The 72,089-nt window shown below is 43.7% G+C and overlaps 1 long non-coding RNA gene across 1 annotated transcript; it reads left to right on the forward strand.

Annotated features, from left to right (window-relative positions):
* The first annotated feature begins 21,203 nt into the window (after positions 1 to 21,203).
* On the forward strand, positions 21,204 to 31,612 carry LOC126514573 (uncharacterized). Its single transcript, XR_007595617.1, has 3 exons — positions 21,204 to 21,408; positions 24,327 to 24,364; positions 25,594 to 31,612. It is a non-coding gene; the product is annotated as an uncharacterized lncRNA (long non-coding RNA).
* The last annotated feature ends 40,477 nt before the right edge of the window (positions 31,613 to 72,089 follow it).

Consider the following 72,089-nt stretch of genomic DNA (forward strand, 5'->3'; position numbering starts at 1 on the left):
TGATAGACAGACAGATAGTTTGTAGATAGATACTAGATAGGTGATAGATAGATAGATAGATAGATAGATGATAGATAGATAGATAGATAGATAGATAGATAGATAGATAGATAGATAGATAGATGATAGACATAGCAGATAGATGATAGATAAATATAAATGAAAGATAATTTTTTGTGTGCAGTATATGTACATTTTTATGTGTGTGAACTAGTGTGCAAATGTATGTGAAAGCCAGAGGTTAAAAACTGGTGTCTTCCTCAATCACTCTCTGAATTTAAAAAAAATTAACATTTTTATTGCGTGTGTGCATGTATATGAGTGCATGCATATTTGTGTGTGTGCAAATGTGTGGGGGGGTATTTGTGTGTATCACAGTGCATGTATGGAAATCAAAGGAGAACTTAGAGGAATCAATTCTTTTCTCTTATCGTATGAGTTCCAAGCTTCAAACTCAGGCTGCTAGGCTTGACAGCAAACGAGTTTACCCACTGAGAAAGCTCACCAGCCCTGCCTCATTATCTAAGATAGAACCTCTCAATAAATCTAGACGAGTTTAGCCAGCAAACTTCAGGGAGCCACCCACCTCTGCCTCTTCTGGCTGGGATTATAGGCACATGATGCTGCACCCAACTCTACATGGGTTTTGAGAACTCTAGGTAACTACACAAGGCCCACCACCCATGTTAGGGAAGACAATATTCATTACTCAAAGTCTCCTGATGTAAATGTTAATACCATTAAAAATAACCCTCACAGAAATACCCAAAATAATATCTTATCTAATATCTGGTTAGTGGCAGCCAGACAAGTTGACATATAAAATTAGCCATCATATAGTCCATGACAGTTTAGAAGAAAAAATTCAGAAGCCTGCCACAGGAGATAGATTAAGAATTATTACATAAGACAACTTTTAATAGTCTGTCAAACAGCTGCATTAATAAAGTATATTCAAACCTAACATGGTGACACACACTCGTAAGCACAGCATTTTGAAGACAGAGGCAAGAGAATCATGAGTTCAAGGCCACCCTCTACTATGTGGTGAGTTCAAAGCCAGCCTGGCCACCTGAGATTCTACTGTCCTCCCCACATACTCACCCCTGAAAAAAAGGGAAAGGAGGCTAGGGAAATGGTCAAGCAGATGAAGCATTTGCCTTACAGGTCCAAGAACCTGAGTTTAATTTTTAAGCTCTCCCCCCCGACACACATGTATATATATATACATACACACACACACACACACACACACACACACACTCATATATGAGCCCCACTGGGGAGGTGGATCCTTAGCAATAACTGGCCAGCTTACATGGTGAGTTCCGGTCCAGTGAGAGATTCATCTTAGAAAAAAAAAAAAAAAAGAAAGAAAGAAAGAAAAAAAACGTGGGCCCTGAGGGAAAACTCTTAAGGTTGTACACACACACAAAGGGGAAAAGTTATGAAGAACACTCATTTTATTAGAGCACTGGGGACTTTAGGAGAGGAGCAATATTGCCACTAATAGGGAGACTAGCTCTCTCCACAATTTTATTCTGACCAATGAGCCTGAGGCATGAAATCCATCTCTGCTCACTGCATCCAATTCCTATTGATCTAATCTAGAATTTCCAAACCCATCATTTCCATATCTCTATAATTTTTTTCACAGAGCTCCTCAGCCACAAAAAGTAACTAACTGAAGATTAAATCAGTGAATAGGTTCCAACAACTGAGCTGCTTGGAAAAATAACATAATAAAAATAATAAGTAAAATATATTCAATTCACGTTTGAAATTAATTACTTATAAAAGGATGTCCCCAGTGGCAGTGTTTGTAGCTTTCTTAGGCAGACCTCCCAATGCTGGGTCCTGTCCTTACCCAGGGCCTGCTCCTCTACCCTCACTTTCCCCTGGAGTATATTGTTTTCTATTTCAAAACTTATAAAAAATATTTTTAATTTTGTTGTTGTTGTTGTTGATGGTGGTGGTGGTGGGGTACGTGTGTGTGTGTGTGTTTACATGCATACAAAGGTCAGAGGGCAACTCTGGCGAGTCAGTTTTCTCCTTCCACCTCTGAGCGGTCTCTGGGGATCAAACTCCAGTCGTCCAGCTGGGCAGTAAGTGCCTTTACTTACTGAGACGTCTTAATGGCCCTAAGTTAAATCTTACAAGGTTTTGTTCTGTTTGTTTGTTTGTTTGTTTCAAACATGAAATAAAAAAAATCAAAAATAAAAGGACATGGCTCTCCAAAGGATGTGTGTGCCGACAGGGAGCCAGGTATCGTCTCCCGTCTTAGACTCGGTCTGGTCTGGTCCTGCACACTTGCACTGCACCAACAGCTGTTGAGTACTTTGGCCTCCCAGAGAGACATCTGAGCAGGCAAGGAAGCGGAGCCTAATGTTGACACCGTGAGGTACCTTGAGCGGATGTCCACTTGGTGTCACATAGATGGAAATAGTCACTGTCTGCCCAGACATTGAAACCATGCTGTGGTGTCCCTGCGAGTTGACTGGGTGTCCTGGAACAGGGCCCAGTTTGCAGACGAGGACTCCATTTTCCCACTGCTGACACTGTTTTCTTGTTTGCAAACCCCCAGCATCTGATGAAAATGTGTAGCAATGACCCTATGTATAAGCCTGCAGTCAAGCAAAATATAGCCTTGGCCATTATGGTATAGCTCTGACTTCTCATTAATTGTATCTTCCTGTGGTGGTTTGAATGAAAATGACCGCCATAGGACCACTGGGAGGTGTGGCCTTGTTGAAGTAGGTGTGGCCTTGTTGAAGGAAGTGTTGAGGGAGAGCTTTGAGGTTTCAGAAGATCACCCATGACCAATGTCATTTCTGTCCTGCTGTTGCCAGCTGATCCAGAAGTAGAACTCTCAGCTACTTCTCCAGCATCATATCTACTTGCATGCCACCATGCTTCCTGCCATGATGACAATGGACTAAACCTTTGCATTGTAAGCCAGCCCCAATTAAATGTTTTCCTTTTTACAAGAGTTGCTGTGACCATAGTGTCTCTTCACAACAGTAGAAACCCTGACTAAGACTTCCCTTCTTGGTCTACGAATAGAAAAGATTAGAACCTCAACAGTCACACATCCCAAATAAGGACAAAAAGCACATGGCAGACTCTTTGGCTCTGTTGTTTTAATAAACAGTCATAACCACACTTAACTATGTCAGTTTTTAACAGATAGCTAAGACTGGAAGCAATACAAAGATAGGTTAAATTTGGTGCCTCTCTTGCTAATTGTTAACCATCCGCAACTGCACATTAACATAGTCTGGATTCTTCTGTCCAATGTGTTTATTTCACTTGCCCTAAATTCAGAATCATGTTAAGTGACTCTGACAGCACAGTTATTTTGTGGGGTTTTCGTTTTGTTCCTATGGAGGGGGGGTCCTTAAACATAGCCTACAATCATGATCCCTGTTTTGTCTTGTTTTTTGGGGGAGCGGGGGGAGTCAGTACCTTCTCTTCTCAGCACCACCATCATCATCAGGATGCAAACTACGTTATCTTGTTTGGTTGATGTCAAGAGTTGGGAAGATGATGTCTGCCCATTAAGTCCCGTCTTGTCCTGACTCATTGTCTATAGGCAAGGGAAACAAAGTCAGTGTTTGCCCCGAGCTGCCTCGGGAGCTCTCCAAGCGTTCACTCTTTATGAATATCCACACACAGGTGCTCTGACCTGTACCGGCATTAAGCTCCTATCTTGTAACAGAGCCCATATTCCCTTTCCAAGAATAAATCCAAGCTTATCAGAACATATTTTGAAAACCTCTTTCATAATACACAACACAATTTGAGATACTGGCACAGAGTGGCCTTGCGCCCCAGGACAGGTGCCTCGTGCCAGGAGGGCAGTGCCTTCTGGGGTTCCACTCTCCCCAGACTTACATGGTCTGTCTCCCTTCCCCCTCGCAGAGGCTTATCTATAAGTCAGATGTCAACAAAGGCTCTAGCATCTTTATCCTTCCATCTGTCTGGCATTTCAGAAAATGCTGAGCGTTAAGCATATTTTTCAGGAAACCTACCTTCTGATCGCCTGGGGACAAAAGTCTGAAGGGTCCTTAGCTGGGAACCTGTTAGGAGCAGCCATGCCACGAGCCACCCCACAGTGTGTAGACTCTAGCAGGCTCCTCCTAGCTTTCAGTGGGAAGACGGATGCATAAAGTTCTATAAAAATTAAAAGCCTGGGCAGAGCACAGGCCCCGGAGTCAGAACAGAGTGATTGAGTGATGGTCTCTTCTGGAAGTCAAGAGTGGGCGCTTTTTCTCGCCCTGCTCCTGGGGATAAAAGAGAAGTCGAACCTTCTTTCCAATGGTGACTAATTCCTCATCTGAGGGCCTCCGGCATTTTGCAGAGCTAATTACAGGAATGGTAAATGAAGGGTCTCTGGAAGGGAGAGCTGACGGGAGAGTGAAGAGGGGGAAAGGAAAAAGCAAATCCCCAAGCATTACTGGATTGCCAAACAGGAGGAGTTTTTTCAGAGGCTGTGAGATAGGCCAACCCACTCCTAGGCCTCCTTCAGACACGTTTTCTCTTCCTCCCTGACTCATCGGGTTTCTTCAGGAGTGCCTGGTGAGAAAGGGATTATGAAGCAGGCATGGAAGCCAGCCTTTTTTGGCAGTGCAGACACACTTTGATTTTGGATGCAGCAGATCTTGGAGAACAGATTCCCATGTGCTGGCGTTCTAGGCTGGAGTCCAGCCACACTTCAGCGGATAAAGTACATCAGATGGTTCGCCCTGTCAGCCAGAGACTTGAGGACTTTCCTGAGGCTACACCTCTCCAGAAGTCTGAAGATGTGGGGACAGGTTTGCCTTCGGAAACGTGCGAATGTCACCAGCTGGGAGTGGCAGATGCCAAGAGCCTGTGGGAAAACAGATCTCCATCTGGCCATGGGCTAGGTTTCCTGGGACATAGATTAGAATGGTTTTGAAACAAAGCCGCGGAAGCGCGAGTTTAGATCTGCACACATTGTTCCGGTCTTTGGGTCATTTCCTGCCTTTAGAATCCATTTCCTTTCCAGGCTCAACAAAAGCTTGATGAAGGGCAAGAAAGAAGTTGTTTGGGGTTTGCTGTTGCTTGGGTCCGTGCAAGGGCAGCGCTCCCTCTATGCCTGAGGTCTGCACCCATCTGTTCTCCTGTCTGCTCACACTGAGTAGGGATGGAGGAAGCCCCAGGAAAACATAAAATAGAGAAGGGAGCCATCTCCAGCCTAAGTTAGATGAACCTACTTGCTTGTTCATAAAAAGCAGAGGAGGAGATGGACAAAAATAAAGAGGTTTCATCAAGGGACACCCTTCACCCACACTCCCTTGAAGGACGTAGCCCCACACCTACGCACCACCGAATACCGGGCGTTTAAAGCAACTGCCACAGCCTGGTTCCTGACCTTCCTGGGTCTCCGCCAGGCCAGCCAGGTACACAAGGACTTGCTTTGTTCTCTTTCACTTGTTTTTGCTTCACATTTCGTTCCAACAAGATTTCAGGCAGCAATAATAGCTTTTCTGGCTGCAGTTTTTAGACTGGTTTTGGGCACTCTGAAGCTGACACGAATCCTTATAGGGAAAATGTTTCTGCAGTTCCCCGGATGCCCTGGACACACCGCAATCTGTTGTACCCTGTTCACCTTCACCACCCTCACCCCCCCCTCCACCACCTACAACACAGTCCAAGGTGGACCTTCCAGCCCCAAAGACTACAGGAACCAGACAAAACTCAATGCAGATCTGAGGCCCCTTTCATTTTTCTGAAAAGTTTTGGCTCTAGATGGTGAGACATCTGAGATCTAACAGAGGGAAGGGTGGGGAAAGATTGGTCAGGGGTAGCGGGAGTCAGCAAGACAAGGGAAATAAACTGAGGTTCCATTGCACCGTAGGGTGCTTATGTGGACATGACGATATACTGTGTAATCCCCGAAAAAGCTAGGGGAAATTTATTTTAAAAGCTTGAGAAGAAAGACATGACTCCCCTGGTCTGAACATTACATAATAAGTACCTATAAGTGAAATATCACATGCAACCAATAAATATGAACAAGTTTTATGTTCAATTAAAAAAAACCTTTTTAAAAAGAAGTCTGCCAGACTGCCAACTTCCCCGACTTTCCGCTAAGAGAGCTCTTGCAGACACAGACATCAAGATCCTAGGGTTGGGGCATTTGTAAACAACTGCTTTTAAACTTTAGGGAGTCGAAAACACGGCCCCAGCAGCTGGCGCTGGAGATCAGCCTGTGCTTGGGAGAGCTGTGCTGTAAGGCACAGGCTCACATAAGATCCACACGGATGGAGCGGTAACAAAGCTGAACACGACACCGTGGTTCTACGCCAGGCTTTGGCACTTTGTGAGAGCTCAAAGAGAAAAATCACTTCCCAATACTGACAGCCTCAGACCAACTAAAGATTTTCAGAAGCCTAGCATGGACAGAGTAAATGAATGTTTCCTATCCCAACCTCCCAGTCACAGATACCTGACTCAGAGGCTGAATATAATTTATAAATGCTTGGCTGATACCGCAGGCTTGTTACTATTAACCCATTTCTGTTCATCTACGTATTGCACGTGACTTGTGGCTTCGCCTGTCCTCTAGCATGTCTTGCATCCATCCTCCTTCGTCCCATCATTCTCACTTTGGTTTTCCTGCCAAACTTTATCCTGTGCAGCTATTGACCAATCAGCTTGGTTATTAAACCAATCACAGCGACTAATCTTCACAGTGTACAAAAGGATTTCTCACAACAGACTAGGGCTTCAAATCATGGCCTCGATCTACAAAGTAATAGAGACAAACCAAGGCATCGAAAGAACCAAGACTTTCCTAGTGCGCCCTAAACACTGGAGTTGTCCAGTGCAGAAACCCAAGGCCTGTGACCTTTAGAAATCCAAGGTCAGGGGTTCCCAGAAGAGCAGCGGTGACAGCATCATTTTTTGCTCTCAGCTGCTTCCGAGTAAGAAAAACAGAAAAGAAAGGGGGGACCGGGGAGTCCTAGGTGCTGTAAGAAAGCAGGCTGAGCAAGTCAAAGAGAGCAAACCAGTAAGCAGCTCCCCTCCAGGGCCTCTGCTTCAGCTCCTGCCTCCAGGTTCCTGAACTGACTCCCTTCAGTGATGAACAGAGATGTGGAGGTCTAAGTCGAATAAACCCTCTCCTCCCCAAGTTTATTTGGTCATGGCGTTTCCTCCTAGCAGTGACAACCCTAACTAGGTCAATGCCCAGGTCTGCACCACTGTGCTACCGCGTCTGGGGCCAGGAGGACTTTCCTAGCTCATGGCTACTCCAGTCACTGACTTCAAGATCAGGGGGCCTTAGAGAACTCAGGATATTCCCAGAAGTTCCTTTAGGTTGAGAGACATGTTTGTGCTTGATGATTTAAAGACACATGAGCAGGTAGAGCTTCAGACACTCTGCTCAGAGTAGACATTTACGGAGCTTGAGTCAACAAGCACCTTTCTACTAGAAGAGCCCCCCACCCCACCCCCAATTCAACTTCCTTATATTAGTGCTTATCCTGGGATGCTGAGCACCCCCTAGTGGGAGGAATGAGCATATATGACAGACCATTTCAATGGTGTTTTCAATAACCTGTCCACCCCCAACTTCCTGCCCCTCAGCTGATTTCCCCTTCCAGCCTTCCTCTGGTTCTTAGAATGATTCATTCTTCCCACGACGATTAGACCTTTTGCCTCATAAAGCACTCCCTGTCTTTTCAGACATAATGAACTAAAATTAAGCAGAAGGCAGCCCAGGGCTGTAGGAAAAACTCCCTATGGCGAGAGCTTGCAAGCCTACCATAGCCTTATAAGGCAAGCTGAGGAAGCCCTGGTGCTCAGGGCAGAACAATAGAGGAAAAGTTAGAAAGATAGTTCTGCAAGTGTGGAGGATGAGGAGTGGCTGTTTCCTGGATTGATATTAAATTCCCTGCCATATCTCACCTCTGCTAAGGCCAAAGGAATGTCCAACATTTACCCATGTGTTATAAACATGTGGAATCTATCCCAGTGAAAGAGCCACTCATTCACAGGCACCGTGTGCAAAGGTGGGGCATTTTGAACATTTGAATACTTCTCTCCACTTTTCAAAGCCACTGTCACAGGCCTCTACAGATGAGCCTAAGTATGTGGCAGTCAATAAAGCATTTAAATCACCTGTAGTACATTAAGCTTCAGGATCTTATGCATATTTAACATATGTGCACGTCTAACTTAGTTCCTTATTCAAACAAAGGTCTTTGTGGAGGAGGGGTCTGGAAGTGTAGCTAAAAAGTACAGCGCTTGCCCAGCACATCCAAGGCCTGTTTTAATCTCATCATCATAAAGGGGCTTGGGGAAATCAAGGAAAGTTATCGTGTTTGCAATGTGTGCATTAAGAATCCCTTGGTTGGGGGACTTGGAGATTTAGCTCAGTGGTAGAACACTTGCCTAGCAAGCACGAGGACCTGGGTTTGGTCCTCAGCTCTGGAATCCCTTTGGGCATGCACAGACTCCAGTCATTTGTTTTCCTTTGTTAACGTGAGCCATTTTTTATTTTTCATTGCATGCATTTATTCATCATGATGCCATGTTATAGAAAGACATTTCAAGCAAGTATACATTTATTTAACAGCATGTTCCCCCTACTGCCCTTTCCCTTCCTGTTAGTTTCACCCTTTTTGCCTAGTCAGTTTTGTTTCACTTCTATATCACAGACACATATGTGATTTTATGTATCTATATAAAATGTAAGACTGACAAATGAGAGAAAATACAGTATCTGTCTTTCTGAGACTGGCTGAATTTGCTTGATATAATTCTCTCCAAATGTATCCATTTCCCTGCAAACAATGTAACTTTGTTCTTCTTTGGAGATGAAATAAATTTCACTTTGTGTATATATATGCATTTTCTTTATCTATTCCTCTGTTGGTTGATGTCTAGGTTAGTTCTGTAAATTAGCTATTGTAAATAGAGGTACATTAACATTGACGTGCAAGTATCTTTCATAGTCCTTCCTTAAATTCTGTTTTGATAACTTGTTCTGGGCAAAACTCAGCCAGTCTCATCCCACTGGCCCAGTGCTTGTCCCTTGGGTACATGACAATTACGTAGAACACGCCTCCATGGACAACTTTGGTGGCTGCACTTGCACTCAGTCCTAAATTTGGGTCACCAGAAGCCATCTGATTAATCCCCTGAAACTTGGCCCACAGTGTGGCCAGTCCCAGCACAGGGCTCTTTCCACAAGGGCTCCCATCCCATCTTTAGCTTGGAGGCTTGGACACTCCAATCCACAAAGGCTTTCAATGTTGAACCTTTTTGGCTTCTCTTTCAGAACCATTCAATGCTACTCATATTTCTGACAACCAAGAACTTGGGGAGAATTTCTGCCCTCAGGCACTCTCATTTTTTTGTCCAGCTTGGCCTCCTTCCAAACTCACCAGAGACACCAGAGAATGAAGCTGTCTGTGGAAGGCTACTGGACAAACTGGACACAAGCTCACTGGACATCTGATAGAAAGGTCAAAATGGTCCAAGCTTGGTCAGCCTCTCAAGCTTGACAGCAAAACAAACTGGAATTTCTTCTTGTATAATGTGGCTTGAATTAAAGACATTTTTCAGTCTGCAGGGCCTTTGACCTTTACTCTGAATGGAACAGTCATTCGGCAGGGCCAGGCTCTTGCTTGGTAGGGAGGACACACTGATTTTGAGCCCTGTTCCTTCTCCCCACATAAGAAGATGCAAAAGCTGTGTTGACTTAGATGAGCCACTCTGTCTGGGCATAAGAAGTTCTAGGTAGCATTAACTGGTCCTGCCTTTGTGAGGAGGGGTGGTGATGTATGGTCATAAGGAGAAATTATATGAGAATAAATGAGAATTGAAAAGAATGAACCTAAATGGTTGCTGCTTTGTGTGTCTGGAAGAGAATAGGCCATCATTCTGACAAGGAACTTTCTTATGTCTTGATTTCAGGAAAATAAAAACCAAATCACAAATCTAAAGATGAAGACATAATTCACTTGGGGAGAGATGGGACTAAATGAGCCATTCTACTTTAAACAGATCCTGGATCACAAGGAATTATTGCTTATAACTCTGGAAGCATTTGTTTCCTATGCTGTGGATGAGAAGAAATGGTGAGGAGATTACACATACACACACACAGTGGTTCAAGCTAAGATGTGTTCATCTGGGTTATGTGGAATGGGCTGGATTCTAAGTACTGAAGGCTCTCCAAGAAAAAGCAAAAAGTTAACCACCAGTTATGGGAAATGCGGATGAGTAACACAGGATTAGGAGGGCCAGCCCTAAGCTAAAGCAAACAGAATCACTGGTATGTAGTATAGGAGACTACTCAAAGAGGATAAATCCCTGAGTCATGCCCTAGAGAACCTCCATGAGTCCCCATAAGCCCCCCAAGGCAGGTCTATAGACAAGAGCACAGGCCAATCCACCTGCTAGTACCTATGACAAGTTAGATACACATTATTTACTAACAGCCCCTAGGGGAATGGAGCTGAGGAAAGAGGTTTGCAGCTGTTGGGTGACAGCCAAACAAACCAAACAAAGACTTGAACTGGGACCAGAGAAGCAGGGTGTGGATCACCTTGGGAAACTGGGTGGGGATCATTAGCTTTACACTCAAGCAAGGGACAAAAAGGTGTTGATATATCTATACAAATGGGTGTGAGCATTCCACAGGCTCCATGTTTGTGGGAGAAGCTTCAATAAATATGGAATGCGAATCCCTGCTGCTATCCTAAAACCTTTTTGCCAGCTGAGTTTTTGGTTAGTTTAAAGCCACAATATGAAGAAGTTCCCAATAACATTAAAAATACGAGTGAAGCTGGAAACTGGATGAGATGGCCAAGGTTGCAACACATGCTCAAGGAGACAGAGGTCATCTGAATGTCACTTGGGGCTTGAAGATGTAGCTATGTCCTTAAAGTCAGCCACTGCTAACATTATCTTGATTCTAAGAAGTCTGTAAGTCACTATGTAGCAGCATCCTCTCTGGTACTTATTTTCATATGTGCCCTTTCCCCCCACTTATTCCCAGTGGTATGCTAGAGCCAGTTGGTACCAGATTTCAATGGGCAACAATGTACAACAACCTCAGGTTGGGGCCATCAGATGTCTCAGCAGGAAAGGTCACTAGCTTGATGATCGGACCCACACAGTGAGAGGGAAAAATCAATTTCTACAAGATGCACATGAGGGTGTGTGTGTGTGTGTGTGTGTGTGTGTGTGTGTGTGTGTGTGATAAAGCAAAAGCCCTTAGGCTGGCAGCCTCAATCGGGCATGATGGGAGAACTCACACAAAGGAAATTAACAAACACTGCAGACCAAGGCTTTGTTATTTTTTCTGGAAAGCCTGTTACTAAACATCTGCCAGCACACCACGCCTGAGAGAGTGGTATTGCCTGGCAGAGGGAATGTTGAGCTGAGGAGGAGGATTGGGGAATGGGATGGAGAGCCCTAGAGTGAACAGAGAGAAGTGGGTACCAGGATTACCCACTTGCCTCCTTCATATAAGCCTCTCTCCCCAGTTCAAGCTTTGGATGTAGGATTTAAAGGTTGTTGCATGTGTTTCTGTGATGTGGAGGTAACGAGCTCTCTGCTGCTTTGTGGGGTTATCTTCCTACCTGATGTGTTAGAGGTTTATGGTAGAGCATCACAGCACAAATACACCCTTTGTCTACTCTGCATCCTGGACTACCATACCTTTACCCATCGTGTCTCTTACAGACTTGAAGGGTTTCTCAACCTCACTCTCAGTCACTTCAGTCTCACCATGCAACAGTGGATCTCTTTCATCTGAAATGTGTTCCCTGTTGACTTTGGGGTTTAATAGCTTGCCTCTTTTGAAAGTGTTCCTGGGGCAGATCTATTATTCCCCCTGGAGAAGAGGTGTTTAGCTTCAAGGTTTGTATTCAATTTTGCCCCTCACATCTTTGCTCCATCTCTCTCTTCTACCTTTCAGAATTTGTCCCACCTACATCTCCAAAGGAAGCAGTCTCTTACTGGTGAGTGGGTCACAAGTAGAATCTGAGCCAAGCAACCAACTCTGTATGTCCGGTGGGATTTGATGCTCCTCCAAGAATTGGAAGACAAAGGCTGTCATCACCTGAGTCAAAGCCAAGCCCGAGATAGAGGTCTGCAGACAAGCCTGCCTTTGAAGATCCCAGAGAACAGGAATGTACTATCTGAGTAGAGGAAGAAGGACAAAAGAGAAACTGATGCAGGATATATTAGGAATTGGGTACGGCTCTTTGGCCACCTAGCCTAACTAAATCTCTGAGTTCTGGGTCTAATGAGAGATCCTGTACGGTGGAAGGTAAATGAGAAAGACACTGGACATCAATTTCTAGCCTCTGCATGCAGGCACATGAGCACACATATTCATACAAGTATAATATGCCACACACATACATACTATATATGCAGATATATACACATAAACTTAATGTATTCCAACCCATTTTAGTTGGTATTCTAATTAGTGCTCAAACTATTTGATATTTGGCCAATGAATGATATTTACATTGGTTCCTGAAGGTTTTTGGTGCAACCCCAATAGTTTTTGTGGCATCTTTTCTTTCTGGTATGATAGCATATTCTAAAAGTTTCTGGAGTGATGGGGATGCTCCCATCTGTGTCTTCTAATGCTGTAACCACCAATCACATGCGGCTATTCAATTCTGGACCTGAGGCTGATGGAGCTGGGTAGCTGAATTTTAGCTGGAATTCAATTTGGATTAATTTTAAGTAGACACTTGTGGCTAGTTGCTATCCACATAGGAGAATCTAGTTCTTCTTGTATAACCAATGGAAACATTTAGATACCAAATTTGTCTACTGTGGAGTTCAATCCTTATTAGAGCATTGCAAGGGCTGACCTACCTTAACCTCATAGACTCCTGTAAGACACTGACTTACGAGCCTCGCCCCCACTTGCGTATGCCATGGTGCTCAGAAATCTGCTTTGAAGTTGTTTCAGTGTTGCCATATGATTCTGACCAACAGCTACATTTGGGAAATTCCCGTCTTACTCAGATTGCTGGGCTGCAAAGGTTGTTTCCAAGCTCCGGTTCATTGAAAAGCACCCCAGTGAACCATGAGTGCATCTTTGGCTCCACATGGCCAGTTTTAGGACTTGGAGGAACAAAACCCCCTGTTGATTATATCATCAAGAGTGGCAGGTGCTTGAAGAAACCTTCCTCTATTTAGCTCAGTGCAGGCTTCTGGTTCTCCTTCATTCATAGTTAAGAAGAGCCCAAGGGCCCTAGGGAGATGGCTCAGCTGATAAAGTGCTTGCCCCTGGTGGCTGATAAGCTTGAGACCCTGTGTCCACCCTTCAGAACACCTGTGAAAAAAGCAGGACATGGTGGCACCTGCTTATGATCCCTGTGGGTGGGCTGGAATAAGGAGGGGGAGGCAGGCAGATTCCTGGGATTTGCTGGCTAACCAGCCTTATTGAATCAACAAGCCCAGATCTCTGTAAGAGACCATATTTCAAAAGGCAGACACATACTGACCTGGCAGGGCAGATACCATGACCTGTTGTGGGCTACTTGATCTCACTATGAAACCTGAGACTGTGAATAAAATCCACCTTGGGACAGGAGGCAGAGCCAGTCACTAGTTGACAGGAATTAGCCATAGCAAGTCAGGCAAAGACAGGAAGACAAACAGAGAAGTATACAGGAAGAAGTAGGGCGGGACTTTCGTGGTTTTTTGGTGTGGGACGCCTGGAGAGACTCTCTTGCTGGGTTTCAGGCCCAAATGGAAGGTCGGTTGGTTGCTTCTCAGCTTCTCTGGTCTAGCAGGTTTTCACCCCAACATCTGACTCCTGAGTCTTTTTGGTTAATAGAACCATAGAAACTTGGTTAAAAACTGCATTTGGCAGCCGCAGCAGAGTCAGCGCTGGAGGGTCAGGAATCCTGGCAGGCCATGGTATGAACAGCCATGGGGCCATCACAGGTAGATAAAATATCGGTAGATTAAGGTGCAGCTGTTAAGTTGAGGGCAAAACAACAATTCCCACAAAGGTGGCTTTCCCAGGGTGAGGCTCATCCATGGCACTCCAGGGGTGCTGACTTCTACAGTTTCCCCAAATTCAGGAAATTCAGCCATATAATTGGTAGTGGTGTGTGTGTGTGTGTGTGTGTGTGTGTGTGTGTGTGTGTGTCTGTGTGTGTCTCTGTGTGTCTGTGTGTGCGTGTCTGTGTGTGTGCGTGTCTGTGTGTGTGTGTGTGTGTGTAGGGAGGTGTATTAGGGGAGAGTGTGAATACACACATACACAGAATAACCTGCAGCAAACTTGCCTGAATTTTCCCTAAAGGGGGGGGGGGTCACTGTCTTTATTGTACGCCATAAAACAAAACAGACGAACAAACCCTTTTCTCAGACAGAGGATACTAACTAAAACCATCTTCCAGACTGCTCAATATGTAAATATCCCCATAGTACATGACCCTCCCACCCCCACACAGGGCACTGTTGTGGGTCCATCAGCAGCACAATGGACTCCTGTAACAGGAATAGACACTACAGTATCCAGACACCATGGTATCCACCGGAGAGAGCCTTCCATTCCTACCAGCTGTGATGACTTTGGCCTTGGCCTCGGCCTCGGCAGGGAGGGAGCAGCATATTATTCACAGAGAGGAGTCTCTCTCATCAAATTCTCTGGGTCACTATCTCAGGAATATTAAGTACTAGCCGTGTGTCTTTGGGAAAGTTATATAACCTCTCCGGGCTTCAATTTCATCAACTACAAAATGTGAATAATCCTTACCTATAGTGGCACCTCCGGGTTATTATCAGGAGTGTTTGAGCTAAAATATAAGTAGTAAGTCTTCGGTAAACACGAATTGGTAAAAACCGCTATTACCACCCAATGTCATTAAGGTTTTCTTATGTTTTTTCCTACTCGAGTGGACCACTTGCTCATGTAGAATCCTAACTCCCCCCCCCAGCTTCTAGAGGTTGAGTGTAGATTTCCAACTGAATACTGTTAGCCTTTCACTGCACCCTGGGAGCCAATTTAAGAATGCTATGGTCTCTCCAATCCAGGGCTGGGTCAGCTAGGGCTCCCGTGCCAATTCCATCAGTGGTTTATTGGGGAGTGGAGTGGTTTTATTTTAGTTTTTTGTTTGTTTGTTTATTGTTTGTTTGAGATAGGCCACAAGGAGGCTTTGAACTCCTTATGTAACTGAGGGTGACCCTGAACTTCTTATCCTCCAGCTCCACCTCCCTAGTGCCGAGGCAACAGGCATAGGCCACTACATCCAGTCTGTGCAGTACTGGAGAATGAACCCGGGACTCCATGCATGCTAGACTAACACCCTACCTACTGATCTACATCCTCAACAAATAAGACTTTGTTCAGAACATAATCAGATCTTATCATTAATACATTGTCTGGTTATTTTAATGGTATATGCAAGAGTTAAGAAGTAAAACCTGGACAATATACTATTTTCCCTTTTAAAAAAGTTTGCGGGTGTGGTAGTGCGGCTGTATTGGTAGAGTGCTTGCCTAGCATGCACAAACGTGACACCAGCGCTGTGTAAACCAGATGGGGTGGAGTATGCCTGTAATACCAGCACCGGACAGGTAGAGGCAGGAATCAGAAACCAAAGGTTATCCTTGGCTATACAGTGAGTTCAAAGCCAGCCTAGAGTACAGGAGACCATGTTTCAAAAAGAGAATGAAGATTTTAAAAAGACAAAGTTGGCCAGCTCCTGCGCTATTGTATTCTGTACTGCAGCCCTTCAGGGTAGGTTATCGATCTCTCAAGAGGTCACTGCCATCTCTTTTCATTTGTTAAATTATCCCAAAGTATCTGTCACCAAGACACTAAGTTAACCTTCTACAGACACCAATTTACATTATTCAGATAAGAATCCGAACTGGACAGTTTATACAGCGCGTCAATACCTCAGTCCATTCGATGAACACAGTATTCGCATTAGACTAAAAATGGGATGCTTTCTTTCTTTTTTTTTTTTTTAGGGAAATATTCCCATATTGACATATATTTACTGGGAGTACACTAAAAATAAATTAGCCTTTCAAATAGGAGTGAATATAGAATTATCACTTTCATTTGTCTCCAAAAATATCTTTGACATGTTAATAACCCCCTAGTGGTGACAGTCATGAGGTGACTATTACGATGACTGGGGTTTGAATGATTTATGATTTATGCTTTTAGTCCTGAATGTCACAACTGAGTCAATGAGAGCTTAGTCATTGTAGCTGAGTATGCACTGAGCACTCTCAGGCTCTCAGTGATGAGACTGTGGATACCCACAGAGAACTCGTGACTTCATGAAAAGCTCTTTCAGAAGAGAGGCAGACTGTGACTTGAGAAGACAGGCTCAAACCAAATGAATGACAGAGATGGTTTTTATCTTAGTCGGAGGCCAGGCTTCATCCAACACCCTTCTGAGAGACAGCCCCACATCCAAAAGTGCAAAGTGAAGAACAGAAAGTTCTTTTTCTTTTTTCTTTTCTTTCCTTCTTTCTTTCTTCCTTCCTTCCTGTCTTTCTTTCTCTCCCCCCCCCCCCCAGAAAGGGTCTCTCTGTGTAGCCCTGGCTGTCCTGGAATTCACTCTGTAGACCAGGTTGGCCTCAAACTCACAGAGATTCTCCTGCCTCGGCCACCCTAGCGCTAAGATTAAAGGTGTATACCACCATGCACAGTTTCAGAGACAGAATGTTTAAAAGTACTGTTTATTATCAGGAAAATAATATCTTAGAAATTCTGAAGGGAAAATTTTCAATCCCTTTTCAGTGTGTTTCCATATTAGTCCAAATGCAGATAAATCTTCACATGGTTCCTTCTTAGATAGAATTCATCTTGTTGGGTGGGGAACAGGACTTCATGCCTAGGGATGCTAGGGATACTGTAACAGGTGGTAAAATAAGAAGTGCGGTCCAGCCCTGGCTTGGGTTGGGGAGATACCTTAGCAGGTAAGAAAACTCTGTGAACAAGCCTGAGTTCTTGAGTTCAATTCCCCAGCATCCCCATTAGAAGTTGGGCATGGAGCAACACTGGGGAGAACAGGCCCTGCACCTTTCCTGGGCAGCACAATAGAGCCAATCCTGTTGGCATAGGTGTGGGTGAGCCAGCCGGGAAGTTGTGAATGTGGGAGAGCTGTCCCCAGTACTCACCTGTCATGTGGCAGCATGGGCCAGGGAGAGATGCCTGCCCCCGCGTGTGTGTGTGTGTGTGTGTGTGTGTGTGTGTGTGTGTGTGTGTGTGCTGCCCATCAATGCTGGTAGCAGGTGGAAGAGCTGGCCCTCAGGTTATAAGGCTGGGAGAGCTAGCCTTGACCCTCATCTGCTGTAGCACTCGGAGAGTAGCCCCTGTGCCACACCTGAGCAACACCTGTGCAATTAACACTTGCAAGTAAAGATATATGGACAAAAGGGTTTACTGTGTGACTCACTATGTCACACTGCATCTTCCATGATGAGATTTTCCCCCTTTTTTTAATTTCCTTTTTTCTTTCTTCTCTTAAATTTTATGGGGGAGCTGGCCTTGAAGGTGTAGGTGTGGGAGATCAGACCCTGAATAGTTGAAAGAAGGAGAACTGGCCCTGCCTTGCTTATTGCTGGAAAACACACCCTGGTGGTGAGGACAAGGGAGAACAGACAGGCTGACCAACCAAGCCCAGAACCAGATTTATGGGTTAGCCCACCCCAATATTCACCCCATCTGTGATCTGCTGGAGCACCTGAAGGGACAGGTCCTGCAGACCCGAAGCCGCAGGATTTCCACAACACAGGGCAACAGCAGGATGACCAAGAGGAGTTCCAATGGGGCCCAGCATCAATAATGTAACAGAAACCAGAGGTCTTGAACCAGACCAATGACTCTGTGCAATTAACACTTGCAAGTAAAGATATATGGACAAAAGGGTTTACTGTGTGACTTACTATGTCACACTGCATCTTCCATGATGAGATTTTTCCCCTTTTTTTAATTTCCTTTTTTCATTCTTCTCTTAAATTTTATGGGGGAAGCTGCAAGGGCAGAGGGTAGATATGCAGGAATGGGAAATGATTGGGATGGAGATGCATGATGTGAAAGACACAAAGAATAAACAAAAAGAAAGTGGGAAAATAGTTGGGCATGGTCCCACGTGCTTGTTACCTCAGTAACGTAATGGGGGAGTGTTGTAGGAGCTGTGGGCCTCTTCCCACAGCCCGGCTCCTGGCCGCTTGGCTAGCTTATGCCCCGAAATAACAACACACAAACTGTATTCGTTTAAACACTGCTTGGCCCATTAGCTCTAGCCCTTACTGGCTAATTCTGATATCCCTATCAACCTATCTCTAATAAACTGTGTAGCACCGGTCTTACCGGGAAAGATTCAGCATGTCTGACCTGGTGGCTTGCTTCATCGTCTACCCGGGAGAGGGGAGCATGGCCTCTGAGCTCACTTCCTCTTCCTCCCAGCATTCTGTTCTGTTTACTCCTCCCACCTATGTTTTAACCTATGAGGGCCAATCAGTTTCTTTATTTTTTAACCAATGACCTTCCTCCATCAAGGGAGGGTGGAAGGGGAGGATGTTAGGGTTTGCTGGCTGCCAGTCCATCTTCAGACGCAAGAAGAGACCCTGTCCCAAGGGAATAAGGCAGAAAGTGGCAGAGCATAACGCCTAATGTCCCTCTGGTCTCTGTGTGCACACATAGCACATATGCCCACAGGCATGTGCACAAGCATGCACACTCACACATACACTCACATATGTAATAAAGCACCCTGCATATCAACTACATGCACGTATGCACACACAGATACAAAGTAAATAAATAAAAACAAAGTTTTAAAGGCCCACCCCACCTAAGAACTTCCCAGTCCAGCCTCATCTTGCAAAGACCCCCACCACCTTCCAATTGGACCAAACTTCCACCCCACACTCAAACTACAGAGCTTGGGAATATTGTTTTGTTTTATTATTTTTTATGTAATATTTTGGATTTTACCTGTTAAAGATTTAGATTTAATTAACCTGAGTTGGGGGTCTTAGCTTAGGGTTTTGTGGGGATATTACCTTAGGTATTTGTTAGTTTGAGACACCACTTCCCTACATAGCCCATGCCCACCCTGACCTCTCATTCGTCATCCTGCCTCAGTTTCTGGAGTGCTAAGATTACAGGCAGTCACCACCACTCCTGGGTTCAGTGCTGCATTAGAGGGCCACATGTGATTGCATACCTGGTAGTGTAAAACTGGTCAAAAGCACATTTGGGCTCGGGAAGCCATAGGCACTGGGGGAAAGGGAACCTACTACGGCCCTCCTGCTAAGAGGACATGTCAAACTGCTTTCTAAACATTTATGTTTATGTCCCTAGATTCATCCTGTTCTCAGCCTTGTTCAAAGAAACCTCTATCTGCAGTAGACACTACTTAATACAGAGACTCATAACTGGTCAATATGTACGATACTAAGTGGGGCACCTTTATCAATCCCTCCAGCCCCACGACTCAAGGAGCATCGCCCAAGAATGGGTGGAAACAAAGAGGATGGAGAGGAATGCTGGGAAATGCTGTCTTCTAGCCATTGCACTCATGACCCCACTGTAACTATGGCTGCCTCACAAGACCCGCACAAGATGAAGCCATCAAGATCAGTCGATATTCCAGCAGGCAACACTAACTAGACTCTGTGAGTAGGTTCAAAAAGCCGGGAAAGGACATGATAGTGGATAGAGGATGTGTTAAGGGGCGTAGTGAGGATAGTAGGAACTAGGAGAGGGGAACTGGGGGTGGATATGATCAAGATACATCCTATGCAAGTATGAAATTGTCCAAAAATAAATAAAATATTTTCTAATAAAGTTCCCTAGGGGATTCTGTGTAGACAAGTGGCGAGCCATTGATGTACCCCAGTGGTTCTCAACTTTCTTTACGCTGTGGCCCTTTAATACAGTTCCTCATGTTGGAGTGACCTCCAGCCATAAAATTATTTTTGTTGCTATTTCATAACTGTAATGGATCATAATGTAAATATCAGTATTTCCTGGTGATCTTAGGTAAACCCTGTAAAAGGGTCATTCAACACTCCAGGGGCCTCGACCACAGGTTGAGACTATCTGTGTAGCCCAATGTCTCACCCGCACGTGTGTACATCAAGCCTGCTGCCCTTTCCCCAGCCAGACGCTTTCCAGAGCACAACCCCACCTCCAACAGTGGTGAGAGCATTACCAACTGGGCTGTGTCTCCAGTCAGCAAAGGTCTTCCATGAGAAAGAAAACATTCAGAACTCGCCTTGGATGTGGGAATAGCCGTTGGGGGCAGGGAAGGGTTTCCTGGGTTCAGAGAACAAGGACTTCATCCTCACAAGGGACAGAATAAAACTTCGCGAAAGGTTCAGGATCTCTCACTCCATAAACACAGGGTGTGGCCTAATCCTTTAATTGCCACTACTCCTTCCACCCAGTTAGTCTGTGTTATCCAAATGTGCAGGACAGAGTTCTCCTGGCCATCCTGCCTGCCCCCGGTTTAATATTCAACAGTTGGGCCAACATTGTTGGGCACTCTCCTGAGAACAGGCTCCAAAATTGAAGACTTGGCAAACTCCCCCTTTTTCTCGCGTGTTACTGAAATTTGAAATGCTTCTGTGTCATCTCTCCCTTTGGGAACTTCCTCTGGGGCTGAAGATTAATCATCATGCAAATATTAAATACATTGAGCGTTCTAGAGCGGCAGGGAATTTGTTTAATCCTCTTACTGCAGTTTAAATGGGTGAGGACAAACAGCTGCTGTGACTTGACACGCAGTCAAGTTCTACTGTGTGGTTTGTAGGAAACCAAATTATATTTCATTTTTCCTTTAGATTTACATGTGGTCTCGCCAGAACCTCTGCTTTCCCATGAGTCTCCGGATATAGTGTATCAACCATCACTCAGTCTTGTTTGCACTCCTTCCAAGACCTAAAGGCTGTTCTGGGAAATGGCAGATTCAAGCATTTCTCTCTCTCTCTCTCTCTCTCTCTCTCTCTCTCTCTCTCTCAGAATGTTTGTTTGACTGAGATGTTATTTGGATTTTTTAAATAGATAGGATGCCCGGGGTGATCCAAAAGGAAACGCTGAAACGTCTGATGTCGCCTAAGAAATAGGGCAAGTCATGCTTGCTCAGGCACAACCCTGGGGACAAAGTCCTCCCTCTTGGCCTGAAGGTCAGCATGCCTCGGCTTCATTTGTCATATTCTGCCCTTCTGGGTCCTCTCACGTTTCCAAACAATAGGCTGCTGGTTAATAATTCCTCCTATTAAGCTTTTCTGTTTCGGAGAAGCTCATGATTTCCCTCTCCTGCTCTGCCCCGCACTGCCACAGGACCTGAGCCAAGGCGAGGCACCTAACTTGGAAGGCTGGATATCAAGTGGAAGATGATAGTAAACCCCAGAGAATGAGTGAGTCCTGCCCTGCTATGGTCTCGGCCCTGCTATTCCTCCATCCCTCTTTCTTTCTCCGTCCATGTGTCCCTTCCTTCTTTTTTCTTTCCTTCCCTCCTTCCTTCTTCAGAGAGTAATCTAGAATATCCATGAATCTATAGTAATTGTTCAATTAAGATTTAGTCAAAGCCTGAGTTAGCTTTTGTTTCTCAGAGTCAATTCCTTAATGCTGCTTAATAAAACAATTAAGGTTGAATGAGAACATAGGTCAGTGGTGGAGAATTTGCCTAACATGGATAAGGTCCTGGGTTCCTCCCCAGATGTCCTCCACATCACAGAAAACGAAGAAAAGGATTTGGGGGAGTATAGCCAGTGGTGTATGCTTAGTGTGTGCAAAGCCTTGGGTTGGATCCCCAGCACTGAGAAGGGAGGGAGAGAGGAAGGAGGGGAGAAAGGAAGCAAGGCAGACGTGTTTGCATGTAGATACACTGTAGTGTTGCAGGACCCAGCCATGAAGCTTAATAGAGGCCTGAGTCTCAGTAGTTTACCCTGAGTCAAGACCTAGTTCCGATAGAGATCACAGACTGAGACTACCCAGGCACCACCCAGGAACAGACCATCCAAAGGAAATTTGTAATGTTCCAACCATGATAGACAGGGTCACCTGCCAGCACATACCCATCGCTTTTCACCTGGATACCCCTAGACAAATGTCAGCCCATCAGGGGTCCTAAACCTTAGAAACCCATCACCCCACACCCTGCTAATGTAACTTTTCTGGGTTTTGCCTTTAAATAGTCCCCTCTAGAAGGGCAAGGGACCTCCTCTTGCCGCTATTGCGCCAGTTGCTTTGACGAGGTCCCTGCCGGCTTGTATTGTGCACATAATAAATCTTGCTCTAATATTTCGGTGAGTCGGTCTCCCCGGTAGTCTTTTGGGGTCCCCATGGACTGGGCACAACAGTATAATGTTCAGATTCCAGGTTTCAAAGGTTCATTTCAGAGGCAACTTCAATGCCAGTCCTCCTAAGTCCCTGTCAAGCTCTTCCCCGTGGCTCAGTACTGTGAGCTGTAAAACAAACATATAATAATAGCTACTTAATGGGGTTGTAGGAAGCATTAAGTAAGATTCTGCATACAAAGGCCTTAGCTCAAATCTTCTAATGTTAGCTTATAACGGTGATGGTGAACAAAAGTTTCTCTCCATTAGGCCTGAATTCTTCCTAGTAAGGCACAGATGGTTAAATGAAAACCCAAACCCATCATGTTAATAATTAGCCTAAAGTCACACAAGTTGAACACTGCCTTTCTCTGTCCCAAGAGCTGACCAGCAGCCAAAGTAAATACTGTTTAGGAAGGAATGTTCCAAACACCAGCACTGTCTGTTGGAGAGGGGTCACAATAAGTATTCAACCTGAGGTTTTTAACATTTCAAAAAGTGAAAAAGACACGTGAATTCAATGTAAGGAGGCTGTTTGCTGTCCCTCCCATGTCCCAGAAATTGTGCCACATAGTGGAAAAGCAGACACAAGACTGCCTTCCTCCATTCTATCACCGTGGAAGCGTAGGGAAAGCACCTCTTGCAGGAGGCGAGAAGCAAGAGCAGGATGGTGCCTTGCTGCACACCTGGGCAAGCGTTCGCTGTGAGCTCGTCTTAGTCACTCATGCTGCTATAATAACATGCCATAAATGGTAAGCTTAGAAACAACAGAATTTGGCTAACACTATTATAGCTGTCTTAAAGCCATGATCGGCATGCAAGCATGGCCAGGTTCTGGGCACAGTCTTCCGCACCCCAGGTAACACACTGCCACTTCACACCATACTCTCATAGACAGAAGGGAGGAGCTCTCTGAGTATTTTATAAGGTATTTTATAAGATCCTAGCTGCCTGTAAGGTGACCGAGCAGTACCCCATCTCTTACGATCAGTTGGAGGTTGCGGTAGCAGCCCAGGTATGGGAAATGCACAAATAGACAAATGTTTGTTACCACTCTTGGACTACTCAGTATATAACCGGGCAGAACAGGCTTCAGTTTATTCCTGACCCTTCCCAAAGTGCTGGGAGAAAGAACTCTTATCATAATCTTTCGGATAAGGAAACTGGAGCACTGAGAAATGAAACGACTTTCCTCCATGGTCGTGAATCAACACTGCCTTCCTTGGCTCTGCCCTTGTTCGCTAACTGTTGACTTTGTCCGTGTCTTGGAATCCATTTCCTGCTTGTACACACAATTACACAGGGAGCAAAGGACATTCTTAAGCTGAGCAAACTTGACTTGGATTCCTCAGAAAACATTAGCTACCCTATATAGCATTTCAGAAGAAATCTAGATATACTACCTAAACCCAGTCAGCATCCTAAAATATCTCTAAACTACTCTAACATCGTTATTGCAGCAATGACACACACACACACACAAGAAACTGACCTTGGACTTTATACCAACATGTGAAACTACCAAGCCTCACACAGAGCAAGCAAGTATCAAATGCTGGTTTCTTTCTCCTTTTTCTGGTGCAACAACTTCACCTACCAAAGAAGTGACCCCCAGCCAATAGATGCACTTTTCACCACCCCCTTCGGTCCTACGTTGGTATTAGAGCTAAGGTCAGTAAGAGTAACCAAGAGGCGGGGACTGGAGACATGGCTCAGGGGTTAAGAGAGTGCAATGCTCTTACAGAGGGCCCAGGACACAGGTTTAAGCCAATAGAAAGTCTTTATTAGTTGGCTGGTGTTTGGGATCTCAGCGTAGCCCTGAACCTTTCTCGCAGTGAGCTTTTAAGCAGTAAAACCATATCCTGGGTTGACATGCTTCAGTTCACAAGAACAGTTGGCCAGAAGCAGAACTAGAGGAGCCAAAAAGCAAGGTTAGTACAGAGACTTGCCCAGAACTATGGACTTTGATGGATTAGGTCTTTGTTTTTGTTTGGCAGGTGGTGCTGTCTACATGCTGAGTTTTACAACCTGAATGGTACTGAATGGCATCTCCTCTGTGGTGTCAGCTGTGCTAAGTCGGAGGGGGGTACAGGGGGCAGGCTACTAACGCCTTGGGGCCCGGGGCACGTCACAAGACTGCATTAAAGATCTAGAGCTGGGGGGGGGGGTGACTGGATTATCTGAGAGGACCCTCGAGGCAATCGAAGTGTCCTTATAAGGAAGGAGCTGGGGGAAGGGGGCAGACAGGCTAGAGCACCTATCACACAGGCCTGAGTGTGATACCAAACTTGGGTTTGGTCTCCAAACCCCGCAGAAAGGTGGCAGTAGAGAACTTACTCCTCAGGGCTCTGCACGCTTGCCCCCCAGAGAGGCACACTAAGAAAGTCAGAAACAGGCAGAGCCAGATGTAGTGGCACAGGCCTGTAATTCCTGCTTTAAACCCCAAGAGGATTCCTAGTTTGAGTCTTGCTGCCTGGGCACTAAGAAAGACCTTGTCTCAAAATAATGAATGAATGAATGAATGAATGAATGAATGAATGATAGATAGATAGATAGATAGATAGATAGATAGATAGATAGATAGATAGATAAATAAAAAAGTAAGAGGAGCTGGGTTTAAGTCTTTAGTCCCAGTACTCGGGGAAGCAGAGGCTGGTTATCTCTGTGAGTTCAAGGACAGGCTCCAAAGAAATCCTGTCTCGAAAAAAAGGAAAAAAAGAAAAAGAAAAAGTAAGAGGAACATGGTAGAATCTTGCCTAGTGTGTTTGAGATGTTACATCCCTAGGACTGCAGGGAAATGGGGGTAAAGGAAGACAGCATGTCAGCATGTTCCTCCCGGCAGTTGTGCTTCTGTCCAGTGGCAGATTTCTGGTCTCATGCATTTAGATGTTTTAAGTCTCTGAGTTTGTGGTGACTTGTTGCAGCTGCCAAAGACTACTGCCGGGGTTAGACTAATGGCCTTTTAATCAGAATGATTATTAATTAAATTAGCAGTTCGGAGGCATAGAAAGTGATGAACCAGTTATTTGTGGAGGCCCCCAATTTTTAGCAGCTGCCAATTTTTGTACAACAAAAAAAATTATATCATGACCTGATTTATTTTTGCTTTTTAATTTTTAAAGTCTTTTCATATAATATATTTTATCATGTTTTCTCCTCTTCAAACCCCTTTCTGGTCCTCCCCACCTCCCTACACACCCAACTTTACATTCTCGTTCTCTCTCTCCTGCCCATCCCTCCTCTTTGTTGTTTGTTTGTTTATAGCCCTGGCTGTCTTGGAAATCATTAAGTAGACCAGCCTGATCTCAAATTCACAGAGATCCACCAGTCTCTGCCACCCAGATTCTGGGATTAAAGGCATATGCCACCATGCCAGGACCCAGCTTCTCTCTCTCAAACAAGAACAAAAAGTAAGAAAGAAAAATCTCCAACAAAAAGCAATCTACAGATTCAATGCAATGCCCAGCAAAATTCTTCTCAGATCTCAAAAGAATGATACTCAACTTTGTATGGAAAAGAAAAAAAAAACAACAACAACAACAACTCAGGATAGCCAAAACAATCCTATAAAATAAAAGAACTTCTGGAGCCATCACAATCCCTGGCTTCAAACTCTACTACAGAGCTACAGTACTGAAAACATCCTGGTACTGGCATAAGAACAGACAGGAGGACCAATGAAACCAAATCAAAGACCTGGATATCAATCCACACACCTTTGAACACCTGATTTTTGACAAAGAAGCAAAAAATATAAAATGGAAAACAGAAAGCATATTTAACAAGTGGTGCTGGCATAACTGGATATCAACATGTAGAAAAATGAAAATAGACCCATATCTATCACTATGCACAAAACTCAAGTCCAAATGGATCAAAGACCTCAACATAAAGCCAGCCACACTGAACCTTATAGAAGAGAAAGTGGGAAGTACACTTGAACACGTTGGCACAGGGAACCACTTCCTAAATAGAACTAGCAGCACAGACACTGAGAGAAACAATTAATAAATGGGGCCTCCTGAAACTGAAAAGCTTCTGTAAAGCAAAGGACACAGTCAACAAGACAAAACGACAGCCTACAGAATGGGAAAAGATCATCACTAACCCCACATCAGACAGAAGTCTGATCTCCAAAATATACAAATAACTCAAGAAATTGGGCACCAAAAGATCACATAATCCAATAAAAAATAACGGAGTACAGACCTAGACAGAGAACTCTCAACAGAGGAATCTAAAATGGCTGAAAGACACTTAAGGAAATGTTTAACATTCTTAGTCATCAAAAAAATGCAAATCAAAACAACTCTGAGATTCCATCTTATACCTGCAAGAATGGCCAAGATCAAAAACACTGATGACAACTTATGCTGGAGAGGTTGTGGGCTAAAGGGAACACTTCTTCATTGCTGGTGGGAGTGCAAGCTGGTACAACCCCTTTGGATGTCAGTGTAGTAATTTCTTAGAAAATTAGGAAACAACTTTCCTCAAGACCCAGTAATACCATTTTTGGGTATATATCCAAAGGATGTTCAACTGTGCCACAAGGACATGTGCTCAACTATGTTCATAGCAGCATTGTTTGTCATAGCCAGAACCTGGAAACAACCTAAATGCCCCTCAACCGAAGAATGGATAAGGAAAATGTGGTACATTTACACAATGGTACACAATGTGGTACTACACAGCAGAAAAAAATAATGACATCTTGAAATTTGCAGGCAAATGGATGGAGCTAGGAAACATCTTATTGAGTGAGGTAACCCAGGCCCAGAAAGACAAATATCATATGTACTCACTCATAAGTGATTTTTAAACATAAAACAAAGAAAAACCAGTCTACAAACCACAATCCTGGAGAACCTAGACAACAAGTGAGGACACTAAGAGAGACTTCCATAGATCTAATCTACATGAAAAGTAGAAAAAGACAAGATCTCAGAGTAAATTGGGAGTATGGGGACCATGTGAGAGGGTTGAAGGGGAGGGGGAGGCAGAAAGGGGAGCAGAGAAAAATGTATAGCTCAATAAAATCAATTAAAAAATGTTTCTTTTCCTGAGGGGAAAAAATCTCCAACAAAAATGAAAATCAAAACAAACAGGCAAAAGATCAATTAGACCAAAAAAATCAAAATAAGGCAAAAAAAAAAAAACAAAAGCTCACAAAATTTCATTGACCTTATTTTGATGGTATGGGGCCTGTCCTAGAATGTGGTTGATAAACCCGGGGACACTTCATCGGGAGGCCTGATTCTGAAGGTCAGCACCTAGCTCCCTGAATTCCTTTTCATTTAACAGTAAGAACTAGTCCCTGCCCATCCCTACAGGGGTGCTTTAAATCTCGAGTCACATGGCTCTAAAGCTGTACTGAACATAATTTAATTTCTCCTTGATAATTCTGAAGGGTACGTCATGGTATTGTAGTTCCTGAGAGTCAACATGGGGACCATTAATTACCACTTCACTGTGGCTATGCAGACGTGCTAATCAACAGTGTGGTGGGAGCCAGTCTGCAGCCTCGAAGGATGGAGAAGATGAGATGCAGAATGTCCCATCCGCTGTCACACGCTGTTTTTCCTTTGGGAACCCTGGCAGGGACGCAGTCGAGACCATCTCTCCCTTAAGTAAATTTATTATGGTGTAAATGGTAGCACGGTGCCAGAAATCTCAGTCATGTTCCTCAGTGGGATAAAAGCTTACCATTTTCACTGTAAGGAAAATCGAATGGAGGTCTTAGCTCAAGCAGAAAGAAATGGAGTGTAGAAAGCCCCGTCTCTCATCCGCCCTGTGCTATTGACTTCTGAGTAGCATTCCAGCTGTATTTATCTGGGGTTTGGGAATTTTTTCCTAGTTCCTGTGAAGAAAGTTAACGAAACCATATGACTTCTCTGGCAGGAGACACGATTTCACACAAAAACTTTCTTGCGAAGAACTTCCATATTGCTTCCCCTGGTGGAATCGCTGTCTCCAGGGAAAGCCTGGTTCTCCAACAGCGGTTCTTTTGAATGAAAGTGAGGACCAAGTGCCAAGCTCAGCAGCCTCTGCTTCTCCAGGAACAGCCTTTAGCTTCACTGTTTATGGGTGATGTCATGCTAGATAAAATTTTTTGAGATTTTTTTATATTGTTCTATTTTGAAAGCATTAGAAACATTTTATAATATTTCTTAAAACAGTAAGTAAATATAGAGGCAGGGATGTAACAGTTGGTGAGCGCTCGCCTGATATTCACGAAGTCATGGGTTCTATCTCTGACACTACAACAAAGAAGGCACATATGGTTGTCCCCCTAAACCTCAGTCACAGCACCCCCTAAAGATAAAATACTACTATCTTTGCTCTTTACATGAAATTGGAGGTGGGAATGGCCACTGGCAGAGACCGATAATTATGTGATTTATTCCAGAGATGGATGTTTGTAAAAGTTAGTGTTTTTAAATGTCAAAAAATGCATACGCCATATATACGCACAAAATATATGTGATCTATATTTCATATATGATTTTTATATGTATATATGATATATGTGTGCCCGCATATATGAGGAAGGCAGTTACCAGCCATCCCTGCTAGCAGAAAAAAGCAAAATCACTTCAACACTAAAGAATGAAGTCACCAACCACGGTTCAGTGCAGAGGTGACAGGTGTCCCTTATGCTACCACACATCAAAGGATCGGGATTCAAACCACGGGCTGTCTGATGCTGGCCCTCAGGGTGTATACTACCTACAGGAAAGATTTTTAGAGCACATATGTTGGTAATCACAGTGGTAAGATGGGATTGAGAGGTTTGGCAGGTAGCTACTGCAGGCAGCATGCTCATCTGGTGTGGAAAGGAAAACATCAAAGCCGGACATCGAAGGGACTACGTTGATGACGCTTCGTTTCTTCAGCAGCACTGATGGGGAACAGGAAGCCAATCCAGTCGTTTGTGAAATCAAAATGGACAACCGCCACAGCATCAAATAGACTGTTCTTAATAATATTACAACACCAACTACTGCTTTTACTTGCAAAATTATGTACACCTTGTAGAGAACTTGAGAGAAACAGCTGCGGTACCTTTTCACGCACGCAAAGTGACCTCCTCCCTTTTACTGCAAGCCGATGAGAACTGGAATGTTTGCCTATATGACCTTAACTAGCCCTTCCCCACCTGCAAGTCTGTTGAAGAGCCCTCAGAAAGACTGCAGTAACCAAATAGGAAAGGCAATAGCAAGAAGAAAGACCAGCTGGGGACCTGCAGCCTGCAAGCAATCGCTACCACTTACTGGTGTTTACATTTAAACCCTTAATTTCATCTGCTGCCCCATACGAGATTCTCGCTTGGGTAAAAGTGTTAAGAAATGAGACCAGCAGAAGACAGAATGCAGTGTCTACAAATCGGTAGAGATGGCAATTTTGTAATAGCTTTATGCTGGAAGAACGGCCCTCAATAGAGAGAGAATATAGGTTGTCCAGTTACAAATTGTGTAATAATGTCAATCAATTCTGCTGGTTCTCCTGAGCCCAGATTTCATTTCCTTTCTTGCTTTCTTTTTGATGCAGGGTCTTGCTCTGTAGCCCAGGCTGGCTAAGAATGGGAAATCCTCTGCCTGCCTCCATCTCCCTCGTGCTGGAATCCCAAGTGTGCACCACCAGGACACTTGCCCTGCTCAGCATTTCTCGACTGGGAAAATTACATACACCTAGCTCTCACTTGGCAAAGATGCAGAGCAGTAGACCTAGTTGTCACCCAACAGCCAGCGGGAACACTGCACAGCTCTCTGAGAAGCCGGATGGGGGCGTGCACACCAGCTTTGGAAGCTGGTTTCTGCAAGAGGGTGTGCACATCTGGAAGAGTGGGAGGTGTCTGAGGCTCTCCAACTGTCACTTCGCACACTTGGTTCCTTCTCTTTCTCAGCACTAAAGGATTTCCTGGCAACACGGAAGACCATGCCAAGATGGCTTGCATCATTCACATTCCTAACCCAAAATTGTCATGGAGCTGGCCCTTGGTCAGCTTGGGGCTAGGTTTCCTTCACTCCTCAAGAGACTATCTAGGGAGCACACACCAGCTGGGATGAGAGGCCTGGCAGCTATGCCATAGACTCTCTTGCTACTGTTTATCTTGTGCCAAGAGGCAGAACAGATCAGGGTTAAGGACCACAGGTTAAGAAGTCAAAAGACCTGTTTCCCAGGCCAGCCTATGCTGTGTACCTCCTCCAAATCTCATCTCCCTCAACTGTAAAAGTTGATCTTGTTCCTACATATCTCATAGGGTTCTTAGGAGAAAAATGACCACACACATTGAGTGCTGTCTCCATGTTGAGGTTTAGTTCAAGAACAATTTGTTCCTGTCTCCAACTCCTGAAGTATTATTAACCTCTCTCACTAAAAATGTAGCAACCGAAACAGTGTTTCCAGGATCCTCCAGGTGTGACATGCCCACGGCACTCACGAAGTTAGAACAGTTTTGTTAATCCTCACAAGATGAAGCCTGTCAACATTCCATCACGGATGGGGGAGCAACTGGAGAGGTTCCACAGCTCCAAGGGCCTAGTTCTCCTGGCTCCATCCCAGCAAGCTGGGTGGGTAAGTTTGTCAAAGATGAGAGTGACCTTATCAACTTTAGGTACTTGTGAGCACGCCTTCACGCAGGAGAACAAGCAAAAATGAGACAAAGAATGGCTTAGGACAGAGGTGGCCATCTGTTGTTTAGACCATCTGTAAGTATGAGAGAGAAACACTAGGAAATCAGGATTTGCGGTTTGCCAGAGCCTTCAGGATCTGACTGGCTATGACGGCAGAAGCAGCAAGGTTTGTGAAAGCAGGGACAGATGCTGCCGTGCAGGAACCCTCCGCAACTTTACAGGTTTTCATGGTGACAATGACAACTTCCTCACAATGACTGAGTATTACTTCACTAGCAAACACGAACTTGAGAGTCTCAGAGTTGTTTTACATTAGCAATTTCGCCACTAGTCCATTGCCCATGCTTAGGTAAATAACCCCTCATCCTGGCCATGTAAGCAACCCTAAATAACCATACGGATCTCTCTGTGTGTCTCTGTCCCCCTCTCTCATTGGCATATACACAAAGACATGAAATTAGGAGGAAGACTGGGAAAAGAAGACTCTCACTGGAAGAGTGGAAGAGTGACAAGAGAGGGTAATGAGTGTGTGAACACAGTCAAAGACATTAAATGCATTTATGAAAACATCAAAGAATTCATTAAAAATATTGTGAAAAAGAGCAGTTTCCATTACCTGACTGTAGAACAAAAACCATAGCTATTTTGGCTGGGTATCCATATTGTCACCCATTAAAAATTCTAAGAGGAGTAAATGAAACATACTATACAGCTCAGGCATGTCTTGTTAATAGAAACCAGCCCATCCACGGTAGCTAGTGTAAAATACATGCCTACAGTGACCTGAGATTTTCCTGTAAATTCCTGTGTATGTTCCCACTTGCATATCGGATTGGTCTGCTCTCCACATCCACAGCCTGTTCCACCACTAAGTGTGGTCGTGATACAGGTTCTAATTCTCTCAAGTCATTGGAATTTCCAGCGAGTAGCCGCGCAAAGTAGCAAAAAGACATGGATAGGCAGTTTCTTATTTTTATCCTTTGAGGAACTTGACTATTGCTTAATCAAATCATTGGGAAATCCGTTTATTGGTGAAGGACTTCAGAATCGTGGATCTTGGGGGAGAGTGACCATCATTTAATAGATGTGTAATGAATAATTGTCTAGGCAAGCTCTAACTTAGGTGTATAATCCTGTTAACATGTGAGGGGATGAGGCCAGAAGATAGATAAGAAGGGAGAGGATAGGTAAAAATCTAAAAATACAGAGTTTGTGTTGTTTATGTGAGACAGAGCCTCATTATAACCCTGCTGCCTTGAATTCCTTGTATAGTTCAAGACTTTGAACTTGGGATCCCCTACTCCCCCAAGTGCTGGAATGACAGGTATGTGCCACCTTGCCTGATTTTGAGACACCTTAAATGAGAAAAAAGAGAAAACCGGGCGTCAGAACAAGGAGCTATGAGGAAGGTACCATCGCATGCTAAAAGTGGATATATTTTTATCACCATTCAAATCATGCAGTGTGGCTTTTCTGAAAAAGCAAGACTGTAAGTAGGATCCTAAAATTATTCCACTCTGTGATTCAGAAAGAACAAGCCTTCATATGGTGGCTCCATCACCAGACTAGCTGAGATAGTAATATCAGCCTTGATATTACCAGCTGTGCAAGACTGGGCACACTGCCTAACCAATCTGAACAGAAATTTCATCATAGCCAAACTTGGAAGAAGAGCTTCATCCAGGAAATCTGCTGTGATGCTCATTTTTCCACAGAGCAAAAAATAGGTGACGGTAAGGGTGTGATACTGGAGAACACTGTGCACTGTTGAGGGGGTGCAGATGGGTGTAGCTACCAGCAGAGAGTAACAGCAGGTCCTCACCTTGTGGTCCAGTATCCCCGCTTCTATGTTTATACTCACAGGAAATGAAATCAGGATGTGAAGAGATAGTTCTACACTTATTCACAGTAGTCAAGCAAAGGAAACAACCAAATGTCCATCAGCAATCGGAGAAAGATAGTGTAGTTCATACACACTATTGGGTATCATGTAGTCTGCCATTTGCAGTAGTGTGAATAAAACTGGAGGACACTGTGCTTAGGGAAGCAAGTCAGTCACAGAAAAACAAATGCCGTTTGTTCTCAGTTAAATCAGAATCATCAATAGCAGGCATTCTCACAGAAGTCAAAACACAAAATTGGTTGTCAGGATCTAGACCTAGGGGAAATGAGGAGAGATTGGTAACCGGGTACAGGGTTTCAGTTACACAGATGAAGAAACTCTCAGGTACGGTTTACAACATTATTCTGTATTCTTCAAACTTGGATTGAGAGTAGACCTCAAATGTTCTCCCCGCCCCAAGACAGAGTTTCTCTGTGTAACAGCCCTGGCTGTCCAGGAACTCACTCTGTAGACCAGGCTGGCCTCAAACTCACAGAGATCCGCCTCAGCCTTCCAAGTGGTAGGATTAAAGGCATGCACCACCACCTGCTCAGCTTAAATGTTCTTACCATAAGAAGAAAAAAATAAAAGCAAGGCAGAGAGAAAAGGGAAGAATAAAGAAGGAAGAAAGGAAGGAGGAAAAAGTATGAAGTGATAAATTAATTTCCACTGTCATGGTGATCATTTCCCAAAATATATCTATCCACCAAAACAGCAAGCCGCATACATACAGTGGATGTGTTCATATATGTGGATGATCATGTATGTGGATGCACATGTAGAGACCAGAGGACAGTCACAGGTGCCGTTCTTCAGGTGCCACCCTTGTTTTAAAAGAGAGAGAGAGAGAGAGAGAGAGAGAGAGAGAGAGAGAGAGAGAGAGAGAGAACCTCAAAAGTCTAGAACTCACCAAGAAGGCTAGGCTGGCTGGCAGCTGGTCCCAGGGAAACTCTTAGTCTCATCTTCCCTAGGTGTGTGTCACTAAAGTTTGGCATTTCTACATAGTTCTGGGAATCAAAGTCAGGGCCTCATGCTTTCAAGGCAAGAGTTTTATTGGCTGATTTATCTCCTAGGCCCCATATATCCAATTTTCAGTGGTTGTCAATTTTAGCTCAATACTGAAAAACATTTTCCATAATTAAATGGTAGTTTCTTCAGTGAGTGTTTGTGATCTAGATGTAGAAACCCAAGGCAAATATCCAGGTACTTCTTAGAACAATAGTTTTAAGAAAATTATAGGAGATAGATAGATACATAGATACATAGATAGATACATATTTAGAGACATAGATACATAGACAGATAATACATGGATAGATATTGTCTACTTGAGGAGAAGAAATTATATAGTACAGTTTCTAATGTGTCTCAGTCCATTTTCTGATGGCATGGGGGAAAAAAGCTAGGTTATTTAAAAGCAATAAAACTTTCTCTAGATCATAATTCTGAAAGCTGTGAAGTCCTTGAACATGACACTAACATCCAGCAAAGGCCTGCCCACCATATCCTTCCATGGAGGAAGATGCTGGCTCCTCCCTTCTGTAAGGCATTAGGCGTTAGCTTTCTTGATAAAGAAAGGCCTTGGTAGGTCAGTACTCCTGTGACCTAATCGCCCCTAAACTCCCACCTCCTTAGACCACCCAAATGGCAGCTATATCAACCTGTTTTGGAGGAAGGGATATTTAAAAGGCATTGCAATGACTGGACAAAATTTGCTGAGTAAATCACCCAATCATTTCTAGGGCAGCGGGAGGACACAACACACAGAACACAACTGCTCATGGCTCCAAAGTTTTAATTCCTCTGTCAGTGCAACTTATTTCTGCAAGCTTTAATTTGTTCTGTCGGGGAGACGCGAGCACTCCATTTCATTTTGCCCAGGAACTAGAGTAGACTTTGAAACAGGGTCAACTGGATTTAGAAAATCACTCTTGTACAAACAGAGCTCATTTACAGCTAGCTATTCAAATATCCAATGACCGCATAATAAAAACCTAGTGCCTTCCTTTAATTACTCCAGTTTACTCTTCCCCGGAAGTGGCTGCCCATATTTGGAAGCTGCTCTCCCACGGTTTTTAAGAGTGCCCAACATTCCGACAGTCACGTATTCGGAGGAACATTCTGATCTGAAGGTGCCAGTGTGATTGGTTCGTGTATTCTGGATGAGCCCAGCTCCACAAGGCTTCTGTGCACAGATCTGGGAGTTTCTCGGGGCGTTTTCATAACCACCGCTAATAGGTGGCAAATGAAGACAAATTGCTGCGGTGCCGATGGCAAGCTGCAACCAAAGTGAACCCTGCCACAGACTATAACTAACTTAGAAATCCAGCGGATGGAAGATTAAACAGTGAAATCTGAGCGATACTGCTTGTTCCCCTCTGATTCATGCCTGGCAGACACTCTGAGTCAGAATGTAACTATACACTAGTTTTGGTGGCCCTCGCTAAGTTTATACTTTGGTTAACCACAACTGCCTCAGATTTACTACTGAAAGATGTTTTAGAGAAATGAAACTAGTCACCCTTTGTAGCAGGCTTTCTTTTGGACCACCAACCAGATCCCAAATCATGACATAGAGACTTGTTATTAGTTATGAATGCTCAGCCTTATCTTAGCTCTGGTTTTAATCTGTTTATCTTTATCTATACTTTGCTTCAGGGATTTTTACCTTTCTTTTATTCTGTATATATTACTTTCTTGCTTCCTCCATGTCTGGCTGACTGGAGTGTTTCCCTCTCTTCTCTCTTGTTCCCTTATCAAGCATAGATTCCTCCTCCTGTTCATTCTCTCTGACCGCCAGCCCTGCCTATCCCTCTTCTGCCTAGCTATTGGCCGTTCAACCTTTTATTAGACCAATCAGGTACCTTAGGCAGGCAAAGTGAAACAGCAACACATATTTACATAATTAAATCCAGCACAAGCAAATGTAACATATCTCTACATAGTTAAATAATAGTCCACAACAAGCCTTCATGAATATGACTGGTTATTCATAATAAATGAAGCTCTTACAGTGGGAAAAGGCATTCTTACAGTGGCCTTTGCATACTTTAAAAATATACTTACAGCATCCCATGCTTTCATACATTACTTGAAAAATATTAAAAAATTTTCCAATATGTTTTTAACTTTAAGGTATTAATTTTGGGGTGTCTTTTTTTCTGAGCTCAGTTCCTAGTGCACTGTCTACATGGTTCTATAACTAGACGAGAGGGGACTCTCACATACACACTCAAGCATATGCTATAAATGAGAGAGAGCCACAGATACAATTAACTAATAATAGTGAAGCTTGTGCTTACTCTTTTGGCCAAACATGATTCCAAGAGCTTTATCAGAATTGCTTAACTGACAGTTTCAACAGAACAGAATCCCACTGTTCAGATTACAAGAATCGAGAGACTTGGCAGATCTAACAGTTGATGGAGAATTCAATACCTACAGGGGAAGGGAAGGCTTTTCAAGGGTGTTTTCCTGAAAAATTACAAAATTAAATTTTTTTCTAGGGCTTAAGAGATGGCTCAGAGGTTAAGAACACTGGTTGCTCTTCCAGAATATCCGGGTTCAATTCCCAGCACCCACATGACAGCTCAAAACTGTCTGTAACTCCAGTTCTAGGGAATCCAACACCCTCATGCAGGCAAAACGGCAATGCATATAAAAAGTCATTTTTAAAAAAAGACTAAACTAACTACACAATGGAACACAAAAGGTACACATTTCGAGTCTACACACTGTAATCAATTTATCTGCTTTATTGTTCACTCATACAGTTTTGATTTATTATTTTCGATTTTGTGTGTGAATATGGGCATGTATGTGTGTTCATGTATGGGGACACATGTTTGCGAGTGCACATGCACATGTATTCACATGCACAAAGGGCAGAGGCAAACCTTGGGTGTCCTTCCTCAGGAGTGGGTCACCATGTTTCTGGAGAAAGGTTCTGTCATGAGGACCAAGGATTCACGGGTTGGCTAGGCTGGCTAGCAAGCTCCAGGAATTTGCCTCTCTCCACCTCCCCAGTGTTTGGGATTACAAGCATGTTCTTCTACCTTGCCTGTTTTTTTTTTTTTAATATTTATTTATTATGTATACAATAGTCTGTCTGTGTGTATGCCTGCAGGCCAGAAGAGGGCACCAGACCTCATTACAGATGGTTGTGAGCCACCATGTGGTTGCTGGGAATTGAACTCAGGACCTTTGGAAGAGCAGGCAATGCTCTTAACCTCTGAGCCATCTCTCCAGCCCTACCTTGCCTGGTTTTTTAATACGTTCTTAGAATGGAACTTACATTCTCCTGTTTATGCCATGCCAGCTTATTTATGAAACTTTTTTCTTTGTTATTAAAATAAGTTGAGGCAAGAAGATAAAACTTCCTTTTCCATACTTTAATCTGCCTTTCCGTAATTTACCGTGAAGACCCATGGCCAACTTCAAAAGATCTCCTACTTAGACTACTCATCCATCTCCCGATCCTAACTGCCTACTATCCACCACACCCTGGGGACACAGACATGAAGCCCTCCCACACCCCACCAAGCACTCAGCCTCTGAGGAGATATGTAAACAAACCTTGACAAATATAATCCACACTGGATCAGACAATGGAGGCAGACAGAATGGAGTTCCAAAGGAGTTCCACAGAGTAAAAAGGAAAATTCTGGAAGTCTTCATAGAAGTAGGAACACAAAAGGCAGCATCATGAATGCAGGGGTAAATCTGTGGTGCTCGGTGGATTTTTAAGATTGCTCTACCTAGCCCTAAAGTATCTATACAAGTGGGACACTGGAGGTGAGGGTGTCACTCAATGGCAGAGCACTGACATAGTGTTTGTGAGGCCCTGGGTTCTTTCTTCAGCACCACAGAACAAACTGGGAGAGAGAAACCTGATTACACAGTGCTGTGTGGCTGGACAGTGGGGACTGTTCTGAGAAGTCTGTACTTAGGTACCTGTGTCGTTGTACAAGCATCATTAAGCACACACACTGACTGAGATGGTGCAGGCTAACCTCTTTACTCTTGATGTGTGTGAGACACAGTAAACCAAAGACGTTTAAGGATGCTGCCAGGCATGATAACATGATACTGTTTTCTAGTAAGCTTTTATTTTTTTAATAAGTAGAAAGAGTATATAAACTGATGTGGGATTCCCCTTTGTATGCTGTGATTACCATTAATGAATAAAGAAACTGCTTTGGGCCTATAGCAGGGCAGAAATTATCTAGGCGGGGAAAACTAAACTGAATGCTGGGAGAAAGGAGGTGGAGTAAGAGAGAAGCCAGGTAGCCCCACCGGAGACAGATGCCAGAACTTTACCTGGTAAGCCACAGCCTTGTGGTAATATACAGATTAATGGTGATGGGTTAAATTAAGATGTAAAAGTTAGTTAATAAGAAGCTAGAGCTAATGGGCCAAGTAGTAGTTTAAATAATATAGTTTCTGTGTGGTTATTTTGGGGATGAACAGTCGGGAACAAACAAGCAAACTTACTACAACAATAAACTATATAATAAATATTTAGTAATAAAGTCATTTAAAATTACTAGTATTATAACCTGTACATGCTTTGTGTCTATTTAGACTCTCGTATAATAAAGTGAAGAATGTGCTCATCTTTGTAATATTTGTCCATGTTGTTATTAACTAACTCTAACAGCCCAAATGTTTGAGGTAAATGCCATGTATCTTTCTACAGGTCTGCTAGCAAACTTGTCTCACATCTGAAAAAAGAAACAATATTTCCAGAGCGACTTCCCCACTGGCCTTCAGTAATCTTTAAGAGCAAACGAAACATCTTTCTGCTTGTGGAGGTTTGAGTAGGAAAGACCCCCATAGACTTGTGTGTTTGAATACTTGGCCCACAGGGAGGGAAATCATAAGAAGGTGTGGCCTTGTTGGAGTAGGTGTGGCCTTGTAGGAGGAATTTGTCACTGTGGAGAGAGACTTTGAGGTCTCACGCTCACGCTATGTGCAGTGTGACAGTCTTCTGCCGCCTGTTAATAAAAATGTAGAAAGAACTCTCCCTTCTCCAGCACCATGTCTGCCTGCATGCCGCCATGTTTTCCACCATGGTGATAATGGACTGAACCTCTGAAACTCTAAGCCAGTCCCAGTTAAATGTTTTCCTTTAATGGTGTTCTTCACAGCTATAGAACACTGACTGAGACACTATTGGAAAAGCAAGTCCCGGTGTGAATTAACTGCTCTTGGCTAAACAAGTTCCCTCCCAAGAGTCAAAGTGAGGAAGGACAAACAGCATGTTCAGCACTCATATTTGGGGGACTCTGATCCTCCTCGAGTCCCCTCGGAATTTTAAGGTTCAAACTTCAGATAACTTACAAAGAGGAGAAAAGTTGTGGGCTGATAAAATGGGTCAGTGGGCTGAGGTACTTGCAAATTAAGCCTGAGAGCCAAATTCAATCCCTGAGCCCCTCGTGGCAAAAGGAAAGAGATGAATCCCTTAAACTGTCCTCTGACCTCCACACACCATGCAGCACATACACACCCACACATGCACAAACTAAATACGGAAATAAATTAAAGTAGAAAATGTTAATTCATTCACTGAGAGCTAATTTATGGTTTCAGAAGCAAATTGTAAGGCTCAGTTTGGCAAATAAAACAACCAGAGCCAAATCTCTGTTTAATCCATGGCATCAGAATAGGATCAGGGAGCGGCCACGCTGTGTGTCTTTGTTGTCCGGAGTCTAAAACAGGAGGAAGCATCTGAGTCCAAGAAGATAAGACTACCCTGAGTGACAGCACAAAGTCAAACACTTTTTTAAAAAAATAAAAGCAAAAAAAAAAAAAAATCCAAACAACTGAAAACTTGGATGTGAAAAGTAGCCACTGCAGGGAAGAGCCCTGGGCTAGGAGGATGGACACTTCCCAGCAACGACCCCCACTACTGTAGCAGGATGATGTTAAGCTCTGTGGACTCTTTTTGGGGGGCCCGCCACCCAGCTCCCTAATGAATCACACATAGAGGCTTATTCTTAGTTACGAATGTCCGGCCTGAGCTTGGCTTGTTTCTTGCCCACTTATATTATCGCATCTACCTTTTGCCTTGAGGCTTTTCCATTTCTCTTACGTCTTTAAATCTTCCTCTTACTCTATGGCTGTGTCTCAGAACCCCTTCTCCCAGTTTTCTCCTTCTATCTATCCTCTCTGCCTGCCAGCCCCACCTATCCTTGTTCCTGCCTTGCTATTGGCCATTCAGAGCTTTATTAGACCATCAGGTATTCTAGACAAAGCATCGCAGCTCCACAGAGTTAAACAAATGCAGTATAAACAAAAGCCACAGGTCTTAACATAATATTCCCAGCACACTACTAACTATTAATGCAACTTTTGGGGCATTCACTTAACTTATCTCTGAGCCTTCATATCACTGTCTGTAAAATAAAATATTGAATCTGATTCTTCTAAAGTCCTTTCTAGACCTGAAACGCTATAATTTGCTGCCCCAATTCATAGTAACACATTAGTGCTTAGATTAAACTGTGGGTGATTAAACATTTCTTAGAAGGTTTGTCTAGGATTCATTAGACATCCCATGCAATACACGCACCTCTTTAGAGACCGTCACAATTCTGACAAATGAGGTAGAAATTTATTTATAAACTTACATTTAAGCAAATCATTTTCTATCCCCTGAAACAGTGGGGAAAGGCGAAGAATATATGTGATGTAGATATTAAGAGGGCTCTTTGTAATCAGTGAGAAATCAAGAGAACTCCAGGTCAGAAGTGGGAAGTACAAACGCAGGGGACTCCATCAATCTGCCCACAGATGTTGTGAAGTAAATATTGTTGAACACTGAAGGACACGATCCTAGCAGTCAGAAAGCTCAAGGTTATAGGGAAGATGTGGGGTGTGACCGTTAGAACAGAAGCATGACATGAACAGTGGGTTCAGTGGGCAACACGATAAAGTAAGAGTGATTAGAACAGGGGACGCTTCCCGCAGTAGGTAAAGGTTAAGTGCGTTCTGAAGTATACACAGGACGGAAGTGAGAAACGGATCGAGTTGGATTCCCCACATCAGAAGGCCAAGAAAAGAGGAGAATGTGGCAATTTCAATAGAGCAAGAGACTTGGTTAGATGTCAAGGGAGGGTAGGGGAACAGGGATGAGCATGGTAAAGTAGATGAAACTCAGATGGTGAAAGGTACCACACAACAGAAGAAGTTCTGGAGTTATCCGTCATGACTTCAGATCCATTTTAAGCATGGGAGAGGAATACGGCAAGGAGAGGCAGCAAATGTGAGCTCTAGCTGGTCTTCCCTGGAGTAGCAGGAAAATGTAGATGTTAGGAAGATCAGTTAAAGATGCAGTGCACTCTTGGTGAGAGCTGATCAGGACCTTCATTAGGGCAGGCACCTGAGTCTCAAAGGGCAGAAATTGGTGTTCCTAGACGTCACCAATTAATAAACAGTTTTCTGTAGGAACCACAAATGTTGTCTGAAAAGGCTGAACATGTGCCCCAAAGTTCACTCTACACGTAAGGGCCAAAGTCAGGAAGCAGAACATTAATAGGAGAGCAGGGCCATTAAAGATGGCAAAAGGACTTGTCCAAAGGGGCTCATCTGCCATGGGAAGATACAGAGGCCACCAGCCTCTCAAACATGAGAGATTTGTTTCTGGGCTGTATACGGCTCTCAGGCTGTGGCAGTGTGTTACAGCAGCGCACACACTCTATGGAAGCACTCAGGAGCCTTAGACAATGTGCTGAGCCATCCTGGGCAGAAGCCCCTCCCCAGCATTAGAGCAAAGGCAGGGTTCCCAGGTCTGAATGCGCTGAGAAATTTGTGCCTATGGCGGCTCTGTTTCATCTTGGGCCTTGCTCTTCATCACAGTAACATCTACAGGGCTTTCTCTGTGTGAAGTCATCACAAGTCAGAGATGGGCTTCTGTATAGCGGAGTCAAGGAACTTGGAAGGGTGCACATGCACACATGTGCGGGTACCCTTGGGATTCCAGGGGTCACCGTGGGGTGTCAGTCCTCAGGAGCCATCTACTTTGTGTCCTGAGACAGGGTCTTCATTGGTCCACAAGACCCAGGGATCCACCCGTCTCTGTCTCCCGACAATGGGACTGCAAGCAGGCACCACTACGCCATGAAATCCTTAGGGATTCCGCTCAGGACCTCGTGCTTGAGCTCCGAGCACCCTAACAACAGAGCCATCTCCCCAGGCCCAGTGATAGGCTTTTTAATCCAAATAAGGCCAGATGAACAACACTGAGGCTTGCCTTAAAATTATTTTCCAGCTTCAGAGGCTGGGCAGCCCCAAGCCTTGGCATCGGTATGTCATGATTCAACATAATACTCCAGATGAGGTCTGACCGACCTGTCAAAGCCTATTTTGTTTCTGATCTGTTACTCTCAGCTCTAATCCTAATAGGAATTTGTACCCATTTCCAGGGGATGCCTGTGCATCCCCGGGATCCTGCCAAGCTCTCACTCGCTTCTATCAGTTGGCTTTTGTGTATCTGGTACTCGCCTGAAATGTCCTTTCCCCCACTCTTCCCACAGCTAACCTCTCTGATTTTAGCTTTCAGCTACTCTTTCTAAAAGAGGGCCTGGGATGGCAAGATAGTTCAGTGGGAGAAGAGGCTTGCCTCACAAACCTGGGGGTGACCTGAGTTCCATTCCTAGAACCCAGGCAAAGGTGGTAGGAGAGAATTGACCCCACAAAGTTGTCAGAGGGATCATGATGACCTCTGCACATGGACGTGCATGTATACACACACACACACACAAAAGCACATGCATATGTACACATGCGCATGCACACTCATGCATCACACACTCATACTCATGCACACATGCACACTATCCATTTCTAGACTCTTGTGAGGATGAAATGAATTGATCCAATAAAGCAGTGTCAGGTACCCAGCAAGCACCATGTCACCATGTCAGAGGTTTTTGTTTAAGCTAGACAGACAGACAGATGACAAAACAGTTAAGAGGCTGTTATTTTACATTCATTCCTCCCTATGGCCCTTGTTACTTAGCATGTTCAAGGCCTAGCAGCAGCAGCATTGGCCTCCCCTCTGGATACAGGGTCTCACTTCCCTGCTCAGACCTGCTGAATCTGAGTGCACACAACTGGACCAAAGTATAGAAGAAGAGGACACAGTAAGTGAGAGGTCCCCCAAGAAAACAGAAGTTGACTCCTCTGATCTTCTCTATATCCTTGGCAGTGGGCATCAAAGACATTCTTTTCTGCTGAAGTCCTGGGTGGTAAGATCCCCACCCTGATCCTGGAAGTGACACAGGCTTCCCATGCCATCCCAAGGGAAAAACAAACTCTCGTTTACCTACTGTATTTCTTTGGTGGTGGCGCACGCCTTTAATCCCAGCACTTGGGAGGCAGAGGCAGGCAGATCTCTGTGAGTTCGAGACCCGCCTGGTCTACAAGAGCTAGTTCCAGGACAGGCTCCAAAACCACAGAGAAACCCTGTCTCGAAAAATCAAAATAAATAAATAAATAAGAAAATATGAAGGATGTATCTGTGAGGCCTGATAAAGTATTGAGTACTTAGAAAAAAAAAAGAGTCTAAATCCATGGAAATTTAGAAGCTAATCACCCTCCTCTCTCCATGGCTCCTAACCAATATTTTAGTCGTCTTTTTTACTGTTTGTTTGTTTTGACTTGTGGTGATCCTCCTGCTGCTGCCTCCTAAATGCTGGGATTATAGGCATTCTACTCGACACCAGGCATAATCTACATTTAAGAAGATTATGCGTATGGGTGTTTTGTCTACATGATATCTGTGTACCACATGTGTGCCTGGTACCCTCAGAGGCCAGAAGAGGATGGTGGATCCCCAGAACTGGCGTTGCAGAGAGTTTTGAGCCACCATGTGGGTACTGAGAACCATATCCAAGTCTTTTGAAAGAGCAGCCAGTGCTCTGATCTGCTGAGCCATCACTCTAGAGTCTACACCCACAATTAATATTGATGAGATTACTCAGCACGTGGTGGTCCTTGAAAGAAGACTAAACTGGTTTAGGATGGGAAAGGATGGCAAGAAGGACCTCAGATCAATAGAAGTGATTGCTGTACGTCTATAGCACTTGAGCATCATAGGATCAGCCCCTGCTGCTTTTGGAAGTGGCTTTGTTATTGCTCTCACTGTGAAGAGACAAGGGAACCAAGATAACTCTTATAAAGCATTTAACTGAGGGCTTACTTACAGTTTCAGACAGTTGGTCCACAGTTATCATTGGGAAGTCCGGGGCAGAGAGCTTACATTCAGATACTTAGGCTGAGAGAAAGAGAGAGACACAGAGAGAGAGAGAGAGTCTTGGCATGGGCTTTTTAAACCTCAAAGTCCATACCCAGTGACACACCTCTTCCAGCAAGGTCTCCTAATCTTTCCCAAACAGTTCCACTAACTGGGTACCAAGCATTCAAGCATACACGCCTGTGGAGCACACATTCAAACTCCACAGGGAGGAACTGGAATGTTCATAATTCAACATCCTTTCGACACACAAGACCCTCCATACTTGTTGCTCACGCCCGCCCTGAGCTTCTTCATGACTGGACCAAGAACCAGAGATGTGGAGAGGTAGGTTACTTACTGGTAGAGGGTTGCCCTGTGCTCAGTTTTGGTTCAAAGAGAGGGAGATAGCCTGTCTTTCCTGTATTAGAAGGACAGCAGGAGAACCTGGTGTCAACTATTACCATCTATGTGCTAACTCTGGAAACTATTAAGGTAGCAGCCGAGTGAGCAGCAAAGAACTACCAGGAGCAGACATAACACACTTGGCCCCAAATGCTTGGTTATGTTATAAGGACATATTCATGGAGATGGTGGCCCGGGAAGGCTCCTGTGTGTTTGGGGCTGTGTCAAAGAAGAGCAGAGAGGAAGAGAAAGGAGGACTGAAATTTTCCCAAGAAGGAAGTAAGCAACAGGAAAAGACTCAAATATCACGAAGGAAATCTTGGAAGTCTCTGAGCCCTCTAGTCCTCTAGGGAAGGAGAGCTGTGAGTCTAGACTCTTCCTAGTTCTTCATGCACTGAGATGAAACTTGGTGAAAGTTCATCTAGAACTACCGGGTTGTGCTTGCTAATTTATCAATGGAAGCATCAATTTGTCATTGAAAAAACTAATGTCATGAGAACAAGATAAAGCTTGTGTGAACTGAATATACAATTTCTTAATAGGTTTGTTTCTACAGCACCAAATGAAGTTATTATCTACCTCAGGATGTAATTTAAATAATGGCTGTGAAACCCCAGAGCGAACTCAATTTATTGAAGGTTCTTTAGGTAGCTAATGAAAAATCAAATCTAATGAATTTTCTACCTTAAGCAAATATAATTTGTACAAATCAATATTATTATATGGGTAACTGATTGTCCTAATTTATCCCTTGATCTGCATTTGTTTGTTAGAGACGGAGTTTCGTACAGCTCAGGCTGGCCTCAAACTCACGGTGTAGCTGAGGCTGATCTTGAACTTCTGATCCTCTTCTACCTATCTCCAGAATGTGCACATTTCTTTATTCTCACATTCCACTAGCCTTTCTGATAGTTTTGTTTTTCTGGCATTAGAGACTACAGCCAGGGCTTGCTAACACACGCTAGGCAAGTGTTCTACCACTGAGCTATTAACCCAGTTCTTAAGTTCCCTTGACTATTATTATTAAATAAGTAGACTGGAACTTTACTAACTTCATCCAGGTACTTATGCAATCTATCTGTTTAGTATTGGCACCCTTATATTTATTAGGGTACTGTTTGCTTAAAACTATTTTTTCATCTGTGCTTAGATCCATTTATTCTTTCTTCACCTAAACTTAATCACCAAAGGCTTTAGAATTTTTTTTTTAAAACTTTAAAATCCTACCTGGGGGCTGGAGAAAGATGGTTCGGGGGGTTTATGAGCACTTACTGCCCAAACAAACAAAAACCAAAGGAAGAAAAAAAAAGAGAACTTAAAAATTTAAACTTATCTGTACCAAACAAGCCTAATATTTTAGAAAATGTCTTTCAGCTTATGTGATGAAAACATCTCTTTGTACAGAGAGAAAGTGAGCTGGTCTAGAACAAGAAAATGTGAGGGAGACTTCATATTTGCGTTCATTCATTCATTCATTTATGTATTGTTTTTTGAGGCAGGGTTTCTCCGTTGTACAGCCCAGACTGTCCTGGAACTCATTTTGCAGATCAGGCTGGCCTCGAACTCACAGACATTCACCTGCCTCTGCTTCTGCCTCCCGAGTCCTGGGATTATGGGTGTGTGCAGCCACCACATGGCTAGACTTCATGTTTTTTAGCATGTGAGGGGATGTAAAATTCAGTCACATTCTGCGTTTCTTTAAGGAAGGTCAACTCTATCAGAATATTAGCAGTGTCGAGATTAAAGTACTTGGCTTCGATGACCCCCAAATTCTCTGAAGAACAGGCTTTTGTTGAAATTTTATGTTTTTCAAAGCGAGAGTGCTGCTTCAGATTCCTTATCCAGTCGCTGGAATTTGCCTCGTGACACTGAAACTCCGAGCATTCCATTACCAGGAATCACAGCTGCTGGCCCGGCAGGAAGTAGCGGCAGAAATGCAGAGAAACCGTGACTTCTTTTTTCCCTGGTGGGAACTGAAGACTGCATTTTATAAATTGTAGCATTTTCCTTCTGTGAACTGTCACATATAAAGGCTTATTATATAAATACAATCTATGATACACATAATAATATACACACAGGCATTTGTCTCTGCACATACGTGAATTTTACCACAGATATATTGCTTGCATCTCTTTCAGTTATAATTTTAAAATTCTGTATCTTAGTTTTAAGTCTTATCGCCACAAAGAAGTGGTAAGAATATCAGGTGACTGATGTGGGAAGGTCTTCCGTCTACATGCTGCTTTTATTTAATTATTATTTATTTAATTATTATTTAATTAAGAAACTGCTTTCGGCCAAAGGCTTAACGGAGTAAAGCCAGGCTGACAGAGATAGAGAGAGAGAGTAGGTGGAGTCAGAGAGAAGCCTCCACTGGAGCCACTGAAAGTAAACTTTGTAGACCACAACCTCGTGGTGATGCACAGATTAATGGAGATGGATTAGTTTAGGATATGAGAGCTAGCTAACAATATGCTTAAGCTATTGACCAAACTGTATTGCAAATGATATAGTTTCCGTGTGATTATTTTGAGTCAGGACAGCAGGAAACGAGTCTGGGTAGTGGGAAAATGAACTAGCAGCCTCACCCAACAAGTGATATATATTTTAATTGGCTTTATTAGGATATTTTACCATGTAGGAACCATGAAAAGCTCAATAGAGGCCTGAGTTTCAAGTTTACCCTAAGAAAGACCACAAACTGAGACAATCCGGGCACCACCCAGGAACAGACCATCCAAAGGAAATTCCTAATGTTCTGACCATTGTAGACAGGGTCACCTGCCAGCACACACCCATTGCTTTTCACCAGGACACCCCTAGACAAATGCCAGCCAATCAGGGGTCCCGAACCTTAGAAACCCCTGACCCTCACCTTTGCTATAATAAAAACCCAACCCCAACTGAGCTCCGGCTCTCCGATCACTCCAATATGTTGGACACATGGAGAGTCTGAGTTCACAAATTGTGTAGAATAAAGGCTCTTTGCTTTTATATACAGAACTTGGTCTCCTAGTTGGTATTGGGGGAACTCCCGTGATCTGGGCATAACAAATGTGTTAACACATCATGGTATACCCATAAATACATACAATTATTTTTCAGCTAAAAATAAAATAAATGCTTAAAAATCCATGATCTTAAAAATCTTCATTTTTAGTGCTGGAGAGATGGTTCAACAGCTCTTACAGAGGATCCACCGTGGGTTGGTTCCCAGCACCCGTATCGGGATGCCCACGAGCCTGGAACTCCAGCGGGAGGGACTTCTAATGACTCAAGCCTCCTCAGGACCTGAGCTCGTGTAGACATGTCCACACTTAAACACACACACCGGGGGGAGGGAGAGGGGGGACATAAAATCTATAAATAAGTAAATACACGTTTTAGAGGGAGGCTCTTCTTGAAAAGGGAGTACCAGGTCCTTGTAGAAATGTGTGAGTAGTGCAGTCATTTTGAACCCTTCCTGAGATTTATAATGAATTAGATATTTCGTTTTGCTTTGTTTTCTTCTCTTAGGCTTTTCACTATTCCCTAATTCTGGTCACATCTGCAGACCACCTCTCCCTCCGCCCCTCCCCACTGCAACAGCTGTCACGTCTGAAATCAGATCCTATGTCACACCTGAGAAGGGACCTGCCTCTCTTCTCCCCGTCTTACATCACTTCAAAAGCAAGATTCCCGGCAGCCTTGTGGATGTTTGCTGTGGCTGCTGTCTTTGTTTCTTTTTTCATTTTCAAAGCAGCCATCAACTGTTTCAAAGCAGCCAGGCAACTGGGTTCACTGCACTCGACTCACAAAGCCGAGGACTAGCCGGGGACATTTTTATCATCTCAGAGTTCACGTGACTTCCCAGCGTGGCCCAGCTCAGTGAGCAGAAGGCTGTGGGCAGACCACCTGTGGGGGCTCCATCCCCGTGGGGGCTCCATCCCCAGGTGACTGTGTGTGCTGTAAGATCACAGATAATGGTGCTGTGTATGGAGAACGGGGGTCCAGAGCCCACAAACACCATTCAGCTCCAGGCGGCACCACAGTCTTCCTGTCTATTCTGAGTGAACAAGAAGCTGTAGATTATGAACCGAAGCCAAATTTTCGAAGAAGGGGATAAGACCAACACAGCACCCCGGGGGATTTGGGAGCTAAAATAGGAATGTGTCTTCTGCTTCTCTCAGAAATATTTCATATGCATTTTCTGAACTTGAGAAGTCAAGCTGAATTTGATTAGGCACACGTCTACACGTGACACAAGCCCACCCTACTACAGAAGAGCATGGGGGGGGGAGCCGCACACTTCGTGGTGTGAATCAGCATCTTTCCAAATACACTTCCTCTGAAAAGCCATGAATCTGGAATTCGTTTTTGGTGTTTTTTTTTTTTTTGATAATGCTTTTTAATTCACTTTTGATTGTGATGTAATGGGTCAAATCTACATTTCAAAGCTCGTGAAACCGAATTTACCGCCAGGACTCCAAGCAATGGGATCTCCTTTTATGGACCCAAATAAAGAACAGTGTGCTGGATTATTAGGCAGGCTTTTGTTCTTTTCCTCAAATATTTGCATGAATTATTCAGCTTTTGTGTGGCTGGTGCTTTGAAATATTCAAATTCCTTGAACTACTTCATTATTTAAGATTTCTATTTATTTCTGCAGCCTGTACTTTTCCTGTGGAAGTGTAGATTCCGCCCAGTCATGACTCTCCCAGTAAATGCCTGAGCAGAGTCTTGGGGTTGTAGAGGAGACCCAGAAATGAGCAGAGTCCTCGTCAGAGATTAGCAGGAATGGGAAGCCATGAAACCACAAAGGGCTTGCAAACCACAGGTTACAGCTGCCAAAGGAAAAAAAAAAAAAAAAAGAAACCTTCCAGATGCCCTAAAGGACCTTGAGACCTGAGAGTAGACAGCCCAGACTGGCCTCGAACTCAGTGTGCAGCAAAGGACAACAGCACTGGGAATCCAAGCTAGGTTGTGTGTGCTGGGCAAACACTGCAAACTCAGCAGTCCCCAGTCCCCATAAAGGAAGATCTGGAGGGCAACTGGCATCTCAGATGAAGCCTGAAAGACCAACTTGGGGATAGCAAGTAGGAGGACTGTGAAATAAGGGACTAAAATCTTAACTTCTTTTGTCAGGCTTTGGTGGTGCACACCTTTAATCCTAGCACTCAGGAGGCAGAGTCGGAGGATCTTTGAGTTTGAGGCCAGTCTGGTCTAGAGTGAGTTCCAGGACAGCCAGGGCTGCACAAAGAAACCCTGTCTCAAACAAAACAAAAACAAAACAAAACAAAAAAAAAAAAAACCAAAAAACTCAACTTCTTTATTCACGCTCATTTAATTCTCTCATGCTCCAGTACACATCTTTGAAATCCCTTTAGAAGACTCTGTACAGCGAGGATGGTAGGTTCCCTGGTCTTCACTGACAGACACATCTGGCGATTCCAAGAGCTTCCCTCCTAGAACTGCCCCCCACTGCATGGCCAGTAGGCTTCTCCTAGGGTGTCACAAGCTGTCCTGGGGAGCAGCTTTTATCAGAACCTAGAGCCCATATCCAGGTTTCCTCTTACTTAAGTACAGCTTGATGAAAGATGCTATCTGAAGGCAGGTACACGTGCTTGCTGCTTTCTCAAAAGGACTGGAGTTTGGTTCCCAGTGCCTGAATCTCAGTTCCTAGGACCCATATCAGGTGACTGCACCAGTGCCCGTGTGTGTGTGTGTGTGTGTGTGTGTATGTGTCTGTGTGTATGTGTATGTCTATGTGTATGTGTATGTCTGTGTGTATGTGTGTGTATATCTGCTTGTATATGTGTGTATGTGTATGTATATGTGTATGTGTGTATGCCAGTATGTATATGTGTAGGTCTGTGTATGTATGTGTGTGTCTGTATGTATATGTGTATGTCTGTGTGTATGTGTGTATGTCAGTATATATATGTGTAGGTCTGTGTGTATATGTATGTGTGTATATGTATGTCTGTGTGTGTATATGTCTGTGTAAATATGTGTGTGTATATCTGTGTGTATGTATATAATATGTTGGTGTGTGTATGTGTAAGTGGAGGTTAGGGAAACAAAATCACAAATTTCAAATGCCAACATACCAAATATTGTCATATATCAAAGTCCTGTTTCACTGGGAGAACACTGAAATGGTCCAAAAGAAGAACAATAAGAGATCGCAGCAGATGTATCAAGAGTGCAATGGCGTGAAAGAAAATGAAGAGGCTCAGCAAGCTGGATGATTAGCTGGCTTGAGAAAACAGAAGGACTTGGGGAAGGTGTTGCACCCTAGACTCAGGGAGAAAGATGACCTCTGAGACCGGATTGGAAGGCTCAGGGGATGGACTCTGGTAGGACAACACCAGTGGAATGTTCCACAAGCAGATCTGTAGTTTTCTGACTCAGCTGGGCAAACATCCCGGGGGGTGGGATTTGTTTTAGGGATTACTAAAGATATGAAAATACCTAATTTGGCGAAGGAAAGGGTCAAGTCTGACAGCCAAGGACTTGGCCTACAAAATGAAGGGAAGAAGAAGGAGAGCCAGAAGAAGTCATGAACCAAGGTAGTGGGACAAGGTGTCAGCCAAAGGACAAAGGTAAGCAAGGCACAGTCTACACTGCTGGATGCTACTGTGGCGAGAAGGAGAAAAATGGCGGTGACTGCAGAGATGGCAGGGATGAGGGAGAAGCAAATGAGAGCAGCCTTCCAGCCAAGGTGTAGTTCAAGAACCACTCTGACCCAAAATAACAGTGACAGCAGATATAAAGACAAAATGGGAAGCAAGGGCAGGCGTGGTCACACTCCAGAATCCCTCTGCAGCCCAGAAACAATGCGGTAAGTAGACTGACATACTTGGGCCTGGGCTCAACACTGGGAAAGCAGAGGTAGGAGGAGCTCTCTGAGTGTGCGGCAAGCCTGGTCTACAAACAGAACAGCTAGGAATTCCAGGGCAGGAAGGGCTATCTAGAGAGACCCCTCCTCAAAATAAAAACAGCAAACAATCAAAAAAGGGCCAAAAATAGAAGCAACAACAAGGAAAAGAATCCATATCAGACTAAGAGATAACGCTAGAATATTTGAAAGACATCCTTTTAAAATGAATCTGATTAAGAGTTTCAAAGAAGGGCTGGAAAGATGGTAGCAGATAGAAGCACTTTCTGCTCTTGCAGAGGACCTGGGTTCAGTTCCCGGAGCCCCATGGCAGTTCCCAGTCTCTGCAAGTCCAGTTCTAAGGGATCTGACGCCCTCTTCTGACTTCCGCCACTCTCACACACGTGTGGTGCACATATACACAGCTGAGACACACACACACATACACATGAAATATAGATAAATAAACATTTCTTTAAAAATAATTTCAAAGTTAAGCAAAAGAATAACAGTCACAAAACATGATGCATGATTGTAATCCTAGCACTCAGAAGGTGCAGGCAGAAGGATTATGAGTTCAAGACCTGCTAAGCTACATAGGAAGATCCTGCTTCCAAAAGGAAGAACATTTAAAACTAACTTTAAAAAAGTTTTAAAAAAAATGATTAACAAAAATTCAGAAACCAAACAACTAGTAATAAATTTTTGAAGACTTATTTTATTTTTATTTTGTGAGCATTGGTATTTTGCCTGCAATTATGTCTGTGTAAGGGTGCCAGATTCCCTGGAACTGGAGTTATAGACAGTTGTGAGCTGCCATGTGGGTGCTGGGAATTGAATCCAGGTCCTCTGGAAGAGCAGTCAGTGACTTTAACTTCTGAGCCATCTCTCCAGCCCACTAGTAATGATTATAAAACACAAAACCAAAACCTACTAAAAACCGAGATATTAAAAGCACAGTCATGCCAGGCAGTGGTGGTGCATGCCTTTAATCCCAGCACTTGGGAGGCAGAGGCAGGCAGATCCCTGTGAGTTCGAGGCCAGCCTCAACTACAAGAGCTAGTTTTAGGACAGCTAGTGTTGTTACACAGAAAAACCCCTGTCTTGGAAAAACAAAACAAAAAATAAAAAACATAGTCATTTGAAATTTTGAGGAAAAAAAAAGACAAAGAAGGAACAATCAGGGGAACTAAAGTTGCATGTATGCTCACACAGACAAATAAATAGATAAATTAAAAAACGAAGAAGAAAGAGGGGAATAAAAACAGTTCCTGCCAATAGATATCAGGCCCAAGTGGATTTTATTAAACTTTCAATTAAGAGACAATAGCTATCATGTTGAAACTGTTTATAAAACTGAGAAGCAAGGAAGTGCGGTCCAACTCACTGGATTCTCACACAGCTCCCACACCTAAAGCAAACGACAGTGGAAAGAGAAATTACAGACCACACTCAGGGACCAAACTGAAAATGTTCTAAATGACACTACTAATAAATTCAGGATTGCATTTAAAAATACTAAACCACATCATAACTAAACAGAGCTTACCTGAAGAATTAAGGAATGCTCTGATTTGTGCTGGGGAGTGGTGGTACACACTTATAATCTCGGAACTCAGGTGGCAGAGTTCTGTGAGCGCTTTGATATGAAAGACAGATCTGTAAAAATGTCCACAATATTGAACACATACAGAAAAACAAAATCAGCACTCAACAAAACAAGACATTCTACAAAAGTGATCTGCCCTTCAGTTAGTAATTCATTCAGTCATCACCTTCTCTTGTCCATTCACCAAAGGCTACAACAGACATTCTCCTAGAGCTAATTGCCACTCACAAAAGAATCTCAAGTACAAACTTGGGAGAGGAGTGACCTGGGCCTGGCTTATTCAGAAGTACGTACACATAGCAAAGATCTGTGCAAACTCCCACTATTCTCAGTGGTCTACGAAACCGTCTGTGCTTCCACATTGCTGCCAGCATCTTTTAGACTTTTTCCTCACCAAGACACAAAAATAAATATAGACCTGAACACTTCCCACATTTACTGAGACCCTGTGATGTGTCTATTCAAGTGGAAGCTTTATCCTAGCCGTTGACATCCATACACCCAAAGAGTCTGGAATGTTTTGGTGGAAGCTCCATCCCAAGGCACCTCTCCCGTCTCTCTCCAAATCCGGCTGCATCCCTGAAAGCCTACCAACTGATGACCACTCCCCCAGAGATGCTGAAGACCACTCCCTCCCAGAAAACAGACTGTGGTTTTCTGGTCTTCCTTTCCTGTCTCCTCTCTGGGAGGCTGAAAAATTGTCAGGAAGTATTTTATCCATTAAACCTGTGCTTTTTCTATTTTGATATGATTTGGAGTGCTGTGTTGGTGGAGAGGCTTATCAGGGTACAGAAACTTTTCACTGTCAAGCACAAGAGAAGTCAGAAGCAATTGCAGAAGGGTGATGGGGTCACAGTAAAATATGAAAGCAAAATAAACAAGAAGATAATATTTTTCACACACTGGACTAGGAATAAATAAGAAAGATTGCTTTCGGCTGGTGGTGGTGGCTCATGCCTGTAATCCCAACACTTGGGAGGCAAAAGCAGGCGGTTCTCAGTGAGTCTGAGGCCAACCTGGCTTACAGAGTGAGTTCCAGGACAGCCAGCACTGTTACACAGAAAAACTCCATCTCAAAAAAAGAAGAAGGAGGAAGAAGGAGAAGGAGAAGAAGGAGGAAGGAAAGAAGGAAAGAAAAAAAGAAAGAAAGAAAGAAAGAAAGAAAGAAAGAAAGAAAGAAAGAAAGAAAGATAATGCTATCAAGTGTTGACAAGGGCATGGAACAATAGATGACAACTTTGGCTTTTACTGGAAGTAAGTTGAAAAATCACAGGAGTTAGGTTTCGTGTATTAGTTTGCTATTTATTTGTTCTTGTTTTGCTAGGGATAGAACCCAAAGCTTCATGCATGCTAGAAAAGCATTCTACTACTGAGCTATATTCCTAGCCCCAACAGGAGGATTTCGTTCAAAGTGGTATGATTTGACCAATGTTTAAAAATGATCCCTTCCAGTTACTGTACGGAGAAAAAACTGTAAAGAAGCAGTGAGACCAGTTCCTAGGTTACGGCAGTCATTAGACCAAATATGATGCTGGCTTGGGCCACTCTAGAAACATCTCATTGAAATCTTTTGCATTACCTAAAATTACTGGTGAGCCAGGCTAGTGACCTTAGGAAAAAACACTCAAAATGTGAAATTCGTTTTTAAAAAGTTTAATAAGTTGGGCAGTGATGGCATACACCTTTAGTCCCAGCACTCGGGAGGCAGAGGCAGGAGGATCTCTGTGAGTTCAAAGCCAGCCTGGTCTATAGAGCAAGTTCTAGGACAGGAACCAAAGCTACACAGAAAAAATCCTGTCTCAAAAAAAAAAAAAAAAAAAAAAAAAAGCTTAATAAACTCTACTGTATTAAAACTTCAAATCTGGTCAACAGAAGAAACTGTAAGATTCGACTTCCAGAGATAGAATGGGTCAAAGCAAATGGAACAAACATTGTGATCTAAGTAGCAAAGGGCTTCTCTTACACACTCCCAAGAAAATGGCAAGCTAAGCAATGGACTTAGCAAATAACACAAATAGACAATTCACAAAAGAGAAAACATGAATGGTACATAAGCATCAAAACAACTGGTCAACCTTGCCAGTCAGTGTTGAGGGAAACATGAAATAAGCAGATACCACTTTTCATACAATGGACTGGCAATAAATAAGAAAGATTAATATCGAGCATTGACAAAGGTGTGGGATAACAGGTGCCACTAGGAATATAAACTGGCTAAACTTCTCAAAAAATAAATTGGACAGAAGTTCCCTCTCTTCATCTGCCTATTTTTGACTTAGCAACTCTGCACCTTCATATCCACATTAGAGAGTCACCTAAAAGCAAAAGGGAAGTAGGTACAAGATTACTTACTCTAGAACCAACTGCAGTTGTAAAAATAGCAACAGCAACCTATATGATCATCAAAAGAGGGACAGATACACAACCAATGGCGCATCTAGGTTATGTAAAAATATGCAGTGGTTAAAAAGAATTAGAAAATAATAACAGAAAAATCTCTAAGACACGTGGATAGATTTTTCCCCCTTTTTAAAAAGGAAGTTGAGAGCTAGAGATGTGGTTCAATTGGTAGAGTGCTTATCTACCCTACAGGAAACACTACACACACACACACACACACACACACACACCCCTACATCTCCCCACACTGAATAAAACTGGGTGTGGTTGTCATGCCAATTAGTAACTCCAGCATTTAGGAGTTGCAAGAAGGAGGATCAGAAGCTCCAGGTCATTAACTACATAGCTTGTTTGAGGCCAGCCTGGGATACAGGAGACCTCCCTCCCAAGCAAGCTGAAGAACAGTCTACACTATGATACCACTTGCTTAAAAACAAAACAAAGCAAAACCCTCATACACACATATAAATGTGTATGCCAGCAGCTAGATAAATACAGGTCACTAATGCAGATATATAAGCGTACAAAAAGAAGAAAAAGGCACCTTGTAAGACGAAGTTAGCAGTTGCCCTTAAGGTAGATGTGGACTGGGGGTAGGCAAAGGTATAGTGAGAAAAGCAATTTGTTTTTCAAGATCTCTTAGACCTTGATCTTAGGTCCCACTACTTTAGGAGACAAAGGCCTTGCTGAGTTCCTGGTCTGTGTGAAACATCTGGGCCCCTGCTTTGCATTCCAGACAAGCTGCATTCCTGGAGGAGCAGTGAGTGACTCAGCTGAGCCTGCCCTAGGCCAGCCCAGGATACAGCAATTTGGTGCTCTACTTTGGGTTCAACACCCACTTGGACTGACTAGGAGCAGAGCAGTTTCAGTTCCTTTGTCACATACAGTTCAGTTGTAGGGACAGTTACATCCCAGTGGGGCAGGAAAGAGAGGGCAAGTGTATTTAGTTCGTCTCCTCAGTCTATGTGCTAGGTGACTTTGGTGACCAGCCAAGCCAGTCTTGGCAGTTGGTAGGTAGAGACTTCAAAGGTAATTGTTCACAGCGAAAGAGCAAGCTGGGGATACCATTGCTGGGCAACTTTCAGTACAGTGAAGTGTTCCCTGTCCGTCTGTTCTTTCTTGTATTCTGAGTAAATGAAGAACGGGCAAGCGGTCCTTTACCGTTAGATAGAGCCCTGCAAAGATGGACCACAGACCACAGAGAGCTGGGGAATTGGACCCAGATACCATGAACAAATTTACAGCTCAATGGAATCCTAATAGGATAAGTCAACATGTGCTCAACAGCTGTATAAACTACAAAGCTTGAAGACAGTTAACCACATCGCAGGACCTCCAAAACATCACATTCCTCCATCCTTTCTTCCCTTTATTCCAACATGACCTAAAAGAATTCTATAACAATTATAAGCTGGAGGGAAATTCTGGCAAAAAGGGGAAAAAGAAAAAAGAAAAAAACACAGCTGTTCTAGCTATCTTTCTCAGATGGTGACAAGGACTGTTTTAAGTTATATTTCATTTTCTTTTATTCTTGCCTGACTTGGCAGCCCTTCAGACCTTCAGCTGGTTCCAAACACAGCTCAATAAAGATCGCTCCAGAGAAGTTTCATATTCCTGAGATTCCTTAAATTACTCTTTCTCTAACTTAAGAAACGAGGTTGAAAGAGGGTGAAAAAAACAGCCCAGATTGTACCATTCCCTCCAGGAGGTTCTTGCTAAGCAAGCTGTGCCTCTTTTTCCAATGAGAACAGAAAGCCACAGTCCTGATGGGGAGGTGGGCGGCCAGTCCTAACAGGCCGTAATAAGACTGTTTGTATTCTGAAGAGGCCCCAGCAGGTCCCCAAACGTTCCCTGAGAACTTTGCAAAGGAGGGGGAGACAGGAGAGAGAGAAATGTTTGCACACTACCCATCTAAACAGTGAGCAACTGTGGGCAGCATTCGTTCACCAAATGTTTATTTCACACCTGTACCGTGCCAGGTTCTGTGATGGATGCTGAAGACAGAGATGCAGAGACAATTGTGTGCGATTCCCAGCAAGCTGCTGGACCAGGAACCTAACTTGGAACAGAGCTGGAGGAAGCTCCCAAGTTGTTTGTTCCCAGAAGCATTTGCTTTCTTCCTCCTCCTTTCTCAGGCTCCCAGGCCCTTCCTTCCCTCTCCTGCCTCCCTGGCTTATTACACAGTTCACCTTTCCCCTGTGCAATCACATGGCCCTTTGTAAACATCAAAGGAAAAGCAGCAGGGCCGGGGAAGCTGATGGAAATGAGATCATGACTCATCAGAGGATGTTTTTCTTTTCTCCACTTAGACAGTTCTCTCCTCAGAAGAACCTAGGCGCCTTCTCTGTCCAAGACTAGCTTGCTGTCTCCCCTTTTATGGAGACAGAGTCCTTGCTCTGCTTCTAATGATCCAACCTCTTTTGTAGGCCTCCCTATGGGATGTACCTGCTCACCAAGGCTCTCACTGGCCAGCACTCCTGATTCTGTATAAAGCACTTCGTTGTTGGGTTTTTATTATTGTTGTATGTACATGTATGCATGTGTGGTATATATGTAAATGTACGCATGTCTGTGAGGGCCAGAGGTCAATGTTAGGGACCTTCCTCTATCATTATTCACATTACTTTTTTGAAACAGTCTCTCATTAAATCTGGCTGACTGTCTAAGGCTAAATTAACCAGCTAGGAAGCCTCTGGGACCTGCCTGTCTCCAGCCCTCAGCACCGGGGTTGCAGACATGGTATACTGTACCCAGTTTTAAATGTGGGTCCTAGGCCCAGCCATGTCCTGCTTTTTTGTTTGTTTGTTTGTTTGTTTGTTTAAAGCTAGATACTCATGAATCTAGTTTTATATTACATCCTATCTCAGCCACCACAGTCATTGCTCCATTCCCACAGGCAATTGTATCCACACTTCACAGGCAAAATAGAAACCCTTAGAGAAGATCTCACTCTATTTCCAATCACCCCATCTCGAATTTGTGATTCTGCTGCTTCAGCCTTTCCAGGCATGTGGCTCTGTGGGTATACCCATCCTTCCTATCTGTCTGTCTGTCTATCTATCTATCTATCTATTTATCTGACTTAGAGAGTCACTGTGTAATCTTGGCTGACTGGCCTGGAACTTCCTATATAGATTAGATTGGCACAGAACTCACAGAAACCCAACTGCCTCTGCCTCACAAATACTGGGATTAAAGGCATGCATTACTATGTCTAACACTTCAAATTTTTATTTATTTATTCATTGTATGTGTATAGTGTTTCTTCTACATCTGTCTCTGTGCACTACGTGCAAGTCTGGTGTGTTCATAAACCAGAAGAAGACATCAGATCCCCTGGAACTGGAGTTAGGGATGGTTGTGACTGCCACATGGGAACTGGGAATCCAGCTCCTCTGTAAGAGCATCCAGTGCTCTTAACCACTGACCCAACTCTCCAGCCAATTATAATCTTCATCCCCACACTTTGCTTACATTTTTGATTATTGATTTTATTTGTATATATCTTTGCCCTTGTATATTCTTTGGACTCTCTGAAGAAAGCAAGCTCTTCTGCTGTTGTTGATAACTGGCTCCTATTCCTGTAATTTCTTCTCTTCAGCCTTGCTGGACCTGGGCACTGCCCCTCAGTGGATGCTGGTGATCTCAGGTTGATGTGAGAGTCCCCTCTGTGTCCTGTGATTACCATTAATGAATAAAGAAACTGCTTTGGACCTATAGCAAGGCAGAACTTAGGTAACCAGAGAAAGCTAGTCTCAATGCTGGGAGGAAGAAGGGTGGAGTTAGAGAGAAGCCATGGAGCTGCCACTGGAGACTGATGCTGAGAAATTTAGCTGGTAAACCACTGCCATGTGATGATACACAGATTAATGGAGATGGGTTAAATTAATATGTAAGCGTTAGCCATTAAGAAGCTAGAGCTAATGGGCCAAGCAGTGATTTAAATAATAAAGTTTCTGTGTGATTACTTCAGGGCCAAGCAGCCGGGAACCAATAAGCAGCCTCCTCCTACATCAGGTTTCTACCACTCCCCCAGGGCAGATTCCTGAACTCCACAGTTAAACTTGGATTTGTCTACCTATTGTACCTCAGGCTGAACTCCTATTTCCCCCAGCATTGTTTCTTTTGTCTCAGTAAGTGCCACTGCCATCCATTTAAGTTACCCATGTCAAAGACTAGGCTTCATCTGCGACTGTTTTTATTTTTCCTCATGTATAAGCAACATATTACTCCCCAGTGATCTAACTCATTGTTATGCAGATGTTTCCTGACTTGACAGCCCAGGTGACATGAATGCTGGTGGCCCTCGCTATGTAAAACCCCTCTATTTAAGGGAAGGTACAGCAACTCTGTTCCAAATTAGCTCATACTGGGGCTGTGGGACCAGGATTTTCTATTCCCCACACTGATGAGTCACTGAATGTGGGCATCCCCGGGAAATTGAGCACCATTTCGAGCCACTGGTGGCTGATGGCGGAGAATGTCTGCTCATAGCACTTCTAGCAGCCAAGGGACTGAGTTATTTACGGGCACTCCACGAGTTATGATGGACGCTCCACATGCTACCCTAGCTTTTACCCAGAGGCAGCTGTCTTGGACTGGGGCTACACAGCATTTCGTTTGGTTTTCACACTAAAACCTCCAATTTAGCTTTTCTCTCAGTGCTGTGCAGTGTATTTCAGAGTCCATCTGCCCATCCTTTATATCAGCCTAAACTGAGACAAAGGATGCTTTTCAAACTTGACAGCCTCTGTATCCTTCCTACCACTCCACAAGACAAGGCTGTCTTGTCCCTTTCTGGACCTACAGTTAGCATTTCCCATTTGGGTGACTCTTTCCACTATTACCTGTACTAGGCTGACTTCTTCATCACTGTGACAAATTCCACAAGGAAACAGTCTAAATGAGGAGACTTTATTTTGATCCATGCTCACTTGTGCCGCTGAACATCATGGCAAGCTTGTGTGTTGTAGTAAAGCTGTTCACTTCTTGGTCACCAGAAAGGAGAGACAGATACAAGATCTATCCTTCAAAACACACCCCGTGGCCTACGTTAGCCAGACCCCCACTTCCTACAGTTTTCACTATTCCCCAATAGTGATATCGAATTATGAATCCATCAAGGGTTTAATGTCTTGATTAAGCCAGAGTCCTTACGGTCCAATAACCTCTCAGTGATTGGATTTACTAGGTGAGGACCAAATTTTCAACACGTGAGCCTTTTGGAGGACAAGTCACATCTGAAATAAAGCACGCCCCTCTGTAGTGCTTTCTGTCCATCATGTGCAAAGGGAGCTGTCAAAACCACGCGGCTACGCATCTCAGTGTGCATTTACAGCTCACCTTGGTTTCCCTGTCGTCCTCAGGGATCGGAGCCCAGCCTTCTTAGCTCTAAGGATGGCAGTGGGATGTGATCTAGCACGATTCTCTTAGTGCTTATCCTGCACCTCTTTACTCGATGCTTTAGCAAGGCAGGATTATTTCTGTCTCCATTACCGACTAAACTGCTTCTTGACCCTGGACCTTTTAAGTATTTTCTCAGATCAGAATGCACTGAACTTGTTTGTCTCAATAACTTGATTATGAGTATTTTGAGAGCAAGAAATGTCCCATCCTTGCAGCGGGCGCTCAATAAATAACAAATGAAAGCATGAATATTCCTAGGAAGGAATAATGCCCCACTGGATATGCCCACGTATAAGTGGCAGCCGCTCAGAGGGGAATTCGTCAATGTTATTGTTAAAGACAAACTGAAACAAGGTACAATGTTTTTTAATCTAGAAATTGGTAGAGTTGCTAGGACTGAAGGCCACAGGGGTCTGATGCAATGGAAAAAACAATGAACTGCAAGTACCAGAGAGGGATCTATGGAACTAGAGGCTTAAGGTGCTTTAGCTGGGGCTGGAGTGATGGCTCAGTGGATAAGAGAGCTTGTTGTTCTTGTAAGAAGACCTGAGCTAGGTTCCCAGAGCCCATGAGACATCAACAATCACAATCCTGGAGTTCCAGGAGCTCCAGTTGTCTCTTCTGGCATCTGTGGGGACACGTGGACACATACAGAGAGAGAGAGAGAAAGAAACTTTTTAAAAAATATTTTATTATTTTATTTAATGTGTGAAGATATTTTCCTTACATGCATGTCTGAGAACTGTTGAGTGCTTGGTGTCCAAGACCAGAGGAAGACATCAGATACCCAAGAACTGAAGTTACATATGGTTGTAAGCTGCTGTATGGGTGCTGGGAATCAAATCCAGGTCCTATGGAAGAGCAGCCAATGCTCTTAACTGCTAAGACATCTCTCCAGCCCCCACATAAAATATTCTTACTCAGAACTCTTATATATATATATATGCTTCTGAATCTTTAAAACTTTCTGCAAGGGGCTGGAGAGATGTCTCAGAGGTGAAGAACCACTGGAGCAGCTGAGAGGTCACATTCCACAGTGCAAGCCTGCCTAAGGCCTCCTGCCTAAGGCCGTCAAAGTCTGTACCTCTCCCACCACCTCCACTCCGGGACACTTTCTCTGACAAGGCCACACTTCTAATCCTTCCCAAACACTAACTGGGGATCAAGTATTCAAACACAAGGTTCTATGGGGCCACTCTCACTCAGACCTCTACACCCACTAAGCCATCTCACAGGCTCCATAAAATTAGTTTTAAAAGCTCCTTTCCATCAAACTCCTTCCACATTTAACTGTTTAAGAGCTGAGCATTTAGAGCGCGTGCTATATAAGCCTATTTGTTGTTGCTGGTTGGTTGCTTCATTTCAATTCATTCTTTCCCTGGGGGAAAAAGTAATGAAGCACAAAGTATTGTTTTCAACCGTTTCCATAAAGATTTTGTAGGAAGGGTTATATTGGTTAACATATAGCTTATCTTTAGAATGTGGTTAGGTGCTACTGGGCGCCGAGGAAGCATTAAAGACACTGTCCTTGCTCCTAAGATCTCATCCCGTAGACAGAAAAAAAACAAAAAAAACAAAAAAAAAAAAAAAACCCTGTATACAATGAAGCCAGCTACTATTGTAGAGAAGATATTTAGATGTCATGAAAGAAGCGTGGCCACATGGGCATACTGCGCAGGACTTTATGAACACACAGAGACCTTTGAAGGGCAGAACACAATGCATACTGGCAAGGTCATCCCAGAAATTCTCAATAAATACTGAAGCCCGAGCCAATGATCAAAGAATAAGTGGAGTTTTAACATGGAAGAAGAGAGCAAGAAAAGAAGCAAGGAAGAAATACAGGAAGAGAGGAGTGAAGAGAGGGAGGAAGGAAAGAAAATTCTGCACCAACTACTCAGGAGGCAGGAGGATCATAAAGTCAAAGCTCGCCTGGGCTACAGAGTAAGTTTGAGGCTATTCTGTGCAACCTGGGGAGACCCTGTCTCAAGAAAAAAGTAAAAAGAAGGTTGGGAATGTAGCTCGGTGGTGAAGTGCTTGCCCGGCACGTTCAATCCCTAATGGCCTTTAGTTTAAAAAGGAGCGAAGAAAATTCTACACAGGTCTGAAATTCCAGCGCCTGGGGCTCATCTACACTTTTAAATGAAATGTTTGAAGCTTTAAAAGCATAGGGAATAATATACTCTTTTGTTCTCTGCACACAGCTCTGTGAAATATTAACTCACTGTCGTCGTATTTGCTTCAGGCCTACTTGTTAAGCCGAGAAACACCACAGATTCGGCTTTGCCCTCTGCATGCTCTGTCGTGATCCTTGCTTCCTCAGCTAAAGTCCCCACTATCCCACATGCAGAGATTATTATCGTACCTGTTTGAAAACGCATCTCACGTGTGGAAACGCTAGCATCTGCGGCAGTATCTACCACCTCCCGTTTTCCACTCAGCCTTGTATTTTTTAGATGCATGCTTACTCAAGTTCTGGTTCTCACTCACTTATTTATTTACTTATCTGCAGCACTGGGAACTGAGTCCAGGGCCTCAGGCATGCCATCTGGGTTTAACTAAATTGTGACCACAAGACAATTTCCACATTTACTCTGTTGATGGAAATTTACATTATTTGGGGTAATTTTTCTGTTGCGGGTGTTGCTTTGGTGAACACGCCCATGCCTTCTTTGCATCCAAGGAAGAGTTTCCTTTTAGGATGGCGTGGAGAAGTAGAATTGCTAGATTGTAAGATAAGGGCATCTTAAGAGATCTTGCTAACTTGTCTTCCAGTTTGTAAGACCTCCCAGTAGTGTATAAATTCCCAGGTCATCTTTGGAATTCTGCTGATGACACCACAGGCCTGGGGCTGCCAGCAGTCTCTGAGAACTGGCTGTACGTGGTAATGATCATCTGTGTTGGCTTCACCAGGAACTATTCAGCCCGAGCTAATGGGCGACATCAAACCTCTGGAAAGAACTGAAGAGCAAGGAAAAGATTGATGATCTTAAGGTGTGAGGACTAGATGAACATCTTACTCATGTTTGATCCCAAGCATGTTAATATAACAAAACTCAGTAATCATGGCTCAGTAAATGTTTAATTGACCAGGACTAATGTTAATTATGATCTGCTTTTGGCTTTCGCTTCTTTAAGCTTCAGTTTCCGTGCCTATAAACTGTGGATGATAATATAATTTATGAAGTCGTTCTAAAGCTAAAATGAGACAAAATTGTGCAAATGCTTATATAATTTAAAGAGCTATGACAAATAATCTGTAGGAGAAAACCATTTCCAGGCTGCAATTTCCTTGGCACAACTGAGTAACATTTTGGTGGCTCAAGAGAACTTCCAGGTTTCTCGCCATTCTCCCTGGGACCCCAGCGAATTCAGAAATCCATCTTATCAGTGTTCCATGTTGGTTTAAGTAAGAAATGTCCACCAAGGGCTCAGGAATTAGAATAGTTGTTCCCAGTTCGTGGCATTGTTTGGAAAGTTTTAGTGGGTGGGGACTTGCTGGTGGAAGCCTGTCATCGTGGACAGCCTTGGAGAGTTGTGCAGTCCCTGGCCACTTTCTCTGCTTTGTGCTTGTGTTTAAAGATGTGAGCTCTCAGCTTTCCTGTTCCTGCCACCATGCCTGCCCCTTGCTGTTGTTAATCCCACCAGTGGAGAATAAGGCCACTACCACAATTTAAATCCAAATCTGACTCGGTGGTGGTGGTGCACACCTTTAACTCCAGCACTGGGGAGGCAGAGACAGGTGGATCTCTGTGAGTTCAAGGCCAGCCTGGTCTACAGAGTGTGTTCCAGGAAAGGTTCCAAAGCTACAGAGAAACCCTGTCTCAAAACCCCTCCACTGAGAAAGGGGTACACTCATCCATTGCTGGTGGGAATGCAAACTTGTGCAACCACTTTGGAAAGCAGTGTGGAGGTTTCTCAGGAAATTCGGGATCAACCTACCCCTGGACCCAGCAATACCACTCTTGGGAATATACCCAAGAGAAGCCTCATCATACAACAAAAGTATATGCTCTACTATGCTCATAGCAGCATTGTTTGTAATAGCCAGAACCTGGAAACAACCTAGATGCCCTTCAATGGAAGAATGGATGAAGAAAGTATGGAATATATACATATTAGAGTACTACTTTGCCATAAAAAAACAAAGACTTCTTGAAGTTTGCAGGTAAATGGATGGAAATAGAAAACACTATCCTGAGTGAGGTAAGCCAGACCCAAAAAGATGAACATGGGATGTACGCACTCATATTTGGTTTCTAGCCATAAATAAAGGGCATTGAGCCTATAATTCGTGATCTTAGAGAAGCTAAATAAGAAGGAGAACCCAAAGAAAAACATATAGGCATCCTCCTGAATATTAACCTTCATCAGGCGATGAAAGGAGACAGAGACAGAGACAGAGACAGAGACCCACATTGGAGCACCGGACTGAAATCTCAAGGTCCAAATCAGGAGCAGAAGGAGAGAGAGCATGAGCAAGGAACTCAGGACTGCGAGGGGTGCACCCACACACTGAGACAATGGGGATGTTCTATCGGGAACTCACCAAGGCCAGATGGCCTGGGTCTGAAAAAGCCTGGGTTAAAACCGGTCTCACTGAACATAGCGGACAATGAGGACTACTGAGAACTCAAGAACAATGGCAATGGGTTTTTGATCCTACTGCACGTATTGGCTTTGTGGGAGCCTAGGCAGTTTGGATGCTCACCTTACTAGACCTGGATGGAGGTGGGTGGTCCTTGGACTTCCCAAAGGCAGGGAACCCTGATTGCTCTTTGGGCTGACGAGGGAGGGGGACTTGATTGGGGGAGGGGGAGGGAAATGGGAGGCGGTGGTGGGGAAGAGACAGAAATCTTAAATAAATAAACAAAAAAACAAACAAATAAATAAAACCCTCCACTGCAAGAAGAAAAATAATCCAAATTTGAAGCAAACTTTAATTAAATACTGGCCAGGTTGGTGGGCTCTGGCCAGGTCCATCTCTGGTTCCCCAGAAAAATGACCCCGAGTCACAGTCTGTAGCAGCTTAAGTGTTTCCCATCAGGTCCAACCAGGGGCAAGCATACATCCTGATAAATTCGCTACCTACACACCTCCTGCCCAAATGTTATCAAGCATGTCCACTGTAGAAGGGTCAAACAAATTTGTTTAGGTAGTGAAAACACGTGACTTGCTAGCTCCCATAAACAAAAGCCTTCAGCAGTTCAGGAACTGTTTGTCCTTGGATAAGGAGCTTGCAGATCAGAGATATTTCTGCTCCACAGATCTCCAAGGCAGAGGAACTAAACCTTAAAATGTAACTCTCACACGCTATACTTCCCCGTCATGATGGACTCTGCTGCTTCTGGAGCCGGAAGTCAAAAAACTCCCCCCACAAACTGATTTTGATTATGGTCTTTTATTATAGCAACAGGAAAGAAAATTATTTAATATAAAAGTTGGTACTAAAGAGTGAGCTCTTGTGGTAATGAACCTGATGGTATCGCTTTTTTGGAAGAATGTGGCAAACCTTGGAGCTTTGGATTAGAAAAGTGGTCAGATGTTTCAAATAGAGCTTAAGCGATGGATGGTCCCAGTAGGAGCCTGGAAGATGTACTGCAGAGGCCTGGTGCAGCATGTTTCAGAGGGAAGCAAGGATTCTAACAGCGATTGAGCTAGAGGTCATTCCTGTGAGAGTCTGGCAAAGAATGAGGCTGCCTTCCGCTCTTGTTCTAAGAACTTGCCTGAGGTTAAATTTCAAAGTAATGGACTAATTTATTTGGTATAGGAAACTCAAGACAGAATAATAATGAATCTGGGATGTGGCTACTACTGAGTTCCCTTATGCTGGTCTTCTGGAAAAAAAGAGAGCAAATGGTCAGAAATAAATACTAACTATATAGTCTGGAGAGAAAAGAATACTAGTACGCTTAATGCCAAGGCCAAAGTATGTGCTGAAAGAGGAGTTGTAACCATTAAGGAGAGGTCTACTGTGCACTGGAACAAGGAGGGGGCTGCACTCAGGGCAAGACCCCACCCAGCTACACTCCCAACCTGTGAAAGGGAAAGATCTAAAGAGTTTTCAGCTCCTGAAAAGTAACTGCGGCAACAGCCACCGACAATGCTGCTCAAGAGGTCTGGAGCTGTACATTTGCAAAAGAATTTGGCAGTGCCGTCCACATGGTGCTGGCTTTAGAGGCACAAAGGGTCCAAGAGTTAAGGGTCACGGGTTCTCCCACTGCAGTTTCAGAGAGCTGCTGAAGTCAGGCAGTATGTGGTAGGGGTCCCCCCTCCCCGTGTGAGGCTTCCCTGACAGGATAGACTCTTATCCCACTGGGATGGTAAGTCAAAAGAAACTCTTTCTTCCATAAATTACTTTTGTCATGATATTTACCACAACAGCAAAGAAAAGTAACTAAGATAGCCACGTACAGAGTTGTTGAGCTGGGCTGTGGTGGCGCACGCCTTTAATTCCAGCACTTGGGAGGCAGAGATAGGTCAATCTCTGTGAGTTCAAGGCCAGCCAGGTCGACAAAGTGAGTTCCCAGGACAGCCAGAACTGTTTCACAGAGAAACTCTGTCTCAAAAACAAAACAACAAAAAGGTAGTGGTTGAAAACTAGGTATTCTTGGCAGAACATGGTAGTTGGTGCATGCCTTTAATCCCAGCACTTGGGAGGCAGACACAGGTAGATCTCTGAGTTTGAGGCTAGTATGGTCTATAGAGAAAGTTCCAGGACAGCCAGGGCTAAACAAAGAAATCCTGACAGAGAAAAGAAGAAGGAAGAGGAGGAAGAAGAGAGGAGAGGGAAGAAGGAGAAAAGAAAAGAAAGACATGCTTATCCTTACCCTCAAAGAATATCAAAGAGGTATATGAGGTGTGGTGGTTTGGATAAGAATGGCCCCAATAGGGTCATAAATTTGAATGTTTAGTTACCAGAGAGTGGAACTGTTTGGAAGTATTCTAAGAATTAGCACATGTGGCCTTGTTGGAAGAAGCCTGTCACTGGGGTTAAGCTTTGAAGTTTCAAAAGCCCATGCATTCCAGGCCCAATCTCTGCCAGCTCCCTGAGGGTTAGGAAGTAAAGCTGTAGCGCCACAGTACCCAAGTCTGTGTTTTATTCTGCCACTTCCTCATTTTTCCCTAATATTTTAAAGGTCGACTCAATTCCTATCTAGCTAAATCATTCCCCGCTCCTCTTATTTCTCTTCTCTATTTAGATCGTCACTACCCTTCACCTAATTTTCATATTCAAGAAATCTAGAAAACATTAGCCTAGGGAGAAACAAGATTTATCCTTTAACAAGAGAATCCCACTGCACGCTTTTTCTTTTGTCACAGATTGGAGTGACAATTATTTTTCTTTAGTGCTAACGTTTCTTTTTCCTTTTTGATATTGCTATTGATTGAACTCAGGGTTTCAACTCTTTTCAACTGGAACCTTTGAAGCCTGAAGCCCCTGTCTATTCTCAGTAGCCCCTTACTTAAAAGCAAGTCTGTTCATCATTCTCTCCACGGCCAAACTTCACTCAAAGGACAACCACATCTTTATTTGTATTACTCAGATTTATCCTCATATATTATATATTATAATATATATAATGTGCATATGTATATATCCTCTTATATATTACATCTGAAGCTGCTACTATCCTAGCACCTCCTGGATGCCCTCTCATGTACCCAACTGCAACATGCTTAAGGGAAACTCACATTTCTTCTCTTTCTAAGTCCTTAGAGGACTTCCATTATTTCAATTATTTGGAATTACAGAAGCACATTCATCAGCCAGGTGTGGTATTAGCAAAACCGGGTGGGGATGGGGCCAGAGAAGATAATTAAGAAGCTTGCATCCTGACACAGAAAAATAGAATTCAGACGTGCAGACATCTGGGGTCTGTGTGGGGTAACAGTAAAGTGTTTTCCTTAGACGAGAGAACCCATGAACCCTGGATATTGACTTAATTATTAATTCACAGAAATCTTTTAGATATAGAGACAGATGTAGGATACCCATATACAGGTCCATGTTTATATCTAAGAAAGGCTATTGACACATTTCAAAGATTTATTTACTTTTATTTACTTTTGAGCTGGGGTCTCACTATAGACCCCTGCCTGGCTTAGAGCTTGCAGTGTAGGTCAGATTGGCTTGGAGCTCACAAAGATCCTCCTGCCTCTGTTTCCCGGTCCTGGGATCAAAGGCATAGGTCATCACACCCAGTTAATCTTTTTTTTCCTTGAGATTGTTATTATTATTGTTGTTTTGTGTGTGTGTGTGAACGTGTCTGCACACACATGTGCACCTTTGTGAGTTTATACACACTGTATGTGTACAGGAGACTTTGGAGGTCAGAAAAGGACATCAGATGCCCTGGAACTAGACTTATAGGAGGTTGCGAGCTGCCATGTGGGTTCTAGGAGCAGAATCCGGATCCTCAGTGAGAGCGGTAAGCACTCTTAACTCTAGAGCCATCTCCCTAGCCCCTACTGCCACATTTCTTTCATACAGGAGCTTATCTACTTGTAGACAGACACAAAGCAACAGGGGAATTTTCATGAGACTCCTTCCCACATATTCCAGCTCCACCACCACATGTTGGAACTGTTCTGCTCGTATCAGATACTCAGCTGGGAACGTTCATAACACCAGATGAGTCCTAAATGAACAGTGTGTCTTTAAGAAACTGGAGGATTAGATCCCAAACTGAAAGTCTGGTTCTAATACCAAGAGGCATGCCTTAGTCCAGATGGGCTTTGCTACGAGCTAGCAAATTGGATCAGTTTCCTAAGACAGAGATCTGGGTCAGTTTGAGAAATGGATTACCTTCTCATTCACCTTGCTCTGATGAGCAGGGAGGAAGAAACAACAGAAGATGCCTGGGATGGCATTAGAATCACTTACCAGACACTCATTTTTAGAAACTCCAATCTTGATCTGTGCTGAATGAGAGGGCTACTTCGAGATCTGTGGCTAGCTTCCTTTGCTACAGGTATGTACATGTATGTGTGTGCATGCACATTTGCATGCTAAGGGGCGAACAGCAGTCAACACAGCTTCTGTGGTAAGCACAACAGAAGCTTGCTGAGACACAAGGTGGGATAATCTACTCTAGAAACACCATCTTGTAACTATATTTATTTGGGCTCAGTTTTGTCTAGCCCATCAGTTCTCAACCTGTGAGTTGTGACCCCTTTGGGGGATGGACTGACCCTTTCACATGGTCACCTAAGATCATCAAAAAAAAAAACCCAGACATTTATATTATATCTGTAGCAAAATTACAGTTATGAAGTAGCAACAAAAATGGTTTTATGGTTGGGGTCACCACACCATGAGGAACTGTATTAAAGATCACAGCATTAGGGAAGCTGAGAACCACTGCTTTAGTCCAACAATTGCCTCAGTTTACATCTTGAATTTCTACCAGGACACAGGTACATCCTTGGAGACAATTAAGGCAAATTCTAGATTAAATGACTAACTAATGAAATAGTATGGTCTAATCTACCATGAATGAACAATCAAGTGTGGGTTTTTTAAAGTTTTTCTTCCCTTTGAGACCGGTCCTTGCTCATAGCCCAGGCTGCCTTCAAGCTTGCAATCCTCTTGCCTTGGCCTCCTGACTATTGGGATTATAGGGGTGCAAGTGCACCACCTTCCCTTGGTAATAATGAGAATAAAAAGACTCTTGCTATCACCAGTCTCTCTCTTACCCAGCCTGTGGTCAGTTTACACTTTCCAATACTCCGTTGTCAGTTTTCGACACAGCCTTCATCCTCAAGGTTTAGTTGCTTCCAAGAGACACATCAGTCACCTATTATGTAAGCCAACAAGGATCCCTTGAAATCTTGGATTTTTCAAGAAGGCAAGTTGTTCTTGTCTGGGTAAATTGCCTTTCAAAGGTCTCTCTTGGCATCAGAATGAGGCAAAGGTGCTCAGTTCTCAGTTTTGATGGTAAGGATGTCCTCTCTGCTTGCTGATAAGAAATTATTTCTAGGAGCACTAGATGTGTGAGATCGTCTTTTCTGTCTCAGCTCCTTACGACATGCTTCGGAATGGTCCCAGAGCCTTCTGCATGCTAGGCATGCATTCTACTTTAGAGATTACCCCAGCCCTAGAACTTTTTTCTTGATCAGGACCCGGGGCCAGGTTGGAGCTGAAAATGACATTAGTAATACTGATACAATGAATAATAATTAATATCGTATATCAGTTGGGCACTATCAGGTTCAGTTTGTTGAGGCTAGGAAACAATAAATTAAAATTGAAGCGACAATGTATCAGTCAGATAATAGGTCGTTATAATCCCACATGGTTAACATTGCCCAGAATGAATGTGGAACTCTGAGCCCGATTCTTAGTTCCCAGAATTTAGAGACATATTACTAACCAAATATGTCCAGCTGGGGGAGTGCGGATGAGTTGCATGGAGATCATGATGCAGGAGAATGACTGAAAGGGGTTCGGAGGAGGCAGTTCCGGAGAGAAGCAACAGCAGATGGGGGAAGATGGGCATCAATGAAGCCAGTACTGACCTCCATGAAGACAACTTTCAGGTTGTGTTTCAGCCTCCTCCTGCTTTCACGACCTCTCTTTGACACAATACAACATGATTGCTTCATTGATCCTTTTGTTTGTTTGTTTTTCTTTTTTAAAGAGACAGTCTAATGTAGCCCAGCCCCAGTCTCACTATGTGGCTGAAGATGTCTCTGCAGCCCTGAGCCACCTGCTTCCGCTTCCCGGGCACAGGGACCACAGGAGTGTGCCACCACACACAGCACACTGATATCCTTTGCACAAGTACAAAAGATGGTAAAATTGAATTAATTGTGCAAGACACTTATCTGTGCCAATACTGAGGCAGGAATGAGAACTAAGCCGGAATGGGCATGCTCAGTAGCTGGGAGCAGAAACCTCTCTGCACAGCTGCTATGATGGATCCCAAAAGCCTAGAGGCTGGAGGCTGTGAGCTAGGTATTCCTCTAATGAAGCCCTGAAAGGTCCACGGCAATGGCTGCCCCATGCTACTTCAGGCCACATCTACAGGAATCCCCGACCCTCTGCTTCCTGTCTTTCTTAAGAGAATTCTCTAAGGTTCTCTAGGGACCCATTTTCTGCCCATACTGCACATTTTTTACTACGAGAAACCATCGCAATTTGAGAGGCTCTCTTTGGGATGTGGATACAGCACACATTAATTCAGCCATCGTTTTCCTGAACCTGGCCTCCTGCAGCGATCTAATCCCGACCACATCGTATATCTGCTCTTGCCATCTGCCTCCGGTTCACTCTTCAATCCCGGATGGGCACAAAATCATCTATAGCTCTGTTGAAACCGTTA

The sequence above is a fragment of the Alexandromys fortis genome, unplaced genomic scaffold, assembly GCF_014885135.2.
Source record: "Alexandromys fortis isolate MF-2015 unplaced genomic scaffold, M_Fortis_MF-2015_v1.1 scaffold_136, whole genome shotgun sequence".
Classification (NCBI taxonomy): domain Eukaryota; kingdom Metazoa; phylum Chordata; class Mammalia; order Rodentia; family Cricetidae; genus Alexandromys; species Alexandromys fortis.